We start from the raw sequence: 72,089 nt of genomic DNA, 5'->3' as shown, positions 1-72,089 counted from the left end.
TATCCCCTTTCTGCATACAATATACCCGTGGAGAAAGACGGACGGACGGACGGACGGACAGATGGACGGACGGACAGACAGGCTCTAGTATACAAATCATGAAGATTTTCCTCATCTTCATGATTTGTATACTAGAGTCTGTCTCAACTTCCACTAAGCCCAGGAAAAAAATTACAGTGAATTTAATAGTATCTATTAAAAACTAAGATTGCCAATCTCCAGGTAAGGCATGGAGATCTCCAGAATTAGAACTGATATGCGCAGAGGTTGTACTATAGAGATCAGGTAATCTGGAGAAAATGGCTGCTTTGGAGGATGAGCTCTATGGCATTATATGCTGCTGAGGTCCTTCCCCAAACTCCACCCTCCCTAGATTCCACCCCAAAATTTCCAGGAATTTCCTATTTCAGATGGGCAACCCTACCCAACACTTCTATGTAGAGGCCCTAAATGTGCCATTCTTACACTCAGAAAGATACAGAGTGAGATGGGGAGATGCTTGAATTTGCAAACCTCTACACAGAGTGCCTGCCTTACATTTTAAGTTATGGTGGAGAGGAAGGGCTTGAGAATGGGCCTGATTGTCTCCTCTATGAATACTCTCCAGATAAGAAAAAGGGTATAAAGACAGCCCTAGGTTTAATTTATGTCAGGACCAGCTAAAGCATAGCTCTGATTTCAGTGCCCCTGTCAAGCTCTGAAACACTGAAGAATAACAATCTGTGTAATAATTGCCTGTCCTGTATATCTAAGCTCAAGATAAGACTGTTGTGGTCATACTTGGGCCCAGCCCCTTTGTGTTGTAGAAATGTATTACTATTCTTTCAGACCACCAATTTGGCCTCAACAATGCCTTTAAGCAATGAGTTTCACCACAAGAACAGAATTTTGTTGGATCAAGTCAAGAATCCTTCTAATCCAGTACCCCCCAGCCTTCCAGCTACCAAATAGATTTCTATGGCAGGAGGATGAGGGAAAGGAACTGGGAATATCTGAGCTGGGTGAGTAAGACATGAGCTGAGCATCTGCCTAATTGGAAGTATTTTGCCTGACCTTGGCTAGAAGTGTACATAGCTCACACAGAGCCCTGGTTTGCAGCCAGGGCCCTATGTGAGGTATGCACCATCAGCAGCACCAGCTAGGGACAATCTTGTTGCTTATCACCAGTTTCAAGGATGTGCTGGGAATCTGTTGAATTGTAGTTCCTTAAATTGCATTTGGGTGTGTTTGTGAAAGCTGGGTGTGAATAACTAACTGAACTCTTTTCCCAATCCTTTTCCCAATGTTTCTCAGCCACTGCTTTTTAGAGGTCTAGTGCCTCTGAATATGGATGTTCCATTTAGCCATCATGGTGACAGTCATAGGGTTGCTAGTACACATCTGTCAACTGACAGGAGACTGATCTGTGGTGGAGTGGAAGGTGCTAGTGATTGTAATGAAATTACAGGGTGGTGGGAGAAAAATGGGAGGGAGAATTAGTGGTATCCTGATACAATGGCAACACTTCCAGCTTGACCAGAGAAGACATCACACTGCATAACTGGCGATGCTGTTGTGTTCAACCACAGCTCTATAGTTTTGATAGAATGTTACAGTATCATCAGCAATGTCACTGAGCCAGAAGTGATGCCATTGCATCTGGATGCCTGTGATTGCTACCCCATAACCACCTCCCCCCACACCCCAACTGAATGGCAATGCAAAGGGCCAACCAGGGGCAGGAAACTTCCCACCAAATGGGAATCTAGCAGCCCAACAATGTAACCATGACTTTATCTAACATAACTAATTTAGTGTTCATTGGTAGAGGAAGTGAATTATGCATTTTATAGCATTATGTTCCATGAACTGATGAAAAACTCTAAACTTATTTATACCAAGTTTTCCTTCTTGGTCACTCCTCAAAAGCCACCTTTTTCATGAACTCTTTGACACAGTCTTCCAGTTGTCCTTTTGTACTGAAACAAACCCTAGATGTATAATCAGATTGAACGCCGTATTCTTCCTTTGGTTATTTCCACCAGCTAATTATGCTGGTGCCATTTTGGTTATTTCCACCTTGCTCTTATTTTATTACCTCAGTTATATCAAATTTCATATTGTTAGCGCCTTGCAGCAGATCTATTTTCTTGTATTTTATGTAACACCATGTATGTTGATAGTCCTTTACAAATCACTACTATCACCACAAATAACATTAATTTAACTTCCAGAGATATATCTAATGTATAGACATATCAAACTCTGTCATTTTTTGTTTAACTTCCAAACCATGGAAGAGGAGAAAGAGAAGGCAAAGAGAAAAAAAATTCATGCTTGCTGAATGCCTCTAGGATACAAGCTGGTGAAAGGCCCCCCCCCCCCCCCCCCCCCCCGTTGTGTGGATATGTTTATAATGAAAGCCTCATAGAGCTGTCAAAGTCTGTTGACAAATATATTTACAACAGTGTTAGGTTAAATAAAAGTTACTTCACATTAATCCCTGCTTTGCCCAATATTCTTCATTCGCATCAGAAGAATTTGCCAGCAGGAATAAGTACAATTTTTGAAAACATTCTGAGAACCACCTCAAGGTGGAAATTTGCAAATAGAGCTACTGTAGTAAGTAATGAGAAGCTGCAGGGCTTTCAATTATCCCACATAGTCTGTCTCTTTGCAATTTGACTGACAGCTAATTATGCTGGTGCCATTTTTTGGCAGTAGAATTTAATCTCCCAGATGGAAAGCAAATCAATCTTCCCATCCACTGCAGCTGAGGCACATTTTGGCTCAAGTTTAATTTATTCTCCTAAGCCTAAGAAGCCTAGTCATTTCAAGGTACAGAAATATCAAATTTCCTGCGTTAACCGGGCTGGTGCAAAAACATATGTGGCAGAGTTGGGATTTCATAGGCTACAGTCTGAAATGTTGCCACTATTTGTGTGCTATTAGAAAGCAGCAAATATCATCTCCCCTTGATTCCTATTTGTGAGATCCAGCCAGGAGCAAAGTCATTTATGAACCAGTGGCTAGTGATAATGGTTAAACATGAGTTGTGGAGGCATTAAGTTGGATTCTATGGAGGAATGAACTAAATCTCTGAAGAACAGAACACAGAAAGGAATTGGTGGCAATTTTCAAGCCTTTTAGCCAATGTGCAGTAGCCTAGTTCCCTGTGGGTTTCAGGCAAGGGATGTAAATACAATCCTTCTACTTACCTGCACTCTCCAGGCCTACCAATTATGCAGCTGCCTTTGAGTTGCAGTTACAACTTTAGGTATTATAGCCCTCTCCAAAGGACATATAGAACAAAGTGTGAGACTAGTTATTGCAGACACCAAGCTTGATTCTTCTGTTACAGTCCAAAATAACACTCAGAAAGGATGTGCTGGAGTTGTGGTGTCTGAAAAAGGTGTACCCATTATTCCCCCCTGAAACAGTGATGTTCTAAAATATATTGTGAACCTTCTTCTTGTATGAAGCTTTTTTATGAGCTACTATGTAGTAATGTCTGCCAATTCAGCTATGCTTAATCAAGATCGTGAGAGTTCTTTGCCAGAAAGGGAAAAGTATAGGATTCCTACAGAGACTTAGATCACACAACAGGAAATACCCATGAATTCACCTCAGCAATATCATGCTCAGCACCCAGATATTTTGACCCCTTCGTATAAGAATTTTTGTTTAATATTTAAATTTTAATGTTTACATTTTAATGTTTAAATTATACTTGGCACTGATTTAAGAGTAAACTGATCCTTGCCCACAGGTGCTTTGTCTGAAAATATAAAGGAAGAGGAAAACAAAGTTGTACTTACCTGTGATTATTGTTCATTGAGTGCCTTTCATGCAGACACACAAGGGATCGTGCAGGTCAGCTGCATGGAATCTGATTCAAAACTTCTGGAAGCTTCAGGGTCTTAGGAGTGCTCCCCCTCCACGCCTTCTCAAGTTGAGGGCAGGCTTTCCCGCTAACCTGAACAGTCATGTGACAAAGGTGGGGAGAGTGCTGCTCTCTCAGTTCCCCAAGAACCACCATGGGGTACATAAACCATCTTGAGGAATTTGCAGAAGGCCACAGTGGGGAAGGGAGGGAGGGATTCATGGCTGCACAGAGCACACAATGAATAAGATTTATAGGAAAAGGCAAATTTGTTTTCATCATTTTTTAATCAGCACTGAAGTCAGCTTCCCATGACTGCCATAAAATTGGAGAAAGTCAGCACCAATGCTACCTGTTGTGTCCAACTTTTGACCCTCTTTATCTATAGAAGAGGAATGCGATCCCAAGTTATATCTGGATGGAATTACTTCTATAGCTATAGAATTTGGTCTGGTGTGGTGGAAGAGAAAAATCACTACCCTGCTCCTTGATCCTATACATGATATTCTCTATAATTTTGACTGATGGTTGACTGAACACTTGCCTGGCCCGTAGTACTTCTACTATATCTCTAATGCTTTTAATCAAAGGAAGAGCAATCAGGCCTGAATTAGGAGTGTATAATATGCTCATTATTGTATCTGGTGTTTTTGATTCTGGGATAGAATAGTCAAGGTCCAAGGTTTCACCATTGAAATAACTACAATCCTGCAATCCTAAGTCTTTGGTTGGCAACACTGGTGAGGAATCCTCCACTGCAATATCTGGAGACAGTACAAATGGTGCGCCATCTCAACTTTATATTCCTGTTCTGCATCATTCTGATCAGAGAAGGTTTGTGCTGTCAGTGTGGGTGTTTTGTCCTTGTTGGCTGTCAAAATGTCTTGCATGCTTGGGGCACTGTGATTGCAACAAGGTTGTATTGAACCTGGGACAAACAGCTGGGGATTCTCTGGCTGTTTTCCTGTGTGCATAAACATGCCAGGCCATAAACCTCAAGAAAACTGTGCCCACCATAATTGGTTGCCTTTGTAGCAAGGATATGAAGTGCATGGGCCCTCTTATGGCTATCAAACATCACCAATGGAGGAATTGGCACTTCAAATACATCTCCCTCTGATGACACAGGTGAAGAGAGTCTGTTGAGGGAAGGTGTTCCTGGTTGTTCATGAGTTTCCTCCAATCTGGGTGAAGTATGTCCTCAGAGTGGTAATCTGGACTGTTGGCATTTGATGTTGAGTGCTTGCCAGCCCCTGGTATTCTTTTGGACCTGAGGCATAATGTTGAGATGATTCCAGAAATTGACATTGAGGTGATGGGGTGATTTTGACCGACTTCAAGAAGGTAAAGTTGAATGCCTTTGAGGAGGCATTGGTGATTGATGAGGAGGGGTAGAGACCCTCTGCTTTGGCAACTTTGCTCCCTGGAAGGATTTTGTCATGACATGTTTTGCTTTTCCTAGCTTTTTTTTGCAAGCGGTTCCAAAACTGACCTTTTTACCACAAATGTAGCCTCACTTGAGGCATCCAGGAGGCAGTCAGTTATAGAGATCACTGCTAGTTTTTTTCCTGCTGCTTCTCCACTGACTTGTCGATTGCCTTCAGCAATTTCCCCCATAAAAGCCGTCTTGTGCCTTGCCTTAGGTATGAACAATGTACAGGGCAACTCTCTGGAATGTTTTCCCCCCAAAAGAGGCATCTGTGCCATTTTAGTGTCACATTTCAAGCATTTCTTGAATGACACAATTTTCTTTCAGAGCAAAAACTGAAGAGACACTGATGAGTGGAGAAAAACACATCCTCTCCTCATGGTGGCAAGAAGAGAACTGAGGGAGGATTTTCCTGCCTCCATCACATGACTGTTTGGGTGGGAAAAGAGCCTGCCCTTGGCTCAAAATGGAAGGGAGAGGGAACACTCAAAAGCTGCTAAAGCTGCTAGAAGCTTGGGATCAGACTCCCCGCAGCTAGCCTGTGCCTGAAGACAAAGGCCGTTTCTGTACGGCCACGCTGGGGGTTGGGTCGGCGTACATGACGGTAACGAATGGGAAGACGGTGCCACGGAGTGCCGTCATCCGATGAGTCTACCTTCTCTGTGACCATCTGGCACGTTGCCGAGGCCAGGGGACACGCCCCTCTGCCCTGCGTGACCACTCCGGAGTCGCAGGGCAGGGGGGCGTGTCCCCAGGCCTTGGCAACGTGCTGGACGGTCGCAGAGAAGGTAGGTCGATTGGGCAAAGGGCGGAGGGATGGCGCCTTCCAGCTGCTGCCGTTCGCACGGCAGTGGTTGGAAACTGCCGTTTTCCAACAACCTCGCTCAGGGAGCAAGGTGGGAAAATGGTGGCTTCTCGCCGCTGGGGAGGCGCAAGGGCTTTGCAGCTTCGCAGCCGCGCCTCCCATGCAAACAGCTCCCTGGGGACGGCATTTTTGCTGTCCCCAGGGCGCTGTATTTGGTCCGTGCGGAAAGGGCCATAATGAGGAATACATAGATCTAATAGAATGAATTCATTTCTTCAACTGCACATTAAAAGTCTATTTGAAGAGATCCTCAGAACCATACAAATGAGTCCAGGATGGAGCCTCATGGAGACTGAAGCACACTAGTGCCTTATTTGGCCTGGTAAGATTTTCTTCCCTTACTTTAAGGCTGCATTGATTGGAATGGCTTCCGTTTCAAATGTTCTGCTTCTCAATGAAGGAAATCATACATAGGATTGAATATGAGAAGAAATTCTGATGGTGCAGGAAAGAAAAACAGATGGATGTTTGGGTACAGCAAAACTCTTAAAAATAAATCAATCCACAGCCAGTTAAATCACAGCAACAAGAATGGAACACAAATATCAGGTTCCATTTGCAATCCAAGGCCTTGGAGAAAATTCAGTGAGGTTATTCATTACTTGGTCAGGATATTGGGGAAAAACTGGACTTGATCAAAACTTACCAGAATGTGATAGACTGTAATGATGTTTCTTAACCTGGGGAAAACCCAGTGTTAATCTTTAATGATGCAAAAGCCCCTCATTGACAGCATATGTTATAATCATAAAGGTGCTACTTTTGGTCTTGAATGAATTAATCATTCCTAAACACATCCAATTTCTCCTGTCCTGTATGTGTATCAATGATTGGGAAAACTTGGAATAGGGCAAAAACTATATAGAGAAATATCTATATTTGAGGTATCAAAGCCAGTGAGGATAAGAGCCATGTTTGATTCCCCATTCCTCTACGTCAATGGTCTGCAACCTGCGGCTCTCCAGATGTCAGTGGACTACAATTCCCATCAGCCCCTGCCAGCATGGCCAAGTGGCAGGGTTGATGGGAATTGTAGTCTATGAACATCTGGAGAGCCACAGGTTGCAGACCCCTGCTCTACATGAAGCCTTCTGTTTGACTTTGGGTCAGTCACTGTTCTCTCAGGATTTTCTCAGCCCATGCACTTCTCAGCTCAGCAGGCACTGACAAACCACCTCCAAACATCTCTTGCCTTGAAAACTGTACAGGATTGCCATAAGATGTGACTTGATAGCACTTTCTACCACCAAACATTTGAGCTGTAGTTTTAATAGTTTTAAGTGAACAGAGAGGGATTTGTTTTTAATGAAAATTCCTTAAGACAGTATTATGATGTATTACACCAACAGCTTATGTTTTGAATACATACTACCTAAGCCAGAGATTCTGGGTTATTATTAATATGTAGATGCTCATGCTATGATAACATGATGCTGATTCAACAATATAGAAAAGTCTAACAGATTGTGCTCTTGCAATACTGGACAAGTTGAATCCTTAGCCCATCAATTGTTGCATTGTTCTAGTTATTTAAGGGAATAAGTTTGTGAACCTTACTCCCTTTTTACAAACTGATCTTCCTGATTTATTTAGATTACTCCATTTGTTAGATAACCCAGACCCCTCTTTCTGTGTGACGGTTGCAGATTTTCTTTTGGAAATAATACAGTCAATAGTAATTTTTAAAATATATTCTATGTTGTTTATTATTTTATGCATTATACCTATTGTTATATTCACATTTTTCTTTTTTCTATTATTATTATGCCAATAAAGGGTTACTGAACTGAACTGATAACACGATGACATCAAATAATCGACATATATCAGAAGCAACCAAAAATGGATACAGCATTAACTTGGATCATGTTGTCTCTCTGCCACACAAGTGGAAGGGAGCCAGTCTGCCTGCTGGACTAGTGGAGAAATAGACAAAGCTTTATTTGCTGGACCAATCTATCTGTCAAATATGTGCTGGAAGGTAAAACTTGTAGAAGCATCTTTTCATGTCTCTAAGGGTAGTATGCCTTACATTAAAGGAAAAAACCTGTCAACACAGCTGTTCTCTCTGATAAACATATCATATCAAATGACAGAGTAAGACAGGCTTTTGCCGATTGGCAGTAAGTCGATGGAGATAAATCAGATTTAGGCAAAGCTGAATAACATAGCAGCAGATATATTGTCAAAACATTTTCACCAAACACAGTAGTAAATGCTACGAATGAGTTAACAAGAGAGTTTTTTTAAAAAATAGTAGCAATCTCATTTTAAGCCAAACTTCCGTGTTTGGAGGCTGTAATTTTCAGAGCCTTAATGGCAGTATATCAGGTCTGAAGCAGGAAAATGATATGCAAGTCAGTCAATGGTTCCAAAACCAACATTAAGATGGCCAGAGAACACACTAGTTTTATTTTCTTTTCCTCCTTTTTTTTATTAGGATGTAGCCTGATACACTGTTGCTTGTTTCCTCAAGTATATTCCTGTACCATAAATCAAGTATACCTAAACCATACAGAATACACCTAAATAAGTTTAGTCCCATCTACTCCATCTCCATCATGAAATTTCAGATATTTTAGTGTAGAAGAATTGAAACAAATAGGAGAGAAATAAACTGAAAGATAACTGTGAAGACTTTACAATGACTATTCAGTAACCCAGTAGTGACCGGATCTCTAAAGATTCAGAATGCCAAATATTTCACAGCAAACATTTTCAAAAATTGAACTTACCATGTTCAACAAATGATGATGAAGTGTGAGATGATCACTGGATCGTTCAATTTCCACTGAACAACTGGAATGCCTGCCAAACAGGTTTGTATCAGATTTCCCCCCCCCCAAACCTGCACATGTACAAAAATTCTGCTGATCTAAACATGTTAGCAGAAATTAATGTTGCTAACATAAAAGCCAAATGTATCAAAACACAGAATTTATTATGATTGATATGTAGTATCTATTACTGATTTAACTGTTTAATTTATTGACAATTGGAACAGTGATGCAGACAGGGAGGTGGGCAGAACCCAATGGGATTAATTGTACTGTACTGTAGATGTTAGGAATACAATGGAGCAACATGCTGAGCAAATATTCAGTTGAAAAACAGGCTCCCAGTTTGTGACTGGCAAGCAAGACATGAGAGGAATTGACCAGTGCTTGAGCATCCCTATGAATCCAGTTTTCTAGTTTGTACATTCTTTAACAAAAATTGTGATTAATTCAATTCATAACTCAGTCTTCAGTGTAAAGATTGGGGATGCGTTCAGTGCCATCAGGCTGGTAATATCTGGAAGTATTTCAACAGAAAGCAATAGATCCAAAACATGGTGGCCTCAGAAATGTTGTAGAGGGTTGCCCTGCAACTCAGAATGGTGGTCAAGACTGTGCTAGGTAGTGCTGTGAGAATTCAACAGTCACTGCAAGATAAAAAGCCATGCCTGCACACATGTAGACACCACTGGAAAATAAAATGCTGTTTAAACAACATTTTGGGTTGCTGTAGTTATCCAAAATAGCACCCAAACATTATTTTAAAAACAAACAAAAAAGAGATAAGGAAGACAGAGTTGAGGAGAGGATGTGGGGACAGAAAACAGAGGGAAGGAGAGCCAGGAAAGGAAATCAGGGCCAGCAAAAGAGAGTGAGGGGATTAGAGAAAATGTGTGTGAGGGAAGGGAGAGGCAGCACAGGCAGGGGGGAACCAAGGCACGGACTGGGGCTTTCCCTTCCCTGAGAGACCTTATGGATTCTGCCACTTTGTATTCTAGAAGTAACCACAGAACTGATTTTTATAATGCCCAGGTGATACTTGTCATTTTATTGGCAATATTTCCTAACAATTCCTTACATTTAATTTTTCTTTATCTCTCTCTCTCTCTCTCTCTCTCTCTGTTGGTATCAATGTCCATACTATGCAGGTCTGAAGGCACTTCTCCATTTCCACAAAGTTTCTGGTAATGGTCATGAGCTACTACTGTAACTGCAAATGAAATTAACTGAAGGCAGATACCACATATATGTCATATGTTAATAACTGTTCTGCAACCCATGATAGGGTTAGTGGGACAGATAATTTATTTTTCAAAAAACCTGACATTTGGGGATGGGGCACTAAAAGAATTTCAAACAGAAGTCATAGAAAATGTTCAATTGAGTGGAATGCCCCCTCTTATCTAGGCTGGAATCAATCTAGTAAGAATGTTTGCTAAGCCTGTCATTCAACACAGAATTCCACACTTCTGAAGCCACTGATTTCAGCGGACTTAGAAAGATATAGGTCTGCTTCGGATGGCACTGTGATACATATTGAAATCAAATTTTTCCACCTTGAGGTTTGATTTTTTTACTTATCAGTGCAACAAGTACAGTTGAGTAATGGCTATTCAACTGTACTGTGTTTCATTTTTCACAAAGAATGAAAGCGGCAACAACTTTTAGAAGCTAGTTAAAACAATGAACCCCAGGACTGTGTCCCTTTTGGGCTTTCCTTCAATGCACTGGAAGTAGCCACTCAGGGTTTTTGATCAAACCCCAGTTGTGCCAACCAGGAGTGGAGTTCTTATGAGTCCTGGACAGGCTGGATCAACAGAGTTTGCAGACATGAACATTTACAAACATTTTCTGAATGCTGTAGTGTATGATGTCTGAGGAAGTTAAAATTAAGCTGATGAGTGTATGCATGATACGGGTATATATAGGTGAGCATATAGCTTTGTCTGGTCTAGCAGCTGTTGTCCAAAGCTTTTTTTAAAAAAGGTTCTTCCAAGTTCTGCTGTGATTTTTTTTTTTTAGATACCACTGTCTGGTCTGATGCATGCACATCATGGATTCCCACCACTGAGCTACCATGATGAGAAATGTGAACTGGCCTTGGCCTTCTGATGTGTTAAGTTTGGATAAAATGTATGCATGCATTTGGCATACATACCATTCCACCCACATCTACAAAAATATTTCCTATACAAAAGTTGCATCTGTTTAGGACATCATAAGATATGAAGAGGTCCTCAACCAAATGCCTGCACAAACCTTATGTAAAATTTGACTTAATAGCGTGCAAAGGAAGGAAGGAAGGAAGGAAGGAAGGAAGGAAGGAAGGAAGGAAGGAAGGAAGGAAGGAAGGAAGGAAGGAAGGAAGGAAGGAAGGAAGGAAGGAAGGAAGAATAACACTTGAATGCCTGTGTCAACAGAAATTAGAAGAGCTTGGTCATGTACACCTTTTTTCAATGTTGTCCACTAGACAGTTTGAAATTATCTGGTTGTTCCCTTTTCCTCCTTCCCTTTGAATCACTACTAAAGCAATAAAAAGTCACATATTTGCCAAATACTTTTTGGAGTCTAAGATACAAAATAAACATCATATTGCTCTTTATGTTATGTGAACAGCAACTGCAAAAGTCTGGCCTATATGAGAACATTTGTTTTTCATTTAGTGTGTAAAAATGATGCAAGAGAGAGAAACACATTAAATCATTTCACAATTTCGATATCTGATATGATGATATAGTTTCAAATTCTAACACCCACAGCATTTTCCTTGCAAACAGCATAGGCGTATAATTCGCCACTTTTGCTAGGAAGATCACAGATATAATGCCCCCATGAAAAGTGCTGACGAACTTAACTTGGTCTTTGGATGGAAAAATTTCAGACCACTAAGGATTGTTTCCCAGTTCTCAATCCTTTTACTGACATCTGGTGGTGTTTGTTGAAAATGCACATATGAAATGCAACAACATCTTTCACTTTTCCAATTAACTTTAGAAAAGGTTACTGCAACTCACGATAGGAAGACATCAACTAGTTTGGATTTATTTCATAAACATATCCCATATAGAAAGTTTAATTAGTTGATGATGTGGTTTTTATGTTTAAAAGGTTCTTACAGCAATATTCTTATTTAACCAATGTTATAAGCCATCAAAAACACCTTTGCAGGAAAATTAATATGGGATAAAAAATTAATATGGGATAAAAATTAATATGGGATAAAAGCCCAGGTACTTGGATAACTACTTTCCCCAGGTTCTTACATTATTGCTGCTGATTTAATTAGCCTACAGAATAGGGCAAAGTCAAACAGAAGCAGTAAAACAAAAACCCTAACATCAATCAAACTGTTAACACAAGGAAAAACTAGATGAAGTTCTTCCTTTTCATTCTTGATAATCCTGATTACTGGCTGCTCACATTGAGCAACAGGGGAGAGCTATCTCCATTAAGCTTGGTTGCTTGTGAACTTCTCTTCAGTGACTTAGATCTTATTGAAAATATCTGCCTACAGAAAGACTGAGGTCAGTAGACACTTAGATTCTCCTCCCTCCCACTGCAACCTGAAACTCCCTCCACAAATGCTGCTGCTGGAGAACAGAGGACCCGACAAACAGCACAAAAAGGGTATTAGAGGTTTGCTGCAGGAGGGGAAACTGGTAAAAACTGCTCCCTTGACTCTGCAGAAATCTTTTGTGGATTATGACCAGTTGCTCAGCTAGATCTTTGGTTAGTTCTTCCAAGGCAATCTTGTGTTCACATCTACACATGTCAACCACTTCATCAATTTAAAACATGTTTTGTGCTTAGATTATTATCAACAAATAGTGATGGCTACATAGTAGATTTTTTCATAGTGCAAAATCTGGCCCAAATCTTTGACAAGGGAAAAATATAGAATGAATAGGCTAACACTGTTAGGAATAAATATCCATATTTAATAATAGTGGTCCTCCAGGAAAATGCCATTACCCTAGTATTAGGTGTGTGTGTGACTAGACTGGAATTTATATATACATCACTGAGATCAGAAGTGCAGCTCCCAAAATGATGAAGTTGCAAAATGAACACAGAATGAACAAAGCAAGTGAAGCATTTTAAGTGCCATATCCTAATGAAAGCTACAGCAAAATATATCTGTAAAGATTCTGTAAATTTATCTAACAATATTTAATAAACTAATACTTTTCTAACAATTTGATAATGCAGCACAAGTGCATGGTTGGTCCTTCCAGTCAACATCTCAACTATGTTGGTCCGTGTCTATCAGGGGTTTAAGAACCATTGATTCAAAACACACCAACAAGACCATTTCAACCATTTTACTAAATCAATTCACACAAATTCCAAATTGCAAATATAATTAAGGACAAGAGGGTTCTTTTCTTCTGAAAGTCATCATTAAGACAAGAAGTAAACACAAATTAGGCGTGTAGCCTCTTTTTTGTTGATTCTTTAAAAAATGAGAAAGGAACGCCACTCGATAGAAGCACAACACAGTTACAAAATAGGGTCTGCTGGTTTCTTTCACGAATAAAAGACTATGTACTGCTAACAACTTTCTGCATCGACCCATACTTCATTAAAATAAAACTATAAAATCTCCTAAATTACACTAAATTCAGACAATGCCTGGAAAACAGTGCATTAACAGCAGTAATGCCAACTATCAGTGCCAACATAAAAACATTTTATAAAGTCAAAAAAGTCCCACTTTTATTCCCCTAGATGAGCAAAATTTAAAATAAGGGGGAAATGAAAAATGTGGGCAGGGGAGCCTGGGCGAGGAGGTTGGTGTTGTATGCTTCCTAGTCTTAGTTGGCATCTAACTTGGCCATTTCTTGCACATAGATCCCTATACTCTCACTGTCAAAGAGCACAAAATACACTGTCTTGATTGAAGATGACATTGTTGACACAAAATAGCTGGAAATGGCTTTCAGGATCAGCTGGGCAGCAGTCTGTTTTGGGAAACCGTTTCTGTAAGAGAATACAGGGAGAGAAACAAAATATGAGAAATTCAGTCAATGATATGGGTTAGAGCCTGGCCATGCCTTCTGAAGTATTTACAGGAATCTTCCTAAATGTGATATGTGACACATCATCTAAAATCAGCCTTGAAGCAAAATTCACAAGTTTTGAGCCCCAGGTGAAAATTAGGTGCCTAAAAGATAATGAGCCCAGAAATATGGACTGTGTCTCACAGAGAGCTGGTAGCAGATTAACTCTTCCTTTCTTCTACTATGAAAGAAGGAAAAAGGAGAGACAACTGATCTTATCCACTGGTCTGGACATCAAGGCCCGGTGCAGGCAGCATGAACCAATAACAATTGCAAAAGAGGGATGCAGGGTCACATTGTGGTTGGTGTGTTAATCCATTCTCTGGCAAAGCATGCTTGCAGCAGGTGCTGTTGAACCAATAAAACCTATGGAAGAGTGCTCAAAGGAAAACACGGCCCTGTCACACAACACCAGCAAACCTGGCTTTAGCCTCAGCCTCTCTTGTAGATGGCTCCCTTTCTAGGAAAAGAAAGTAGCCAGCAAAAGAAAAGCCCCAAATTATATTTACTCTTTTGCTTAGTGTGAAAATTATATTGTCTCTTATTACTTAGGTTGCCTTTGTTATTACTGTTGTTGTTGTTATTACTATTATTACTAATTCATTCGATTTAGTAGACTGCCCTACCCCTGAAGGGCTCAGGGCGGTTTACAAGTCAACCAAACACAATACATTACAGCTAGAAAACAATCGAATAATCTCAGTTAAAAAATAAATACAATAAAAACAGCAACAGCAGTAACCTTTCCATAATTAATTAAATTAATGGATGTTGCTATATGATGTTACTATAACTAAACATATATATATATTTAAAAAATGGTTCCTAACTCTTAAGGAAACCAGTCTGTCTCTCTCTCTCTCGATATATAAAGACCCATCAAGGTTTGATGACCACAACCAACTTAATTTTTAGTGTATTTTGAGATAGTCCATCATCAGGAAATGACTGCTATGCTATGAAAAGATATCAAGGAATTAAAAATAACTCCATCTTGGTTGCCATCATCTCTCTCCAATGGCATGCTCAGACTACTTTTTTGAATGGTTTCGTTTTATATATGCAATACCATGTCCATATGTGAGTTACGTGGATTTGGTAATGTGAGAACAGCATATCTGTATCAATGTGAGACAGGAATACAGGGTTCAACTCCCCACCCCCCAGGACCTGAAACAGAAGCCAGATCTCTTGTACTTAAATTCTGCATTAGGAATAATATTGAGACTGAGTTATCCATAACTATAGCTTGGTATACAGAGCTTACAGTAACTTTGTCAATGCCATCCTACATAAATTTGGTTTGCAAAAGTTAAATATGGAAGAGCATCTGGCACACTAAATGCTATTCACTTTTCCTGCTGAAAAATATATAAAATATTTATTGGGATCACCCCCATGTAAATCTATTCCTTACCGGGGGTGGGGGGGGGGAGGGGCAGTGCGGGGTTGCACCAGCAGATTTGCCCTCCCAGGGTATTGTACTAGCAGAGGGGAAGATCTGCAGTTGAATGCAGTGCAATGCTGCGCCAATGTTCCTGTGCCCCCACTGCCAGCATAGCGGGGGCAGTGAATAAAAGTGAATAGAGCTGTTTATGTTTGTTTATTCAGTATCTCGCTTGATGTCTATCCTGCAACAGCTGTGTATATGTGATGATTTGGGATAAAATGCCACCATTAAAAACTTAAGTGTTTAATTTTTTAAACTTTTTAAAACTTGCAAACAGAGTTGATAAAATGTTTCAAAAGAACAAATTTACATTTGAAGTTCCATCCTAATTCAATATTATTACACTCCTTCCCACTCTCTCCATCCATGTTATTCTACCAATGCTAGTGTCTATCTTCTGTTTTTAACCATTTTAACCATTATTTACAAAAGGTAAGACTTTTCCTTTCTTAAAATACTCCCCATGCCACAGAAAACCTTTCGAAGTGTCTCTGTGAAGCAGTCAAGAACAAAACTATTTAAGCCTTTAAAAGCAATATATTAACTTGACAGAATGTCATCTGTCAAGGAAACAATATAAGTGTTTTTTTACAGGCCACAATCTTGACAAACATGCTTTGTATACAGTGTGCCCTCTGCAAATCCTTCCAATATTCAGTTGTGTTGGCTTTTTCTAAAGTGATAGATCTCTTTTGGTATTAGCCATGACGGTAAATGTTTGATCTTGCTGGTGACAATGGGCAGGAATGGGTAGGCATGGAGGGCTAGCAAAACATTATGGAAATTCTTGTAAAAACAAACAAACTTGTAATGCACTTTCATCAATATTTGAATTGCTATGGTGAAACTCTATTAATTAAACTACAGTTTTACTACAGAATAAACAAATCATTTATACTAAGCTGCAACATGAAATATGCAGCAAAGTAAGATTTTATCTATAATTACAATACAGTATTTCCTTAAGCTCAACACAAAATGATCTAACAAAATATATAAATGGATCACATTAGAAAAGAATAAATTTCTTAGGAACTCTGGGAGGGAAAGTAATTTTATAGGTACATCATCTCGCATCATAATTTTGAAGGAATAGGAAAACAAAAACAAACATCCTGTTGAATTATACCTTCCTTCAAAGCTGGTAAAGAGACAGAATACTAGCTGTTTCAAGTAATCCAGTCATTTGTTTGCATCAGAGGAAGCTGACCGGCAGCAGATTAAAGGCAAACATAAGAAAGAACTTCTTTACTCAATGTGTAATTAACTTATGGAATCTATTGTCACAGGGTGCAGTGATGGCTAAGGTAGAAAAATGTCCTGTCTTTGTAAGAGAATGTTACTGTGTAGAAATGGGCAGCTGATGCTTTTCATGACATGGAGTTAACAACTCTTGACTGGTTAATAACTTCCCTTTAAATCTCTATTCAAGAGTTGGGGCTTTTTTCCTCTAGGCAGCAAGCAGCCCTGGTCATGGCCATGAGTTTGTCAACTTCAAAGGAGAATTAGACAAATTAAAGGAGGTCTGTGAATATTCACCATGATGATGATCAAATGGAATCTCCATGTTCTAAATCAGTACCCCTCTGAAAAACAGTCCTGGGCAGGAAGAGTTTGGGCATTCAGTGTACTGCTTGTAGGTCTTCTAGGGCATCTGGCTGGTCATTATGTGAAGCAGGTTGCTCCACTAGATTCTCTGACTAGGCACACATACTTTTATCTTATGTTATTGCAACTCTTCTTGAACTCCCAACGAACAAGAACATGAGCAGACTGCACAGGGAGTAGAAGGGACTGGATATGCCCTTACTTCATTAACTTTGTTTATAGTATACCTTGGTCACTGAGAGGGCAGATTACAGGATGTTAAACAGTGCAGACAGGCAGGCTTTCCCTCATGAAAGAGGTGAGTTTGTGGGATAGATACGCAGCTATTGTTTATTTTGGCCTGCTACAAAATGGCAGCCTAGTGAGCTAGAGAAATTAGTAAACAGACAATGAAAACAAGAATAACAGTGGGGTGGTTATGAGAAGAACATGCATAAATGACAGCACGATGTGCAGCTGTACAAAAAAAATCCGACAGTGTTTTCACAAAAGTTTGAGAGGCCAATCTTACTTGCCACTTCCAATAGATGGAAATGCAATTGATTTCAGTTTCTTCTCATCGGCCAGAGCTAAGCAGTTCTTCACTGTCTTCTCCAGTAATTCTTCACACTTATCTGCACCCCAACTGGGGCTATTGCAGTGGATCACAAACTTAGCGGGCAATCCATGCCCTGCACTTACAGCGGCTAGATGGAAACAGAAAGCACATCTTGATTATTTCAGTTATTTGAAGATCTGTTAGAAGTCCAAATATGTGAGGAAACAAGAATGCATAGTTATTTTTGTCATGTAAATTCCCTTGTCTAAAGAAACATGACTGCACACAGACAATTGTAAATTTACATTTGTAGACGTTATCTTTGACTTAATATTAGACTTACTTGATCAATACAAGTCAGCATGTGAAATTTGGCTGGTGCAAAAAACTGACCCTCAGGTTGACATAGTTACCATCACTTTTAATTCTGCTACATTTCCTGTGGTGGTTATATTTGCTGTGTTGCTATCATGTTCATGATGAATTGGTTTATTGTATACTCTTTTGCTATCCTTCTGCTATCATTTGTGTGCCAGTACAATAAATTTATATTTGACCACTATTGTGGGAAAACTTGTACTTTTTGAGAAACTGCTCTATATCCTAGAAAATAGAGAACAGATCTGTTCCAGTGACAGAATGGATTATGTAAAGGAATCTGTTTCAGGGTAAACGGGGATACCAAGAATGACATCAATGGATGCTATGTTCTCTTCCATCAGAATACATCAATTGTATAAGAGATCCACATAAAATGAGTATAATAAAATGTTTATTAGCTCCCACTGTATACTCTACCTACATGATGTCTTACATTCTTTATATTGCTAAATATTTAAAAGTAACTGTGTCCATTACCTATTAGAATGGAATTCTGAAGCAATGTTAATAGATCTGACATGCTAAAATGTCCTCCTTGGTTTATTTCTTCATTTCTTTTGTCATATCATGACATATGCGTAAGAGGAAATTTCTTCTTTACTATAATTCTGAAAACTTAAACTTGGGCTGGAAAGTTGTCTTAATAGAGCATGGCCTACAAATGTCCTGGCATCAATAACTGACAACTATTTAGTCAAGGCAAGGTTGAATATGGCTGTGAAATCCCATAGGAAACAGGGCCCAGATAAAATGGTTTGCCCACAAAGGCTTGTGGATCCTACTAGATTCACAAAATTTTAGAGTTTTAAACACCCAATCCAGAAGCTGTGGGCAGCCGGAGACAGTGCCACTGCTGTGCCAAGGCACTGCCTCCAGACAACTTCCAGGCAGTCCGGAGAGGCAACGAAAACAAGAAAATCCCCGGCTGTTTGAAATTCCTCCATTGGGCAAAATGGACTTACGCCACCCTTTAGAATGGCATAAGTTGGAGGTCTGCACTGGGGGTGTTCCCGGGAATGCACCTAGCCCATCCCCAGTCATGCTGGCATCCACCTTTAGACTGGCCCAATTCTGCAGCTCTACTGCCAGCATGATGTCCAAACATTCTGGTGCGGCCCTGCACCAGTTCCAGGAGCCACTTCTCCCCCCCTCCCAGATTGGGCTGCCCCTCTGTTGAGGCTGCGGTAGGAACTTAGAATATGAAACTCCTTTAAGTTATTGACAAAATTGTCCTTTACTGACCTCTTCCAACCTTGGGACAAAACCCAGTCCCTTATTTTACCACAGAGCTGGGAGACATCTTGAATAACACTGGTGTAAAACTCATTCTGAATCCAACAGAATATGTTATAGAGCCCACTAAAAGGCTCAAGAAGCAGTGGTGACACCAGCAAATAAATGTTATTTTTATCTACCATGGCATCCATTGGTTCATGGCCATCCAAAGTATTTTAGAATCCTTTACATCTGCTGACTGAGCCTTTATTGTTTCAGACAATTAGCTTTTTGTTGTTGACAAAATACTTCCAAATATGCTCTGATCTGGAAGCCAGTTGTAATATAAGCCAGTCCAAATGTCTGATAAATCATCTGGTCTGTTTATGGACTATTCTGACCCAATAACTGTGATGGATGTTTACAGGATATGGGATAAGTGAAGGCCACTATTTGTGCTCTGGATGTGGCCAATTATGGCCCGATCTCTAATCTGCCCTTTCTGGGCAAAGTAATTGAGAAAGAAATAATGGTCAACCTCAGATCTTCTTCAATAACACATCAGATCCACCCTTTTAATTCTGGCTTTAGACCAGACTATGGGACACAGATTTAGCTAACTAACTAACTGACAGCTTTAGCTAACTACCTTTGTCTGAATGCAGACAAAAGCCATGCCTCTTTGTTGCTCCTACTGGACTTTTCTGAAGTCTTTGGTTCTGTGGACCATGCCATCTTGTTGAGACATTTGTAGGAGAGGCAGATATAAGAGGTTACCTGCTTTGGACTGGTTCAAATCATTTTTCATAGACAGTATTAAAAGAATTGCCATCGAAGACCTGTTGACAACAGTGTGGGACCTGTTCTGTGGGTTCACAGTGCAGACTCCTATCCCCATGCTATTCAACCTCTATGTAAAGATCTTAGGACAAATTATAGTTTGGGGCAGGCTGTCATCAATATGCTTATGGTGATGTGGTACAAATCCTGAATCAATGCCTATCTACTGTAGTTAAAATACCTAAGACTGAACAAATTGAAACTAAATTCTGACAAGACAGATGATGCTCATTGAGATGGTGGAGCCCAACTTCAAGGTTTAGTTGATCCTTTCTGATGGAGGCCCCCCCCCCCCCCACCCCCCCCCCCCCCCCCCCCCCCCTCACCCCCCCACCCCCCCCCCCCCCCTCCCCCCCCCCCCCCCACCCCCCCCCCCCCCCACCCCCCCCCCCCCCCACCCCCCCCCCCCCCCACCCCCCCCCCCCCCCACCCCCCCCCCCCCCCACCCCCCCCCCCCCCCACCCCCCCCCCCCCCCACCCCCCCCCCCCCCCACCCCCCCCCCCCCCCACCCCCCCCCCCCCCCACCCCCCCCCCCCCCCACCCCCCCCCCCCCCCACCCCCCCCCCCCCCCACCCCCCCCCCCCCCCACCCCCCCCCCCCCCCACCCCCCCCCCCCCCCACCCCCCCCCCCCCCCACCCCCCCCCCCCCCCACCCCCCCCCCCCCCCACCCCCCCCCCCCCCCACCCCCCCCCCCCCCCACCCCCCCCCCCCCCCACCCCCCCCCCCCCCCACCCCCCCCCCCCCCCACCCCCCCCCCCCCCCACCCCCCCCCCCCCCCACCCCCCCCCCCCCCCACCCCCCCCCCCCCCCACCCCCCCCCCCCCCCACCCCCCCCCCCCCCCACCCCCCCCCCCCCCCACCCCCCCCCCCCCCCACCCCCCCCCCCCCCCACCCCCCCCCCCCCCCACCCCCCCCCCCCCCCACCCCCCCCCCCCCCCACCCCCCCCCCCCCCCACCCCCCCCCCCCCCCACCCCCCCCCCCCCCCACCCCCCCCCCCCCCCACCCCCCCCCCCCCCCACCCCCCCCCCCCCCCACCCCCCCCCCCCCCCACCCCCCCCCCCCCCCACCCCCCCCCCCCCCCACCCCCCCCCCCCCCCACCCCCCCCCCCCCCCACCCCCCCCCCCCCCCACCCCCCCCCCCCCCCACCCCCCCCCCCCCCCACCCCCCCCCCCCCCCACCCCCCCCCCCCCCCACCCCCCCCCCCCCCCACCCCCCCCCCCCCCCACCCCCCCCCCCCCCCACCCCCCCCCCCCCCCACCCCCCCCCCCCCCCACCCCCCCCCCCCCCCACCCCCCCCCCCCCCCACCCCCCCCCCCCCCCACCCCCCCCCCCCCCCACCCCCCCCCCCCCCCACCCCCCCCCCCCCCCACCCCCCCCCCCCCCCACCCCCCCCCCCCCCCACCCCCCCCCCCCCCCACCCCCCCCCCCCCCCACCCCCCCCCCCCCCCACCCCCCCCCCCCCCCACCCCCCCCCCCCCCCACCCCCCCCCCCCCCCACCCCCCCCCCCCCCCACCCCCCCCCCCCCCCACCCCCCCCCCCCCCCACCCCCCCCCCCCCCCACCCCCCCCCCCCCCCACCCCCCCCCCCCCCCACCCCCCCCCCCCCCCACCCCCCCCCCCCCCCACCCCCCCCCCCCCCCACCCCCCCCCCCCCCCACCCCCCCCCCCCCCCACCCCCCCCCCCCCCCACCCCCCCCCCCCCCCACCCCCCCCCCCCCCCACCCCCCCCCCCCCCCACCCCCCCCCCCCCCCACCCCCCCCCCCCCCCACCCCCCCCCCCCCCCACCCCCCCCCCCCCCCACCCCCCCCCCCCCCCACCCCCCCCCCCCCCCACCCCCCCCCCCCCCCACCCCCCCCCCCCCCCACCCCCCCCCCCCCCCACCCCCCCCCCCCCCCACCCCCCCCCCCCCCCACCCCCCCCCCCCCCCACCCCCCCCCCCCCCCACCCCCCCCCCCCCCCACCCCCCCCCCCCCCCACCCCCCCCCCCCCCCACCCCCCCCCCCCCCCACCCCCCCCCCCCCCCACCCCCCCCCCCCCCCACCCCCCCCCCCCCCCACCCCCCCCCCCCCCCACCCCCCCCCCCCCCCACCCCCCCCCCCCCCCACCCCCCCCCCCCCCCACCCCCCCCCCCCCCCACCCCCCCCCCCCCCCACCCCCCCCCCCCCCCACCCCCCCCCCCCCCCACCCCCCCCCCCCCCCACCCCCCCCCCCCCCCACCCCCCCCCCCCCCCACCCCCCCCCCCCCCCACCCCCCCCCCCCCCCACCCCCCCCCCCCCCCACCCCCCCCCCCCCCCACCCCCCCCCCCCCCCACCCCCCCCCCCCCCCACCCCCCCCCCCCCCCACCCCCCCCCCCCCCCACCCCCCCCCCCCCCCACCCCCCCCCCCCCCCACCCCCCCCCCCCCCCACCCCCCCCCCCCCCCACCCCCCCCCCCCCCCACCCCCCCCCCCCCCCACCCCCCCCCCCCCCCACCCCCCCCCCCCCCCACCCCCCCCCCCCCCCACCCCCCCCCCCCCCCACCCCCCCCCCCCCCCACCCCCCCCCCCCCCCACCCCCCCCCCCCCCCACCCCCCCCCCCCCCCACCCCCCCCCCCCCCCACCCCCCCCCCCCCCCACCCCCCCCCCCCCCCACCCCCCCCCCCCCCCACCCCCCCCCCCCCCCACCCCCCCCCCCCCCCACCCCCCCCCCCCCCCACCCCCCCCCCCCCCCACCCCCCCCCCCCCCCACCCCCCCCCCCCCCCACCCCCCCCCCCCCCCACCCCCCCCCCCCCCCACCCCCCCCCCCCCCCACCCCCCCCCCCCCCCACCCCCCCCCCCCCCCACCCCCCCCCCCCCCCACCCCCCCCCCCCCCCACCCCCCCCCCCCCCCACCCCCCCCCCCCCCCACCCCCCCCCCCCCCCACCCCCCCCCCCCCCCACCCCCCCCCCCCCCCACCCCCCCCCCCCCCCACCCCCCCCCCCCCCCACCCCCCCCCCCCCCCACCCCCCCCCCCCCCCACCCCCCCCCCCCCCCACCCCCCCCCCCCCCCACCCCCCCCCCCCCCCACCCCCCCCCCCCCCCACCCCCCCCCCCCCCCACCCCCCCCCCCCCCCACCCCCCCCCCCCCCCACCCCCCCCCCCCCCCACCCCCCCCCCCCCCCACCCCCCCCCCCCCCCACCCCCCCCCCCCCCCACCCCCCCCCCCCCCCACCCCCCCCCCCCCCCACCCCCCCCCCCCCCCACCCCCCCCCCCCCCCACCCCCCCCCCCCCCCACCCCCCCCCCCCCCCACCCCCCCCCCCCCCCACCCCCCCCCCCCCCCACCCCCCCCCCCCCCCACCCCCCCCCCCCCCCACCCCCCCCCCCCCCCACCCCCCCCCCCCCCCACCCCCCCCCCCCCCCACCCCCCCCCCCCCCCACCCCCCCCCCCCCCCACCCCCCCCCCCCCCCACCCCCCCCCCCCCCCACCCCCCCCCCCCCCCACCCCCCCCCCCCCCCACCCCCCCCCCCCCCCACCCCCCCCCCCCCCCACCCCCCCCCCCCCCCACCCCCCCCCCCCCCCACCCCCCCCCCCCCCCACCCCCCCCCCCCCCCACCCCCCCCCCCCCCCACCCCCCCCCCCCCCCACCCCCCCCCCCCCCCACCCCCCCCCCCCCCCACCCCCCCCCCCCCCCACCCCCCCCCCCCCCCACCCCCCCCCCCCCCCACCCCCCCCCCCCCCCACCCCCCCCCCCCCCCACCCCCCCCCCCCCCCACCCCCCCCCCCCCCCACCCCCCCCCCCCCCCACCCCCCCCCCCCCCCACCCCCCCCCCCCCCCACCCCCCCCCCCCCCCACCCCCCCCCCCCCCCACCCCCCCCCCCCCCCACCCCCCCCCCCCCCCACCCCCCCCCCCCCCCACCCCCCCCCCCCCCCACCCCCCCCCCCCCCCACCCCCCCCCCCCCCCACCCCCCCCCCCCCCCACCCCCCCCCCCCCCCACCCCCCCCCCCCCCCACCCCCCCCCCCCCCCACCCCCCCCCCCCCCCACCCCCCCCCCCCCCCACCCCCCCCCCCCCCCACCCCCCCCCCCCCCCACCCCCCCCCCCCCCCACCCCCCCCCCCCCCCACCCCCCCCCCCCCCCACCCCCCCCCCCCCCCACCCCCCCCCCCCCCCACCCCCCCCCCCCCCCACCCCCCCCCCCCCCCACCCCCCCCCCCCCCCACCCCCCCCCCCCCCCACCCCCCCCCCCCCCCACCCCCCCCCCCCCCCACCCCCCCCCCCCCCCACCCCCCCCCCCCCCCACCCCCCCCCCCCCCCACCCCCCCCCCCCCCCACCCCCCCCCCCCCCCACCCCCCCCCCCCCCCACCCCCCCCCCCCCCCACCCCCCCCCCCCCCCACCCCCCCCCCCCCCCACCCCCCCCCCCCCCCACCCCCCCCCCCCCCCACCCCCCCCCCCCCCCACCCCCCCCCCCCCCCACCCCCCCCCCCCCCCACCCCCCCCCCCCCCCACCCCCCCCCCCCCCCACCCCCCCCCCCCCCCACCCCCCCCCCCCCCCACCCCCCCCCCCCCCCACCCCCCCCCCCCCCCACCCCCCCCCCCCCCCACCCCCCCCCCCCCCCACCCCCCCCCCCCCCCACCCCCCCCCCCCCCCACCCCCCCCCCCCCCCACCCCCCCCCCCCCCCACCCCCCCCCCCCCCCACCCCCCCCCCCCCCCACCCCCCCCCCCCCCCACCCCCCCCCCCCCCCACCCCCCCCCCCCCCCACCCCCCCCCCCCCCCACCCCCCCCCCCCCCCACCCCCCCCCCCCCCCACCCCCCCCCCCCCCCACCCCCCCCCCCCCCCACCCCCCCCCCCCCCCACCCCCCCCCCCCCCCACCCCCCCCCCCCCCCACCCCCCCCCCCCCCCACCCCCCCCCCCCCCCACCCCCCCCCCCCCCCACCCCCCCCCCCCCCCACCCCCCCCCCCCCCCACCCCCCCCCCCCCCCACCCCCCCCCCCCCCCACCCCCCCCCCCCCCCACCCCCCCCCCCCCCCACCCCCCCCCCCCCCCACCCCCCCCCCCCCCCACCCCCCCCCCCCCCCACCCCCCCCCCCCCCCACCCCCCCCCCCCCCCACCCCCCCCCCCCCCCACCCCCCCCCCCCCCCACCCCCCCCCCCCCCCACCCCCCCCCCCCCCCACCCCCCCCCCCCCCCACCCCCCCCCCCCCCCACCCCCCCCCCCCCCCACCCCCCCCCCCCCCCACCCCCCCCCCCCCCCACCCCCCCCCCCCCCCACCCCCCCCCCCCCCCACCCCCCCCCCCCCCCACCCCCCCCCCCCCCCACCCCCCCCCCCCCCCACCCCCCCCCCCCCCCACCCCCCCCCCCCCCCACCCCCCCCCCCCCCCACCCCCCCCCCCCCCCACCCCCCCCCCCCCCCACCCCCCCCCCCCCCCACCCCCCCCCCCCCCCACCCCCCCCCCCCCCCACCCCCCCCCCCCCCCACCCCCCCCCCCCCCCACCCCCCCCCCCCCCCACCCCCCCCCCCCCCCACCCCCCCCCCCCCCCACCCCCCCCCCCCCCCACCCCCCCCCCCCCCCACCCCCCCCCCCCCCCACCCCCCCCCCCCCCCACCCCCCCCCCCCCCCACCCCCCCCCCCCCCCACCCCCCCCCCCCCCCACCCCCCCCCCCCCCCACCCCCCCCCCCCCCCACCCCCCCCCCCCCCCACCCCCCCCCCCCCCCACCCCCCCCCCCCCCCACCCCCCCCCCCCCCCACCCCCCCCCCCCCCCACCCCCCCCCCCCCCCACCCCCCCCCCCCCCCACCCCCCCCCCCCCCCACCCCCCCCCCCCCCCACCCCCCCCCCCCCCCACCCCCCCCCCCCCCCACCCCCCCCCCCCCCCACCCCCCCCCCCCCCCACCCCCCCCCCCCCCCACCCCCCCCCCCCCCCACCCCCCCCCCCCCCCACCCCCCCCCCCCCCCACCCCCCCCCCCCCCCACCCCCCCCCCCCCCCACCCCCCCCCCCCCCCACCCCCCCCCCCCCCCACCCCCCCCCCCCCCCACCCCCCCCCCCCCCCACCCCCCCCCCCCCCCACCCCCCCCCCCCCCCACCCCCCCCCCCCCCCACCCCCCCCCCCCCCCACCCCCCCCCCCCCCCACCCCCCCCCCCCCCCACCCCCCCCCCCCCCCACCCCCCCCCCCCCCCACCCCCCCCCCCCCCCACCCCCCCCCCCCCCCACCCCCCCCCCCCCCCACCCCCCCCCCCCCCCACCCCCCCCCCCCCCCACCCCCCCCCCCCCCCACCCCCCCCCCCCCCCACCCCCCCCCCCCCCCACCCCCCCCCCCCCCCACCCCCCCCCCCCCCCACCCCCCCCCCCCCCCACCCCCCCCCCCCCCCACCCCCCCCCCCCCCCACCCCCCCCCCCCCCCACCCCCCCCCCCCCCCACCCCCCCCCCCCCCCACCCCCCCCCCCCCCCACCCCCCCCCCCCCCCACCCCCCCCCCCCCCCACCCCCCCCCCCCCCCACCCCCCCCCCCCCCCACCCCCCCCCCCCCCCACCCCCCCCCCCCCCCACCCCCCCCCCCCCCCACCCCCCCCCCCCCCCACCCCCCCCCCCCCCCACCCCCCCCCCCCCCCACCCCCCCCCCCCCCCACCCCCCCCCCCCCCCACCCCCCCCCCCCCCCACCCCCCCCCCCCCCCACCCCCCCCCCCCCCCACCCCCCCCCCCCCCCACCCCCCCCCCCCCCCACCCCCCCCCCCCCCCACCCCCCCCCCCCCCCACCCCCCCCCCCCCCCACCCCCCCCCCCCCCCACCCCCCCCCCCCCCCACCCCCCCCCCCCCCCACCCCCCCCCCCCCCCACCCCCCCCCCCCCCCACCCCCCCCCCCCCCCACCCCCCCCCCCCCCCACCCCCCCCCCCCCCCACCCCCCCCCCCCCCCACCCCCCCCCCCCCCCACCCCCCCCCCCCCCCACCCCCCCCCCCCCCCACCCCCCCCCCCCCCCACCCCCCCCCCCCCCCACCCCCCCCCCCCCCCACCCCCCCCCCCCCCCACCCCCCCCCCCCCCCACCCCCCCCCCCCCCCACCCCCCCCCCCCCCCACCCCCCCCCCCCCCCACCCCCCCCCCCCCCCACCCCCCCCCCCCCCCACCCCCCCCCCCCCCCACCCCCCCCCCCCCCCACCCCCCCCCCCCCCCACCCCCCCCCCCCCCCACCCCCCCCCCCCCCCACCCCCCCCCCCCCCCACCCCCCCCCCCCCCCACCCCCCCCCCCCCCCACCCCCCCCCCCCCCCACCCCCCCCCCCCCCCACCCCCCCCCCCCCCCACCCCCCCCCCCCCCCACCCCCCCCCCCCCCCACCCCCCCCCCCCCCCACCCCCCCCCCCCCCCACCCCCCCCCCCCCCCACCCCCCCCCCCCCCCACCCCCCCCCCCCCCCACCCCCCCCCCCCCCCACCCCCCCCCCCCCCCACCCCCCCCCCCCCCCACCCCCCCCCCCCCCCACCCCCCCCCCCCCCCACCCCCCCCCCCCCCCACCCCCCCCCCCCCCCACCCCCCCCCCCCCCCACCCCCCCCCCCCCCCACCCCCCCCCCCCCCCACCCCCCCCCCCCCCCACCCCCCCCCCCCCCCACCCCCCCCCCCCCCCACCCCCCCCCCCCCCCACCCCCCCCCCCCCCCACCCCCCCCCCCCCCCACCCCCCCCCCCCCCCACCCCCCCCCCCCCCCACCCCCCCCCCCCCCCACCCCCCCCCCCCCCCACCCCCCCCCCCCCCCACCCCCCCCCCCCCCCACCCCCCCCCCCCCCCACCCCCCCCCCCCCCCACCCCCCCCCCCCCCCACCCCCCCCCCCCCCCACCCCCCCCCCCCCCCACCCCCCCCCCCCCCCACCCCCCCCCCCCCCCACCCCCCCCCCCCCCCACCCCCCCCCCCCCCCACCCCCCCCCCCCCCCACCCCCCCCCCCCCCCACCCCCCCCCCCCCCCACCCCCCCCCCCCCCCACCCCCCCCCCCCCCCACCCCCCCCCCCCCCCACCCCCCCCCCCCCCCACCCCCCCCCCCCCCCACCCCCCCCCCCCCCCACCCCCCCCCCCCCCCACCCCCCCCCCCCCCCACCCCCCCCCCCCCCCACCCCCCCCCCCCCCCACCCCCCCCCCCCCCCACCCCCCCCCCCCCCCACCCCCCCCCCCCCCCACCCCCCCCCCCCCCCACCCCCCCCCCCCCCCACCCCCCCCCCCCCCCACCCCCCCCCCCCCCCACCCCCCCCCCCCCCCACCCCCCCCCCCCCCCACCCCCCCCCCCCCCCACCCCCCCCCCCCCCCACCCCCCCCCCCCCCCACCCCCCCCCCCCCCCACCCCCCCCCCCCCCCACCCCCCCCCCCCCCCACCCCCCCCCCCCCCCACCCCCCCCCCCCCCCACCCCCCCCCCCCCCCACCCCCCCCCCCCCCCACCCCCCCCCCCCCCCACCCCCCCCCCCCCCCACCCCCCCCCCCCCCCACCCCCCCCCCCCCCCACCCCCCCCCCCCCCCACCCCCCCCCCCCCCCACCCCCCCCCCCCCCCACCCCCCCCCCCCCCCACCCCCCCCCCCCCCCACCCCCCCCCCCCCCCACCCCCCCCCCCCCCCACCCCCCCCCCCCCCCACCCCCCCCCCCCCCCACCCCCCCCCCCCCCCACCCCCCCCCCCCCCCACCCCCCCCCCCCCCCACCCCCCCCCCCCCCCACCCCCCCCCCCCCCCACCCCCCCCCCCCCCCACCCCCCCCCCCCCCCACCCCCCCCCCCCCCCACCCCCCCCCCCCCCCACCCCCCCCCCCCCCCACCCCCCCCCCCCCCCACCCCCCCCCCCCCCCACCCCCCCCCCCCCCCACCCCCCCCCCCCCCCACCCCCCCCCCCCCCCACCCCCCCCCCCCCCCACCCCCCCCCCCCCCCACCCCCCCCCCCCCCCACCCCCCCCCCCCCCCACCCCCCCCCCCCCCCACCCCCCCCCCCCCCCACCCCCCCCCCCCCCCACCCCCCCCCCCCCCCACCCCCCCCCCCCCCCACCCCCCCCCCCCCCCACCCCCCCCCCCCCCCACCCCCCCCCCCCCCCACCCCCCCCCCCCCCCACCCCCCCCCCCCCCCACCCCCCCCCCCCCCCACCCCCCCCCCCCCCCACCCCCCCCCCCCCCCACCCCCCCCCCCCCCCACCCCCCCCCCCCCCCACCCCCCCCCCCCCCCACCCCCCCCCCCCCCCACCCCCCCCCCCCCCCACCCCCCCCCCCCCCCACCCCCCCCCCCCCCCACCCCCCCCCCCCCCCACCCCCCCCCCCCCCCACCCCCCCCCCCCCCCACCCCCCCCCCCCCCCACCCCCCCCCCCCCCCACCCCCCCCCCCCCCCACCCCCCCCCCCCCCCACCCCCCCCCCCCCCCACCCCCCCCCCCCCCCACCCCCCCCCCCCCCCACCCCCCCCCCCCCCCACCCCCCCCCCCCCCCACCCCCCCCCCCCCCCACCCCCCCCCCCCCCCACCCCCCCCCCCCCCCACCCCCCCCCCCCCCCACCCCCCCCCCCCCCCACCCCCCCCCCCCCCCACCCCCCCCCCCCCCCACCCCCCCCCCCCCCCACCCCCCCCCCCCCCCACCCCCCCCCCCCCCCACCCCCCCCCCCCCCCACCCCCCCCCCCCCCCACCCCCCCCCCCCCCCACCCCCCCCCCCCCCCACCCCCCCCCCCCCCCACCCCCCCCCCCCCCCACCCCCCCCCCCCCCCACCCCCCCCCCCCCCCACCCCCCCCCCCCCCCACCCCCCCCCCCCCCCACCCCCCCCCCCCCCCACCCCCCCCCCCCCCCACCCCCCCCCCCCCCCACCCCCCCCCCCCCCCACCCCCCCCCCCCCCCACCCCCCCCCCCCCCCACCCCCCCCCCCCCCCACCCCCCCCCCCCCCCACCCCCCCCCCCCCCCACCCCCCCCCCCCCCCACCCCCCCCCCCCCCCACCCCCCCCCCCCCCCACCCCCCCCCCCCCCCACCCCCCCCCCCCCCCACCCCCCCCCCCCCCCACCCCCCCCCCCCCCCACCCCCCCCCCCCCCCACCCCCCCCCCCCCCCACCCCCCCCCCCCCCCACCCCCCCCCCCCCCCACCCCCCCCCCCCCCCACCCCCCCCCCCCCCCACCCCCCCCCCCCCCCACCCCCCCCCCCCCCCACCCCCCCCCCCCCCCACCCCCCCCCCCCCCCACCCCCCCCCCCCCCCACCCCCCCCCCCCCCCACCCCCCCCCCCCCCCACCCCCCCCCCCCCCCACCCCCCCCCCCCCCCACCCCCCCCCCCCCCCACCCCCCCCCCCCCCCACCCCCCCCCCCCCCCACCCCCCCCCCCCCCCACCCCCCCCCCCCCCCACCCCCCCCCCCCCCCACCCCCCCCCCCCCCCACCCCCCCCCCCCCCCACCCCCCCCCCCCCCCACCCCCCCCCCCCCCCACCCCCCCCCCCCCCCACCCCCCCCCCCCCCCACCCCCCCCCCCCCCCACCCCCCCCCCCCCCCACCCCCCCCCCCCCCCACCCCCCCCCCCCCCCACCCCCCCCCCCCCCCACCCCCCCCCCCCCCCACCCCCCCCCCCCCCCACCCCCCCCCCCCCCCACCCCCCCCCCCCCCCACCCCCCCCCCCCCCCACCCCCCCCCCCCCCCACCCCCCCCCCCCCCCACCCCCCCCCCCCCCCACCCCCCCCCCCCCCCACCCCCCCCCCCCCCCACCCCCCCCCCCCCCCACCCCCCCCCCCCCCCACCCCCCCCCCCCCCCACCCCCCCCCCCCCCCACCCCCCCCCCCCCCCACCCCCCCCCCCCCCCACCCCCCCCCCCCCCCACCCCCCCCCCCCCCCACCCCCCCCCCCCCCCACCCCCCCCCCCCCCCACCCCCCCCCCCCCCCACCCCCCCCCCCCCCCACCCCCCCCCCCCCCCACCCCCCCCCCCCCCCACCCCCCCCCCCCCCCACCCCCCCCCCCCCCCACCCCCCCCCCCCCCCACCCCCCCCCCCCCCCACCCCCCCCCCCCCCCACCCCCCCCCCCCCCCACCCCCCCCCCCCCCCACCCCCCCCCCCCCCCACCCCCCCCCCCCCCCACCCCCCCCCCCCCCCACCCCCCCCCCCCCCCACCCCCCCCCCCCCCCACCCCCCCCCCCCCCCACCCCCCCCCCCCCCCACCCCCCCCCCCCCCCACCCCCCCCCCCCCCCACCCCCCCCCCCCCCCACCCCCCCCCCCCCCCACCCCCCCCCCCCCCCACCCCCCCCCCCCCCCACCCCCCCCCCCCCCCACCCCCCCCCCCCCCCACCCCCCCCCCCCCCCACCCCCCCCCCCCCCCACCCCCCCCCCCCCCCACCCCCCCCCCCCCCCACCCCCCCCCCCCCCCACCCCCCCCCCCCCCCACCCCCCCCCCCCCCCACCCCCCCCCCCCCCCACCCCCCCCCCCCCCCACCCCCCCCCCCCCCCACCCCCCCCCCCCCCCACCCCCCCCCCCCCCCACCCCCCCCCCCCCCCACCCCCCCCCCCCCCCACCCCCCCCCCCCCCCACCCCCCCCCCCCCCCACCCCCCCCCCCCCCCACCCCCCCCCCCCCCCACCCCCCCCCCCCCCCACCCCCCCCCCCCCCCACCCCCCCCCCCCCCCACCCCCCCCCCCCCCCACCCCCCCCCCCCCCCACCCCCCCCCCCCCCCACCCCCCCCCCCCCCCACCCCCCCCCCCCCCCACCCCCCCCCCCCCCCACCCCCCCCCCCCCCCACCCCCCCCCCCCCCCACCCCCCCCCCCCCCCACCCCCCCCCCCCCCCACCCCCCCCCCCCCCCACCCCCCCCCCCCCCCACCCCCCCCCCCCCCCACCCCCCCCCCCCCCCACCCCCCCCCCCCCCCACCCCCCCCCCCCCCCACCCCCCCCCCCCCCCACCCCCCCCCCCCCCCACCCCCCCCCCCCCCCACCCCCCCCCCCCCCCACCCCCCCCCCCCCCCACCCCCCCCCCCCCCCACCCCCCCCCCCCCCCACCCCCCCCCCCCCCCACCCCCCCCCCCCCCCACCCCCCCCCCCCCCCACCCCCCCCCCCCCCCACCCCCCCCCCCCCCCACCCCCCCCCCCCCCCACCCCCCCCCCCCCCCACCCCCCCCCCCCCCCACCCCCCCCCCCCCCCACCCCCCCCCCCCCCCACCCCCCCCCCCCCCCACCCCCCCCCCCCCCCACCCCCCCCCCCCCCCACCCCCCCCCCCCCCCACCCCCCCCCCCCCCCACCCCCCCCCCCCCCCACCCCCCCCCCCCCCCACCCCCCCCCCCCCCCACCCCCCCCCCCCCCCACCCCCCCCCCCCCCCACCCCCCCCCCCCCCCACCCCCCCCCCCCCCCACCCCCCCCCCCCCCCACCCCCCCCCCCCCCCACCCCCCCCCCCCCCCACCCCCCCCCCCCCCCACCCCCCCCCCCCCCCACCCCCCCCCCCCCCCACCCCCCCCCCCCCCCACCCCCCCCCCCCCCCACCCCCCCCCCCCCCCACCCCCCCCCCCCCCCACCCCCCCCCCCCCCCACCCCCCCCCCCCCCCACCCCCCCCCCCCCCCACCCCCCCCCCCCCCCACCCCCCCCCCCCCCCACCCCCCCCCCCCCCCACCCCCCCCCCCCCCCACCCCCCCCCCCCCCCACCCCCCCCCCCCCCCACCCCCCCCCCCCCCCACCCCCCCCCCCCCCCACCCCCCCCCCCCCCCACCCCCCCCCCCCCCCACCCCCCCCCCCCCCCACCCCCCCCCCCCCCCACCCCCCCCCCCCCCCACCCCCCCCCCCCCCCACCCCCCCCCCCCCCCACCCCCCCCCCCCCCCACCCCCCCCCCCCCCCACCCCCCCCCCCCCCCACCCCCCCCCCCCCCCACCCCCCCCCCCCCCCACCCCCCCCCCCCCCCACCCCCCCCCCCCCCCACCCCCCCCCCCCCCCACCCCCCCCCCCCCCCACCCCCCCCCCCCCCCACCCCCCCCCCCCCCCACCCCCCCCCCCCCCCACCCCCCCCCCCCCCCACCCCCCCCCCCCCCCACCCCCCCCCCCCCCCACCCCCCCCCCCCCCCACCCCCCCCCCCCCCCACCCCCCCCCCCCCCCACCCCCCCCCCCCCCCACCCCCCCCCCCCCCCACCCCCCCCCCCCCCCACCCCCCCCCCCCCCCACCCCCCCCCCCCCCCACCCCCCCCCCCCCCCACCCCCCCCCCCCCCCACCCCCCCCCCCCCCCACCCCCCCCCCCCCCCACCCCCCCCCCCCCCCACCCCCCCCCCCCCCCACCCCCCCCCCCCCCCACCCCCCCCCCCCCCCACCCCCCCCCCCCCCCACCCCCCCCCCCCCCCACCCCCCCCCCCCCCCACCCCCCCCCCCCCCCACCCCCCCCCCCCCCCACCCCCCCCCCCCCCCACCCCCCCCCCCCCCCACCCCCCCCCCCCCCCACCCCCCCCCCCCCCCACCCCCCCCCCCCCCCACCCCCCCCCCCCCCCACCCCCCCCCCCCCCCACCCCCCCCCCCCCCCACCCCCCCCCCCCCCCACCCCCCCCCCCCCCCACCCCCCCCCCCCCCCACCCCCCCCCCCCCCCACCCCCCCCCCCCCCCACCCCCCCCCCCCCCCACCCCCCCCCCCCCCCACCCCCCCCCCCCCCCACCCCCCCCCCCCCCCACCCCCCCCCCCCCCCACCCCCCCCCCCCCCCACCCCCCCCCCCCCCCACCCCCCCCCCCCCCCACCCCCCCCCCCCCCCACCCCCCCCCCCCCCCACCCCCCCCCCCCCCCACCCCCCCCCCCCCCCACCCCCCCCCCCCCCCACCCCCCCCCCCCCCCACCCCCCCCCCCCCCCACCCCCCCCCCCCCCCACCCCCCCCCCCCCCCACCCCCCCCCCCCCCCACCCCCCCCCCCCCCCACCCCCCCCCCCCCCCACCCCCCCCCCCCCCCACCCCCCCCCCCCCCCACCCCCCCCCCCCCCCACCCCCCCCCCCCCCCACCCCCCCCCCCCCCCACCCCCCCCCCCCCCCACCCCCCCCCCCCCCCACCCCCCCCCCCCCCCACCCCCCCCCCCCCCCACCCCCCCCCCCCCCCACCCCCCCCCCCCCCCACCCCCCCCCCCCCCCACCCCCCCCCCCCCCCACCCCCCCCCCCCCCCACCCCCCCCCCCCCCCACCCCCCCCCCCCCCCACCCCCCCCCCCCCCCACCCCCCCCCCCCCCCACCCCCCCCCCCCCCCACCCCCCCCCCCCCCCACCCCCCCCCCCCCCCACCCCCCCCCCCCCCCACCCCCCCCCCCCCCCACCCCCCCCCCCCCCCACCCCCCCCCCCCCCCACCCCCCCCCCCCCCCACCCCCCCCCCCCCCCACCCCCCCCCCCCCCCACCCCCCCCCCCCCCCACCCCCCCCCCCCCCCACCCCCCCCCCCCCCCACCCCCCCCCCCCCCCACCCCCCCCCCCCCCCACCCCCCCCCCCCCCCACCCCCCCCCCCCCCCACCCCCCCCCCCCCCCACCCCCCCCCCCCCCCACCCCCCCCCCCCCCCACCCCCCCCCCCCCCCACCCCCCCCCCCCCCCACCCCCCCCCCCCCCCACCCCCCCCCCCCCCCACCCCCCCCCCCCCCCACCCCCCCCCCCCCCCACCCCCCCCCCCCCCCACCCCCCCCCCCCCCCACCCCCCCCCCCCCCCACCCCCCCCCCCCCCCACCCCCCCCCCCCCCCACCCCCCCCCCCCCCCACCCCCCCCCCCCCCCACCCCCCCCCCCCCCCACCCCCCCCCCCCCCCACCCCCCCCCCCCCCCACCCCCCCCCCCCCCCACCCCCCCCCCCCCCCACCCCCCCCCCCCCCCACCCCCCCCCCCCCCCACCCCCCCCCCCCCCCACCCCCCCCCCCCCCCACCCCCCCCCCCCCCCACCCCCCCCCCCCCCCACCCCCCCCCCCCCCCACCCCCCCCCCCCCCCACCCCCCCCCCCCCCCACCCCCCCCCCCCCCCACCCCCCCCCCCCCCCACCCCCCCCCCCCCCCACCCCCCCCCCCCCCCACCCCCCCCCCCCCCCACCCCCCCCCCCCCCCACCCCCCCCCCCCCCCACCCCCCCCCCCCCCCACCCCCCCCCCCCCCCACCCCCCCCCCCCCCCACCCCCCCCCCCCCCCACCCCCCCCCCCCCCCACCCCCCCCCCCCCCCCCCCCCCCCCGTGCCCCTCCCCCCCCCCCCCCCCCCCCCCCCCCCCCCCCCACCCCCCCCCGCCCCCACCCCCCACCCCCCCCACCCCCCCCCCCCCCCAACCCCCCCCCCCCCCACCCCCCCCCCCCCCCACCCCCCCCAATCCCCCCCCCCCCCACCCCCCCCACCCTCCCCCCCCCTCCCACCCCCCTACTACACAAAAGGTAGTATGATGTGCTGACAAGAATATCAGACTAGCATCTGGGAGGCCCAGGTTCAAATCCCCACTCTGCCAGGTGGCCTTGGGCCAGTCACTCATTCTCAGTGTAACCTACTTCACAAAGTTGTTATGAGGATAAAATGGAGAAGAGGATAATGAGATAAAGTGCTTTGGTGACCAACAGGGAAGACAAGCAGAGTATAAGTGAATTAAATAAATAAATAATAAAGCTGAAGATTATGGAAACAGGGCAGGTTGATGAGAGGGAAGGAGACAAGGAAGCAGGGAAAAGGAAGAAGATATGGAGGATATATTGTGGTAAGGGAACACAGGGAAAATGAAGTGACACTTGCAAATCCCTGCACATTTCCACTTGTGATAACTGCATATTAAACATTAGAATACCTTTGATTTTCTTGCTCCTTTTTTGCCACCTGTTTTCTTTGCTGGGGTTTTCTTCTGTGAAGGAGATTTTGCCTTTTTAGCTGGGGGTGGAGTGATGATAGCTTCCAGTTTTCCTTTTGATCCCCTCTTCTTTGCCAACAACTCTGGGTGAATGTTTGGTAATACACCACCACTAGCTATGGTGACACCTTTCAACAGCTTAAATACAAATAAGACAAAAAAGCACTTTTAAAACTGGAAGGCTCTTGCAACTGAAGCCGCTCTAATTTCTCAGTTCCTTACAAAACAACATGGTTAAATGGCAGTTTTTGGCAGTAACAGAACTATTTCCCATTACTGTAATTACACTGGGCTAACTATAAACTTCTTTGAAGATCTGGGTTACAAATCTGAATTAGTGAAAGGATTTTTAAAAGGTCCTAAGAGAAATTCTAGCACCTTACCTGATTTAGTTCTTCATCATTTGCTACAGCCAACAAGATATGTCTAGGAGTGACACGACCCTTTTTGTTGTCCCGTGCTGCATTTCCAGCCAATTCAAGAATTTCCGCTGACAGGGAAGATAAGAAAGCCCCTTCCTTAATTAAAATATAATAACTTAAGTGAATATGCCCTCCCCCCCCAACACCCCCCCCCCACTAAACAATACCCCTCACACCTCATCAGCAAAAACTCAGGTATTATTTGTTTGGAACTTGATTGTTATCCCCAATACTGAGAACACTGCTAAACCCTCAGACATGTAAAAACAACCTAGGAATTCATCAGATAAAGTATGCAACTGCACATTAACCCAGTTTATTCCTGTTTAACATGAGTCTAGTAACTAGTTCCACTGATTTTAGGGAACTCAAATTAAACCAGAATATTAATAAGAACCTTGAAAATTTTATATTCTTGCTCCAGCCCTATTTTAACTCTATTCAATGAAAACATTATGTAGTACATTCTAAAACTGAACTGAAATTAACTGCTTGTTTGAATGAGGCACCATTCAGATTATGTCAGATTAATTCCTTGAAAAAGATGGAGAAAAATTGAAGACTGAGGGGCAGACAACCTAGGTTTGAAGTTGCATGCGACAGAAAGAAACAAAAAAAAGAAAGAAGCTATGAGAAGTTTCAAAAAAAGGGGGGGGGGAAAGAAATATTGGGTTAATGGGAAAGTGATATACCTCCTGCAAGGCCTTGTAGGTTCCCTCTTGTTAGTCAAGACTTTCATTGTTCCATATAAAAATGGTAGAAGGAACAGTGTATATCAACTTTGAGAATACATAGGGAGGGCAAAAATATCCAATGAAAAGAAGAAAAAAAATCCATATCTAATATCACATAAAGGATTAGCTTGAGAACATACATTGACAACGCTGACCTTTATAATATTTCAGCAACTATAACACTTCAGCAACTATAATCACAACAGTTATGGCAAGCCTGTTATGACACTCATTGAAAAACCCTTGACTTACTTTCCAGACAAGCTACAGATTGTCTCTTACCTGTGACATTAAGTATTTTGCATTATCCTTGTATTCCTTAAAAACTGAACTAAGAGAATATTTTATGTCTTCAGGCATAATTCAACATGATTTCATGTATCTGGGGCTAAAATATTTGACAAACTTTTAATTGAAAAAAATGTTAATGAAAAAACTAATGTAATTTCCGTGAACTCCATCATATGCTTACAGCATCCCCATGAGCTGAGTATTCATGGCTATTTCATTTGTTATAATTTCAGAAAAGCATAGAGCACATGGGCAGAGGACTCAGTAAGTCAGCCCTGAACTGCAGCCAAAACACTGTGAGCCAGCACTTCTAGCTACTTTCCACAAGTTCTAGGGAGGTGGTACAGCTCAGGGGTCCGCACATGGTCTAGACCCCCACAGAATAGGAAGCTGTCCCCTTTCCTCCCTGGCTTGGCCTCTGACATACTGAACCAGAAGCAGCCTTTGCTGGCACTGAGCTGCACCTGTTGAATTCCTGCCTGTTTAAGGCAAAGGGTGGGGTTACATAGCCAAGGTCTTGCCCCCTCCCCAGATGTCTCACTTACAGACTCATGGCTGCCCTATTTTCCACCAGCCCCACCTGTGGCTCTGCACACATTCTGCAGAGGATGTTTCCAGGGAAGCCCCTCTGGCACAGGTGAGTTGGGTGGGTGGAGGAGGTGGGCAGCTGATGGCAAATACTTTAGAGAAAGGGATAAATGGTATGTGAGAATTGTTCCAGGTTAGCTTCTGTTAATCCAAGAAACTAACTGAATGGTACTGAAAGTGGGCAGTGCTGGCCTGAAAAGGAAAATGAGCAGCTCTTAGGTAGCACTGCTGCCTCTGCGCAGAAGCAGTGAAAATAGCAAACTCCATATCGGGATTCTTAGATTCTTAAAATCTTTTCAGAGATTGTGTTTTCTATTTCCTGGGTTAGTCATGTGTATGATCCTGCCCAATCACTTCCCCATCCTCCCCCCCTCTTTCCAGAGCCCATTTTATTTGAACATAAAATGGGCTTTATTGCTACCCTGTTTCCCCGAATATAAGACATCCCCGGAAAATAAGACGTAGTAGAGGTTTTGCTGAAGTGCAAAATATAAGGCATCCCCTGAAAGTAAGACGTAGCAAAGTTTTTGTTTGGAAGCATGCCCGACAAACAGAACACAGAAAAATAAGACATCCCCTGAAAATAAGACATAGCGCATCTTTGGGAGCAAAAATTAATATAAGACACTGTCTTATATTCGGGGAAACACGGTACTTTGTAATAAAATGATCAGAAAATATGCAATATCTATGTTTATATAGAAGCATACTAACAAAATATGAACTAAGTAGAATTGGACAAAAAGGGAAGATATATGTGAATGCTTGCTAAAGGATTCTGTCTATCTCCCCTCACAATAATTATATTTTGACATAGTATCTTCTTTCCCTTTCTGTGCTTTGAACCTGGTTGGAAATTCAATTAAGAATTTATCTGTGTAAGAATGTCATGGAAGATATTGCAAAAAGGTTCTTGCCAACAAACGGTTGAAGTATTAGCCACAGTGCGACATTTTGTGATGAAGCCCAGGCAAGCACATTTGAGAGATAACTGAGTGACATAATAATGTGAAACATTAGGAATAGCTAGAGCCTTTTTTAGCCATTTGGTTTATGGAGTGTTTTTTTTCTTGGAAACTCGTATGGGCCTATCATGCTAAATGAAAATGTCTGCCAGGCTGATGAAAGATTTTCTCAAATAGATATAGTGACATTACAGAAAGAAAATAGCCATTTTGAAAGTATATTAATCTTAACTAAAATACACTAACCCCAATGCCTGTAATAGTGACATTATTCCAAAGGCAGATTTATAACAACTAAAAGTATCTCATGTGCTTTCCAGTGACTTCCTAATAAAGAGGTTAAACATTATTAATAGATGTCTATTCTGCTCCCACTGTCTACCAGAACAGAGGATTCAGAATGAACATAAAGGTAACGCAGAAATGAAAACTGCAAGCAGTTTCATTGGTTTTGAGCAGGCATGGTTTTATTGATTTAATTTGCAGATTCAAATTTCTCCTACCTCGTCCAATTCCTAAGGCAGTTCCAATTCTGCAGAAGTCAATTTGTTTTCTGAGAAGACAGGGTAGATACAAAAGGATAAGAGCTCAACCAAGTTCTGCCTTACGCTTGAAGCAGGCTGTAGCACGGCCTTCAAATTATTATTATTTTTTCTTCCTCTCTAGTAACATATTCCCTATTGCTAATCTATATTTCCCAGGCACTGGAACAGATTTTCTCTGTTATTCTTGGCATCTGAACTAAGTATACAGGGGAGTTGTACTGCAATCAAAGAGTCCACAAGTGTTGTTCTTTGAAAGCTCAGAGGAACATTTTATTGTCCCTCACCTGCTTCTTACAGCAGAGAAAATGCTAAGCTTTCTTCCTTGGACAGGAAGTGATTTCAAAATCACAGTTTTTAAAAGGCCCTTTAGGGAAGTTAATGTATACCACTTCTTTTTCAGACACAGAAAGAAAGTGTAGTTTCAGAAGAACGGTAAAAGTTTGTGATGACATCAGAAAGAATTCAAATGAAATTAAGGAGAAGGCCCCCCCCCCCCATTTTAACAGACTTTCAGTACAATCTTAAACAGTTACACCTTTCCAAGTCTATAGAAATCAAAAGGCGTAAAAGAATGTAACTGCTTAGAATTGTACTGCTTTACTTGTACAGCACAACAACTTAGAACTAGTCTGATAAGTTAGGTCAAAGCTCTGATTTCTAATTATAGATGGCCAATATCTCTGTTCAAAAAAACCCAAAACAAATGCTCAACCAAGGGATCAAGAACTCTAGTAGAAGATAGTCAGGAATCTAAGGAATCCCTTCAGGATATTTCTGTACTTCAAGAAACTTCAAAATCTCCTTCAAATGTAAGTACTTGAAGTGGGTTCCACCAAATAGATTCTGCTGCACAAAACTTTGGTAAAGAAGGAAAAATAATGAAATATTAATTTGAACTAATGGTGTTCCCAATTTACTTTCCACAGTAACCTTGTGACTAGATTACTGAAATGCACTGTACATTGGTCTCCCCTCAAAATCAACTTGGAAACTCCAATTGGTTCAGAATCGCTTGGCTATTAGTGGGAACCTGACAGGGAGTGTTTTACTTCCATTTTGAAGACACTCCAGTGGCTGCCCATTTGTTTCTCTCATGCACAGCCCTAAGGTCACCTTCTTGACCGGAAGTGCCCATTGTTATTAGGCTCAGTTTTGGCTATCACATACAAAGCTACTGGCCCCTCTCTCCTCATGCTATGCCACAACTTTGTTCATGGCAGCAAGAACTTCTGGAATGGCTTGCCTGAGGAAGTCAGGAAAGTTCCCAGTCTCTTGGCTTTCTGCAAACTCTGCAAGACTAAACTATTCAAGTGGGCTTTTCTGTGCTGAACAAAATAGTTTTACAAACTTGATTGAATAAATTATTAGGAACTGAGGTCTATGCTGCTGTGTATAGCTTATTGTAAGTAGGAATCTATTTATGTAATTTCTGTACTGTTTAATGTGTCATGTGAATACTTATGCTATGCTTCAGTTCTTTCGGGTGGTCCCAGACTTCTAAAATCCTAATGCACTGGTTACTGAATGTCCTATTTTGTTGATTCTACTGACTTACCGTGTATAATCTGCCTTGAATCCCTGTGAGAAAGAAGGACTATAAATAATGTAAACAAATAACTAACTACATTTTAAAAAGGCCTGGTTTATGATGTCATAAATCCAACCCATTTTAAGTGCTTTTTTCATAACAAGTCTTACAATCAGGCTGATGCCTGTTATAAACAGCCCAGCACATTAGTTCGAATGGTATTTTATCTGTTATGGGATCACTCATTTTTAAACACACTGGAAATATGATTACAATATTGTACTCAGTGATAAAGCTACACGATGACATGTAGATCAACAAGCAAAAAAATAAAATCAATACATTTGCATGATAGCTTTCTTTTCACCGTTACTCATATCCAAAAGACTGATGATATTACAGCCTACTAATGTAAGTATGTAAGTAATATAAAGTATGACTAATGGTATCAGCAAGTTTCACTGTCCTGGACAAAACCCAGATTCATAATCCAAAACTCTGGGCACTTGTTGCATCTATGAAGCTGATCAGACTAGTGGCCCACCTAGTCCAGTACGTCTGCTCTGAGTAACAGTGGTTCTCCAGACTCTCGTGAGTGAAAGACATTTCCCAGAACTTGCTACCAGAAGTCCTTTAGCTGAAGATTGAACATGGAGACTTGCTTCTGCATTCAAAACAGAAGCCCTGCCACAGAGCCATAGCTCCTTCCTGCTTGAGATGGTGAGCTTTCACATTTACTGTACTATTAGGGGCAGCTCTATACAAACAGTAGAACTGTTTATATACTGTTTCCTCTGGCACTGTAACAAGTGAGAAGCCTGTATGAGCACAGACTAATGAATTTATATTCACATCTTCATAAGGCAACTATATTGGGGACAGTGGTTCAGAGAAGCTTTTGAAAACGAAACAACAGTTCCTATTTGTCTAGAATTGGCAAGTCATTAATATTAAATTTATATCAACATTCAAAACCATGAAACTGACAGTGCGAAATTTTACAGGGAACTAATTTGCACGTTCAACATTTACTGTGAAATTTGAATGTGGGGCAAATTTCAGATACATTTCTTGGACCAATATATAGTCTGCTTCCAATCTACTGCTTGGATGAGAGAATATTAGCCAATTCCAAATTTGCATGTTAGCTTTCTTTTCACCATTACTCATACCCAAAAGTCCTTGTAGCTGACAGGGGTTCAAGACCTGGACCCTCACTATGCAAATGTGAATATACCTGACATCTTTGACTTCATCAGAAGTCTGATTAAATTTAGTTTATTTATGCTTTTTGGATGGAGATTTCACATCTTGAGCAAAACCATCTCTCTTATTTCAAAATCCTTTGTCTTTCTTCACTTCACCAAAATGAAGTCATAACTGAAAATTCAGTTACTAACAGCTAACAGATGAAATGTTGAACAACAGCCAGTTTTCCCAACACAAAAACTTTAAACAAGAGAAATGTAAGGAGTTTCTGGAAAAGTGTGAAAGTCAACCGTTCAGCCAAAATAAATCTAAGAACCATCTTTAGAAACTGAAGGTGAGAGGATGCTGGTATAATCCCAATGAGAAATCTCTACAATATCATATGGCTAATTTTAGGTGAAATATTTTTTTTTTAAGTTTTAAAAATGATTTATATTTTAGTAAATTCTAAAAATGTCTCACTATGCAGAAATGCTTAAACATGATTATCTAATATTACTAAGTTTCAGGCATTCTTTTCTTTGGGCAATCCTTACAATCTTCACTGGATCATCTACAACATAGAAATATCACTTGATATTTCTTTTCCCTATGCACATTTTTCCCACTCTTTTTTTTTCAAAAATTAGCCTTGACTGGTATTTCTGGAAATTTGATTCACTACTGTCTGAAGAAATTTATTATGCTGGTTATCCCCCTTTTTGTTTTTTTGTTAACTCCCTGTTAACGTGAACCATGGCAGGTTACTGAAATGTTTGTTTCTGGAGAACATTTACTGTGGCCACACAACCCATTTCCAGTTGGAACTTTTTGAACCTCCCTGAACTTCAGATTCATATTTTCTATCTTTTCACACTAAATCACACAAACAATAATTTCTCTAGGACTCTCAGGTGCCTTGGCACTGTTACCTATTGAATCTTATGAAATGATTAACCTTTAACACAGTCTAAAGTATGATCAGAAATTGAAGTCAAAATGTAAAGGCAGTCTGTTCTCAAAGTCTGATAACAGGAAGTCAAAGCCATCTTGAAATTTTCATACTCAGCTTTGTTCATGTAAAATGGTGTTTCCTTTGCCTACCAGTTTACACTCTGCTGTTACTCTTAACAGTTTACACATCTTTTTTCTTTTAAATACACTTAAACATGATTAGTATAAGTGCTGCCAGATGTTGGAAGAGGGAATGCAGAATGTGTGTGTGTGTGTGTGTGTGTGTGTGTGTGTGTGTGTGTGTGTGTGTGTGTGTGTAAACAGAGAGAGGGGGAGGGAGGGAGGGAGGGAGGAGGGAGGGAGGCTTGGCTGGTTTACAACATTGGACAGACCTAGTATCCTACAATGTACTCCTGGCTTAGTTTCTGACATCTAAAGGCATTTGTTATAAACATGCATTTACACAAACTGAAACAGGAGAAAAACAGAATGAGGTGGTAGGTTAGCCATTCACCTTGTGTGAAATGGGAGCTAGATAATACCAACAGCAATTAAAAATGGATGAGATAACCTGTTATTAAACATTTGGCTTGGGTATAATGTTGAGGATGGCTTTCCACATTCTGTGCTGATGCTGAGTAAAAAGCAAGTAGTACTCAGGCTACATTCAAGCTTGATACATGAAAGTGGTTTGGGGAATGTAAAGGGAAATATCCCATTAGACCTTGAGAGAGCTTTCTATGCATGTGTGGCACCTTTGTAGATCAGGGTTGCAAACTCCTTTGTAGATCAGGGTTGTCTGGAGTGGTTGGCTGTGGACAGGCTGGATGTCCTCTTGGTGTACCGGTCGCCTAGCGCACCGAGGGACAACCTGCCGCAGCTGCAGGAGGTGGTGGCCGACTGGGCGTTGCAGTTTCCCAGACGTATAGTTTTGGGCGACTTCAATGTCCATGTCGACACTGCCTCATGTGCAATGGCTGCGGACCTGGTGTCATCCATGGCGACGCTGGGCCTCTCCTTGGTAAATTCTGGCCCCACCCATGAGGTCGGTCACACTCTGGATTTGGTCTTTGGTTCAGGGGTTGAAATAGTCATATCCTCTATTGGTAGAGTGCCATCGTCCAACCATTATGCCCTGAAGGTACGGACGGACTTGCTGCACCAACCCTGTCTAGGCAATGGGCTAATTTATGCCCGCCCGCGGAGACTTATGGATCCTATTGGATTCCTGAATGCTCTGCGGGATCCTGAACCCACTGGCAACCTCGATGAGCAGGTGGAGGATTGGAACTCCCGGCTCTCCGATGCCATCGAGGTTGCTGCTCCCAGGAGACCTCTGCGCCCTTGCACGTGGCTGGCTCCTTGGTATACCAGGGAGCTGCGTTGTATGAAGCGGGGGCTCAGAGCGAGTGTGGAGGAAATCTCGTGACGAAGCTGCGTGAACATCTTATAGGACGTTTATGAAGGCCTATGAGATGGCGGTAAAGGAGATGAAGAGAGCTTTCTTTTTGTCCTCTCTCGCAGCTGCTAGCTCTCGCCCAGCACAGTTATTTCGTATTATTTAGTCTCTCACCTCAATACCTGAGGCTTCTTCAAATTCTCAATTGGCTGTTAGCTGTGAGGCTTTTATGAGCTTTTTTGCAGATAAAATCGAGTCGCTCCACCAGGATCTTCCCACCACCTTGGACACAATTAGTGAACTGGAGGCTCCCTTGCCGTCTTCAGGCCCTTGTTTGGCCCAGTTCTCTCTGCTCTCTGAAGCCGCTGTTGACAGGGCCCTGGCTGATGTTAGACCTACTGCCTGTCCTCTGGATCCGTGCCCCTCATGGCTTGTTAAAACGTGCCGAGCGGAGCTACGACCCCATCTGTTGAATATCATCAATAGCTCCCTTGAGCAAGGAGTTTTTCTGGATGGGTTGAAGGAAGCGGGGGTCCCCCCACTCTTGACAAGATCAGGCCAATTACTGCCCCGTTTTGAATCTTTCGTTTCTGGGGAAGGTAATTGAGAGAGTGGTGTTGGAGCACCGTTGGCTTTTGATCCCTTCCAGTCCAGCTTCCGTGCTGGGCATGGGACAGAGACAGTTCTCGTCGCTGTCACAGATACGCTCCGTATGCAGCTTGACCGAGGCGGATCGGCACTGCTGGTATTGTTAGATCTTACCGCAGCGTTTGATGTGGTTGACCACGATCTTTTGGCCCACTGCCTGGCCGTTTCCGGGGTAAGGGGCACTGTCCTTCAGTGGATTGTCTCGTTTCTCCAGGACCGTAGTCAGCAAGTGTGGTGTGGGGCTCAAGCCTCCCGGAAGTGCCTGCTTCATTGCGGTGCACTGTTGTCCCCGCTGTTATTTAACATCTATATGCGACCCCTTGTTCAGCTGGTACGGAGATTTGGGCTGATTTGTCATCAATAGGCAGATGACACTCAGCTCATTCTGTTGATGGAGGGGGGAGCGGTCACTGCCCCTGCAGCTCTACAGCATTGTTTGGAGGCGATCGCTTGTTGGTTGCAGCAGAGCAGATTGAAGCTGAATCCATCGAAGACGGAGATCCTCTGGCTGGGTCACAGAGGGGGGGTTGGGGATTTTCAGCCGCCGGTGTGGGAGGGGGTCCCATTGGCACCGACCCCCTCCTTTCGCAGCCTGGGGGTCCACCTGGATTCGTCTCTTTCTATGGAGGCCCAGGTGGCCCATGTAACCCGGGTTGCGTTTTTCCATCTTTGTCAGGCCCGACAGCTGGCCCCCTACCTCTCTCGAGTTGACCTGGCTACTGTGATCCATGCAACTGTCACCTCCAGGTTAGACTATTGTAACTCGCTCTACACGGGCCTTCCCTTGTGCCTGATTCGGAAATTGAAACTGGTCCAAAATGCGGCAGCTCGTCTGCTCACAGGAGATGCCTTTTGAGACCATATTTTGCCTGTGTTGCGTAGCCTGCATTGGCTCCCAGTTGAGTTCCGAGTCATCTTCAAGGTGTTGGTGCTAACCTTTAAGGCTTTATGTGGCTTGGGACCTTCGAACCTTCGGGATCATCTTACCCTGCATGTCCCAGCTCGGTCTCTGCGTTCAGCACAGGCCAATTTGCTGGTTGTCCCTGGCCCCTCTATGATGCGGCTGGCCTCCACTAGGGCCAGGGCCTTTACGGCCCTGGCCCCTACCTGGTGGAACAGCCTTCCTCCATCTGTCCGGGCCTGCGGGACCTTGGTGAGTTCCGCAGGGCCTGTAGGACTGAGCTGTTCCGCCGGGCTTTGGGGGAAGGTCGGCTGCTGAGAGTGCCCCCAGTCCCCTCCCCTTGTTCTTTGTTTATTATGTGGCACATTTAGGGGGGACCTTTTGGGGTTCCCCAAGGGGGGTCAGTTTTAGTTCTCAGACTGTATTGTTGTTATTGGTTTTAATAGGAAGACAGGGCTTGTATTATATTTGTACTGGTTTTTAACTTTCCCCTGTCTGCATATATTTATTTGTACACCGCCCTGAGCCCTCCGGGGGAGGGCGGTATAAAAATCTAATAATAAAATTAATTTAAAAAATAGTTTCACTTTGTCAGCTGGCAATGAAACAACACATATCCATGCGTCTATTTCCCTTGGTTATTTCCAGCTCTGAAAAGTCCTGCTGTAGTATGTCCTGAGCCTCAGAACTTCATTGGCCTTGCATGATTTTTACTAATTGGAAAAAATAAATACTATGAATTTATTCCTTCACTGAGGTTTGGAATGATAGGAGATACTACTGTAGTTCCTTCAGAACTATCTGGAACTGTCATTATATTTTAACAAGTGAATAAATATTAAGATGTATCCAACTATTCTCTTCCAATAGAAGATTCAATTACGTTAGAGGAAGATGTCAAACTTGAATCAAAATGTAACGTGGGGTATAAAGATTGTAATAAATAAATTAATATACTTTGCTTAGTCAGGAACAAGGATTAGGATATGATTCACTGACTAATGCCAGATTTTTATAATACTCCATTAGATATAGGTAAGCATACAAAAAGTTATAGTAGTTTGTGAAGTCATCATCTCTACTCCATCCAATAAATTAAATTTGTTCTGTATCAGTCCTGTCCTTCCCATGAGAAAAAAGTACAATAAAGGGGAAAATGCGCAATAACTCTGTAATATAACATCCTACCTCCATAATAGGCTTGTTCTATTTCTATTTCTCCAAAAAGAGAGAAAAAAGAATGTCAAAATTATCTTCTTTTAATGTTTGTGGGTGTTGTGTTTTCCCAAGTAGGGCATAAAGAAGGGGAAAACATCAAGCTATAAATATGAGCACACAGAAAAAAGTTAGTAAAATTAAATTATTAACTAAGAAGGAGGGATGCCATATTAAAAAGATATCAGTCAAAGTTTCATCCAATAATCAATACTAATGTACAGCTAAAAGACCCAAGTCAAATACTGCATTTAGAAATAGCCAAGCAGGATATCTGTCATGGAAAAATAAATTGAGTAGAACTCAATGGTATAAATTAAGTTTGTACGGTAACTCTGCTCTTGCAATTAATCCATTAAAAATAAATACGTTATACTCTGTGGAGATTTCAGTACATACTGTGAACTGTTCCTAATACCACTCAAAATGTTCACTATTGACCCAGAGGGATGGGAATAACACCCCAATCTCAAAACATTTACAGCACTATCAACAGAGCTGTAACTACTGTTGTGAAACATGATCATAACATGATTTCTAAACATTGTAGAGATCCTATTTGCAACCGAACATTCAAGACTGGATTCAGCTACTGTTTCCTGTACATTAATTTTTTACATAGGAAAAATGAAGTTACACCACCCTGTCCAGTATAAAACATTATGAAAGATGACAAAAGATGTTTCTCATCTCCATTCAGTAAGAAAAGGAAAGAGGAAAACAACTACCTGATTTTGAAACAAATTGTAAAACTATGTCCAGAAAAATCAGCAAAACTGTTCAGGAGTTGAGAGTTCAAGAGTTCCACTCTTATGGAAAGGAAAGTCATCATTAAAACAAGTTAAAAATTCTATTTCGTGAATTTACAAGGTTGGAAGAGAAGATTGTAAAACATTTATTGGGTTCTGAAGAGCTCCTGGAATTACAATTGACTGTTAGACAAATGACTGGTTCGGACGGTGAACACCATGGTGTTGCACCCTGCTGGGGTCCCTTTCCTCCTCAAACTATGTTCTTCCCAGAATCTACCCCCAAATCTCCAGGATCTCAAAACCCAGAGTTGGTAACCATTAAACTTTCACAGATTTTAACTTTTAAGTTTTATCAGAATGACTCCTAAAGCAAATGTTATATATGTTTTGTTAGAAAGATAGCACTCAAACAGACTCTCAAAAATAGAAGTTTTATTAATTTTTATAGCTTTGGGAAGTAGCTAGAACCATCACCACAACTGGTAGTGAGTGACGCTGAACTAGTCTCAACTGTCCTGCATTTCCTTCTTTGCTTTCTGGCCTCTTTTTACAATTCTCTTTTGTAATTTCCTTCCTGAGGTCTCTATTCATTCCATCTCTCTTGATGATATTGTGTGATCTGCTCTGATGTGTCACAATAGACCAATGTTGCTCTCACTAGAGAGTCCAGAATACCTGCCTGGCACAAGACCTACAACTTTTCTTTCACACCATTCTTCCTCCTTCTCCTTACAATGCAATCTATAAATAACATTCAAAATCTACTGACAAAGGTTTTCATGGCTGGAATCAACTGACTGTTGTGGGTTTTCTGGGCTGTGAGGTCATGGTCTGATAGTTTTTGCAAAACTACAGCCACATAGCCCATAAACTCTACAACAGGCAACATTTAAAATATTGGAAGCACAATCTACTTTGAATCTAAATACGTTAAAATGCAGCGGCTGCAGCCACCAACTCTACAAAAAGTGCCTAATAAAATATATTATAAGAAATAGGGCTGTCAGTCATATTTGTATAAATTATTGCATTTCTTCTGAGTTAAAGAAAAAGAATGGAACTGCAGTTCTATGAAACAAATTCTGGCACCCAACACTTAGGTTTGAATGGCTGCCCATTCCAACAGGAGAGGTTCTTGTTTTTCAAGCTCTCAATGAATTGGGACAGGCTTCAACACTGAAAATGAATCATGTTTAAATAGCAAGAAAATGTGTTGTTGGAGTTTCTGAAACTCCACTGGTGATGTTAAAGAATGAGAACAAAGCTAAGTCACCATAACCCAGAGAGGAAGTAGTGATTCTGGAATTCTAAGTGCTTGTTTTATATTTTACAAAATGCACTGACAGGCAGTAAAATATAGTTGTGGAAAAATGTTAATGGAAAGTGCAGAATTTCAAAGTTCCTCCCCACTCGATTTAAATGCAGAACAATGGCAATCAAAAGAACTTTTTCTGCAGAGGGAGGAGACACTATAGATCACCTGCTGTTTTATAAACTTCTCTTCTTCCTTATTTGCACAGCAATTTTTTTCTGTATTGAAATTCTCACAAGTGACATTGCTCCTCCTTTAGAATTATGCTGATACATTTTCTGTTAAACATTTTTATCTCATTCATAGGTGGGAAGTATTACTGAATGTTTTTAAGATACATGGAAAATATAGGTAAAGGACAGAGAAATACAGCTTGTTCAAATTAAACAAAGCCTGGAATTGTAAAAAAAATAGTTTATTCCTGGCTTTGAGCTATCAAATCTGCTCATTGTTTCATAAATTTAGTTCCTCTCTATGAGAATATTATTTGAATCAATATAACATATCTGACTGCCTGCTCTGAGTGCCCCTGCTTTCAAAGGTGGTTTCTGCACAGCATACTAACAATGCGTGTAACATGTTATTAATGAATCCAGCTTCCCCTGTTTGCCTTTGCACTGGAGATTTTACCCCTTCAGAAGCAATTGCAAATAGTCTGGGTTGCTGTGGCTCCTTTGGTTTTCTCCAAAAGATCACTACTTTAGTGATTTCTGTACAACCCTGGTTGAGGGAAATATAATGGGCTGAACCCATTTTGGGGAAGAACCCTGTCTAAAGTTCTTCCTCAAAATGGGAAAAATAGCTTCCTCAACCGATTATATTTGGCCTGTGTAGAAAGCACCAAAGATTAGGAAGGCAACAAGATGATCTGGGTTTTTTCTATAGGTATGTCCCGCATACAGAACTCAAAAGGTGACTGATTCACTAGCTTGCATGCACTATTTTAAATCTATTTTATTCTCTCAAGTAAATGCCAGATGAAGTTTTCCTGAAGTTATTTGTTCCATGCTGTTTTAGTGATTTTATTTTACTTTTAATTGCTAGCTACGTTGAAGACTTTTCCAGAAAGGCCAGACAAGATTTTTTTTTCTGACAGAAGCACAAATTCATTCTGCTTGTCAACTTTCATGACCTAAGTAGAGGTGAGTGATAGTCCACCTCCCTTTCAGAAAGCATGTTAAAAAGAAGTTTCAGACCATTTTGCTCAGTACACAGGACTATTCCACCTTCCAGGACTGAGGTGAGCCCTTGAACTAGTGGCAGTACCACTGTTACCAACATCTCTGGTCTAGTACAGCCTTTGTCTCTCCCCATCCCTTTTATTTAATGACACATAAGCATCTTCATAGGTGCATGTTACATAGATCTTGGCACTCAGGACAAAACAGCTGAGTGGTGGTGGTGGAACTGCTGTCAAGTTGTAGCTAATGTATGATGATACTGTACAGTTTTCAAGGTAAGAGACTAACAGAATGGTTTGCCATTCCGTACTTCTGCATAGCAACTCTGAACCTTCTTATTAAGCAAGAACAACCCTCCTTAGCTTCAGCAATAATGAGACCAAGCTAGCCTGGGCCATCCAGGTTAGGGTAACAGTTGATTACCTTTGACTTAAGGGAATAAATGACAATTTTTCAAATTTTGAACTTTAAAAACTATATTACAATGTTTTCTTTTTAAAAAAAGAGCAGAGAAATGGAAACAAGCTCTACTGACATGGTTGCGACATAACCAGAGGTGTATTTGCCTAAGGAAATGAGGTACCCCATGTCCCTGGGCGCCCCCACTTGGTCACATGGGGGCGCCAAAAATTCATGTAAGTTTGTGTGTTTTTTGTATTTTTAGTGGTTTTTTCAGTTTTTGGCCTGCAGGGGGCGCTGTTTTTAGGCTAGCAGCATGAAAATTTAAGGGATGTTTCAGGAGACTCTCCTGATGACACCACCCAAGTTAGGTGAGGTTTGGTTCAGGGGGTCCAAAGTTATGGATTCCCAAAGGAGGTGCCCCCAACCCCCATTGTTTCCAATGGGAACTAATAGGAGATGGGGGCTATACTTTTGAGGATCCATAACTTTGGACCCCTGAATAAGCTTTCCTGGAAACCTGAATGAGTATCATCAGGGATGAGTGTCCTCTGAATACTCTGAAATTTTGGTGCTGCTAGCTTAACAATTGCACCCCTGACAGCAGGCACCCTCCAAATTTCCCCAGATTCTCCATTTAAATCCACCCCCTTCGGCATGGACTTAACGGGAGAATCTGAGGTCCCCAGTTTAAACTTTGAAAGATGTTGCTGTTTCAGGGTGGGAGAGAATCTCCCTTTAAACAGCATCACTTTAAATGTTGTTTTAACTGGGGACCCCAAATTCTGCCTGGTTTAAACACCATTGAAAGTGATACTGTTTGGGGGTGGATTCTACTGGAGGTGTTTTGTGAGACATGATGCTGACATTTGTTTGGTAAATGTTTTGCTGGAAGTGATTTGTGAGAGATTTACATGCTTAACACCCACTTGCACTGGCTTGGAGCTGTTTTTCAGGCTAACAACCTACCTCATCAGGTTGATGTGAGGACAAAATAAGGAAAGAGGGTTGGTGTAGAGAGAGCCATGTATGTTTTGCTGGGGGTGGGAGGTGTTTTGTGTGCTGGTGCAAAAATCATGGTTTGGTGGGGGAAGGTGGCTGCCCATATCGGGGGGGGGGCAAACTCAGGTTTTGTCCACAGGCTCCAGTTTGCCTAGATACGCCCCTGGACATAACAATAGAGCAACAAGGTCGATTGACATGGTTCTGACATAACAATGAGCTTGAGAAATTTAATATTGTTATCAATTATCATGTACTGCATCTCTAGTTGCAATACTAAAGACACTTTCCTAGGAGAAAGCACCACTGATTAAAAGAAGACACATTTCAAAGTGGAGACTTATGAAAGATGCTCTTATAAAGGGTTATCTATTCAGGCTAAAAGAACTGACAAGAGAATTATTTTATGTCTAGCAGTAAAGCCCATCATCTGAACAAATACAACAGGCTCTGGAAACTGTTGGTGGGCTAACGGCACCCATCGAAGGAACCAACCCCTCCTGCCTTTCCTCCACACTTAGCCCCACAATTTATCACAGATAACAAAAACCTAGCTTAATTATTCAATGAAAAAAAGCTTACTTACATATCTTCCCCCTCACACATACACACAGACTCCCTAACTTTGCAAATGAGTTGTCCTTTTCCCTCCCCACCCACACCCCCACAGACAGGCTTCCTTAACTTTGCAAACAGGCTCTCAGATTTCTCCCTCCCACACACATGAACACACAAACACACGCACAAAATCCCTAACTTTGCCAACGGGTTCTTCCAGCTCAGCTGCAGCTTGACAGAGTTTGTCCTGTGTTCTGGTTTGTCATTGGGAACATGATGTTGAATTAAACACGAATTATATAGTAAGAATCTGACTGAAAAGTAACCAAGAGATCTTTCCTGGTTGCTGTGTGCTTCACTGGATTTGTACTGAGGTGTCAACTGAAAAGTGTGAGACCCGACATGAGTTGTTTATTAGATGACACAACATTTTCCCTCATGTCTGTTTTAATACAGAACAGCAACCACTGAAAAAGGATGCAGACAAATTTAGCATGACAAAGCCAAAGTATCAAACTGGTGCACAATTCATTCACATATGGAAAACAGAGCACTACTGATATAAAGCCTGAATTGTCTATTCCTCATAAAGGATAAAAGTATCCTTAAGCAGCCAGTTGTGTAACATCCAGACATGTTGTTACATCTATCTGAAATCTATCTATCTGAAATCTGGCAAACAGAAATCTATCTCATGAGGAATTAAAACAATGAAGACAGCCTCATGGTACCTTAACACTAACAAATTCATCATGTTGTAAGCTATTGTGAACCAGAGTGCTTTAATAGATGCAGAAGGAATGTGGTCTGGCTTTATTTTTGACAGGTTTGTAGAAAAGCAGATGAATTACAAACACTTTAAACATTTTTATTTTGACCTTGCTTACAGCGCTTTAATTGTATACCTACCGTATATACTTGTGTATAAGTCGACCCAAATATAAGTCAAGGCACCTAATTTTACCACAAAAAACTGGGAAAACTTATTGACTCGTGTATAAGTCGAGGGTAGGAAATGCAACAGCTACTGGTAAATTTCAAAAATAAAAATAGATACCAATAAAATTACATTAATTGAGGCATCAGTATGTTAAATGTTTTTGAATATTTATTTCAAAGAAAAACAGTAAACTAGCTCTGTAAGTGGAAAAGAGGGTCAACAAGAACAATATGGTATCAACAATAACTTTAAAGAAAAGTACAAAAACCTTGAAAGCTTTTTTTTTGTAAGGAAGGGGTTTAAACAATGGATCTTTACCAATAAAAACTGGAATGAACATGCACCTGTTCACTGTGACTCAAAAACTACCCTGCTTTTTTTTTAAAAGTATGAGTTCATTATTTTTTACGTAGTACTAATTTTTAAAATTGTACAAGGCAGGTGTCATTTTAGAAGGAAAATTCACACAACCTGTCAGGGAAGGAATGTTTATGTTAGCAGTACCAACATTTCAGAGTATCTTTGGGAGACCCTCCTGATGATACCACCCAGGTTTGGTGAAGTTTGGTTCAGGGGGTCCAAAGTTATGGACCCTCAAAAGGGTAGCCTCATCTACTATTATCTTCCATTGGAAACAATGGGGGATGAGAGCACCCACTTTGGGGATCCACAACTTTGGACCCCCTGAACCAAACATCACCAAACCTGGCTGGTATCAGCAAGAGATTATCCTGATGTTATCACCCATGTTTAGTGAAGTTTGGTTCAAGGGGTCCATAACTTTGTAGCCCCATATACTATTAGCGCCCAATGGAAACTATGGGGGGTAGGAGCACCCACTTTGGGGATCTATAACTTTGGACTCCCTGAACCAAACATCACCAAACCTGGCTGGTATCAGCAAGAGATTATCCTGATATCACCCAGGTTTAGTGAAGTTTGGTTCAAGGAGTCCAAAGTTATGGACCCTCAAAATGTAGCCCCATCTACTATTAGCTCCCATTGGAAACAATGGGGGATGGGGCATCCCCTTTGGGGGTCCATAACTTTGGACCCCCTGAACCAAACTTTACCAAACTTGGCTGGTATCATCAGGAGTGTCACCTGATGATACCCTGAAATGTTGGTGCCGCTAGCCTAAAAACTGCGCCCCCTGGAGGCCGACAAAGTAAAAACCCTAAAATATTTTTAAAAATACACCTGACTCGTGTATGTCGAGGGGGGCTTTTTCAGCACAAAAAATGTGCTGAAAAACTCGACTTATACACGAGTATATACGGTATCTCTTATTATTTGTTTGTGGAAAAAACACCTGGCAATTGTTCTTGCTTGTTTGGAGAAAATCTAGGCTGTTTTAATGAATGCATAAGGTTCAAATTCCTTATTGCAATTATTCATTATTACTCATTGAGTTTCCTAAGAGCAGCTCTATCATAGCTGAAAGGAGTCTGCTTAGTTAGGCATCCTAAAGAAAAACTGCCACAAAAATGGCAGCCCCAGTTGCAGCAGAAAAGTCCCGTCCGTTCCCCATTTCCTACTGGTATGTTCAGGGTGGGGGTCCCTGCCATGGCACCATGAGGTAAGGTAATTTGTGCACACACATAGTCAATCCACCAATAACTGAAACAAAAATACTTGACTGAAAATTAGCAAGCATAGTTCAAAAGTAGGAGAAATGTTGTTTATTTAATTCTAAAACCTCAGTTGCAAGAGAAAGGGTTCATACTTCAAGGACTGGATTTCATATCATAAGAGCAAAAAAACCCCCTCCTTTTCTAAAAAGGAGGTTAGGAAAATCCTGATCTATGAGCTTTTTTGGTATAATCCTTTACAGTACATCCTTTTAAGCCCATTTACTTCAATGAACTTAGAAGGATGTATATCTGCATAGGACTGCACTGCTAAAATTTTGAATTCTAATAAATGAAAACACAACCCAGGGCAGCTAATTATTCAAATGGAAATACCTTCCCACCATTGTAGAGATCTGATCCATTGTACATGTGCCACAAATATTTTTCTATGTGAAGCAGCCTCCTGACTGAAATTTCCACTATACTCCTCAGTCCAGATCGGAGCACCACATCTCCCCTTGATGAAGTGCTGAGTTGAGGGAGGTGATTGGGTCTCCAGTTCTGCATCGTTTTTTCAGGAACATTTTATGCTGCTCCTCCAGAGTCCCACTTGAGGAAGTTTTACAAGAAAAAGTACCATAAAATCATAATAAATTCTCTTTCTCTCTGTGTGTGTGCATATATGTGCATACACACACACACACACGTCACTAGAAACAAGCCATAAAATGATATCCATAAAATGAACCCCAGACCAGATGTAGACCATTAAAGAACTAAAAAGATAAAACCCCTTAGTTAAAAGCCTGGGTAAAATGATGTTTTGGCCTGGTGCCTAAAATATACTATGGTAAGCTCTAGGCAAGGTTCAAGTGGGACAGCATCCCAAGGGTGAGCTGTCACCATTGAAAATACCTTGTCTCTAATCACCATCCATCCTACCTCTAAAAGCCAAGCATAGATAACAGACCTTGCAAGGTAGATCTTAAGTGGTGGGTAGTGCAACAGCAGAATCCTATATCCTGTATCAAGTATCCTGGCCCTAGGAGGTTTAGGGCCTTAAGGAAAAGAATTCCAGGCATATGTGCATAACTTTTGCAGCTTAATCCTCACATTTACTATAAGAGAGCACTAAATGGCACAGTATTCTATATACAGGATTGATGCCAAGGAATAATGTATTCCTACTTGGAATAAACATATTAATTTCTGCTCTTAAAGCATTTTTAAACAAATACAAGAATGAAAAAAGAGAAATGGATAAAAAGTCATTTTGTTACCTCTGAATTTCATAATATCACTGATGACACCCAGTTGTATTTGCTGATGGGTGGCTGGCTGGAGGCTGCCCCAGATATATTGGCTAGTTGTTTGGGAGCTGTGGTGAAATGGCTGAAAAAGAGTCAGCTTAAATCTATCAAAGTCCTGTGGCTGGGCTGGGAAGAATTAGGTATGGGGTGCCAGCTCCCAGCTCTAGTCAGTGTGCAACTGACACCTATGCTGACCAATAAGAATCTGGGTGTGATTGTGATTACTTTTCTCTCTATGGAGGCTTAGATCACAAACATAGCCCCCCCCCCCCCCCCCGCAAAAAAAAAAAAAGCCTTTTCAGCTTTGGCCCTGGCCTGGTGGAATACTCTCTCAAATGAGATCCAGGCCCTGCTTCAGTTCCTCAGGATCAGTAAGACATAACTGTTCTGCCAAGGAAGCAACAGTGTTCAACTTAATGGGAATAGAGATACACCACGAAAAGTGTGGCGTATCTCTGGTGGCAGCTCCATCAGCATAAAGGGGCTGACTGGACTCTGAAGGTTGACTGAGGTCAGCCCCACTCCCCAGTCTGCCCATAACCATACCAGCACAGCGTTTTGGACAGGTGGGTCTGGGCAACAGAGCCAGCACTGTGGAGCCGCGTGGTGTCCAGCCACCCAGGTAAATGGCCCCTCTGCTACTGCAGGGTATTTGTTCAGAAGGGTATTTGTTCTCCCCTGCCCCAATTGGATTGTAAATATATTTGTGAGAAACCACTGCAAATTGAACTTAAGAGTAGATAGCTTTCACCAGTTTAAGCCTATGGTACACTACTTCCAAGATAAAGAGGCCCTGACATCAATTCTAGATTTTTATATACTGTAAAGTTAGTTCCACTCAGGATAGAACTTTTCACTATATAATGTTCATTTATTCTTCTTTTGGACCTTTTATATAATGCAACCACTAAGGCAACAATTGTCAGTGCAGAACTAGCAGAGGCAGAAAGAGGCTGCTGAATCTTTTTCCTCTTGTGCCATTTTTCACAAAAAACCAGGAAATATTTTCCACCCACCCCATTTATTTCCTCCTATTTCCAACTGCAGCCTCTGCAGCTGCCTGGTAGAAAAAGAATTCATTTTTAAAAGAATAATTACTAAACTACATATGACATGAAGTTCTACTCTCAGATTAAGCTTTTTTTCTGTTATTTAACTGCCCGGGGGCGGGGGGGCAGGGGGGAGGGTTGCATACTTTGCAGATCTCCTTTGTTTATATCTGTAAATCTTGCAAACTTACCAGTAAGGTATTCAAGTACAGCTGCCATATACACTGGAGCACCAACTCCAATTCTGTATTTTGGATGACCTTTCTTAATGTAACGCAACATTCGTCCTACAGGGAATATGACCCCAGCCTTTGCTGAGCGAGATGTCTTCGTTGACTTCTTCTTTCCACCTCTGCTGGACATCTTCTGTGTAGGTCTGGCTCAGCACACTAGAAACGAAGGAGAAGCTGAGATTACAAATTAGCTCTACAGTGAGTTACTTTTCAAACAGCTAATGATGCTTTCACAGCCTTTTAAAGCACCACTGACAAAATGAGACAGGCAAATTACCAAAACACTCTATTCCAAAGGCAACATTCCCACAAATCTTCCCATATAATCCAAACTATGAAGTGCCACAATAAAAAGCACAACCAACCACACCTCTCCCTGCAAAAAAAAGCTGTTAGCTCCAGATGGCAGGGGAACGCTGAAAGTAATAAGCTGAAGGCAACTAATCAATTGAACTTTGGCAATCTCTTTTCTCAACTCCAGATATGTTGCTTTATGTACAAAAAATTAGTGTGGTATAGTGGTTACAGTAACAGTTGAGGGTCATGGAAATCAAGGTTTGAATGTTTATCAAGGAAGCTTCTGGGTGACTCTGGGTTAATCACTCTTGTTCAGTTAAGATTAAGCTAGATCTTCTTGAGATTTCTGAACACAGCCCAGCAATCCCAGATGCGTTCAACTGCTTTAGCTGTAGGAAAAAACAAGCTATAAACAGCAGTGGCCATTCAGTGGAGACTAAAAAGCTCTCTGCAGATGGTCAAAGGTTCTCTAGTCATTATTAGAGGTTCACACATTGCAAGACTAAGTCTGATTCCTGAAATCAGACTCCAATACTACACTCCAGTGCAGCTTGACAGCCAATTAATGCCATGTGCTTCATTTATCTCTTTAAGAAAGGATGAGGAGGAGCAATTAAGCAACCCACTGGGATCTGAAACTGTGGAATCTCTCTCCCCATCAATCATGCTGTTTTACTTCATTCTCCTACAGGAGTTCCATAAACCAATATGACAACTTCCTTCCTACAAATATAATTGGACTCGACACCCATGACTGATGTTCAACAATTCCTTATTAATTTACTACTCTAACTAGACTTGTTGCTGATAGATCTGCCAAATGCCTGTCATGTTTTTTGTGTGTTTTTGAAAGAGTATAGGTATTAAATTAAAATGTTCAAAAACTCCTTGGAGAGTGGTGGTTTACAAGCTCACAAACCATGGCTCTTCTGGGGACTAGTGGTTTAGAAAACTAGTCCAAATTCCTAAACCTTTGATTTCCTGTAAAACAAGACTGTAGAAGCTTTTTTTCTTCACCCCCTATGGAGAGAGACAGCTTTATAAACAACATTTTATAAGCCAAAGAAAAACCCAGTGGCGTGTATTAACCACAGGAAAATTTCCTTTTGACCCCAACCTGGCCTGGCACAAAGGGGAATTTTTTCACAGTGTTTTCCTCCCATTTTGCTCTCAAAGCATTTCTTTCCCTCCCAACTATTATTAAATCACCATGTCAATATGTTTAAAATTCTGTTTGTACATTCTCTCTGTTAGCTATTTGTCCCTGTATCATCCCACTCCTCTTGCTTTTGCACTTCCTCTGCACTACCAGAACCTATCAATATTTATATCAGCATCTCAGTCGTCACAAAATGAAGTAAAAGCAAGTTCACCTAACTCAAGCTAACATTTTACAATTTCTGCAATGTGATTTCTGATCTGTGCTGATATGACATAGAAGGTTTAAAAATCATTGTCAAACTATTCTATAAATTCCCGTGGAGCTTTCATAATTTCAGAGTCTGGGACCTGCTAAGCTGCAAGTACACAGCAGGAACTCATGAAACATCAGTCAAGGTGCAGGATGAGGAGCCAAAGAATTATGACCTCTCCAGGGTCAAAGGGGGACAGAGCAGAGGCCATAGCATAGTGGAAGAGCATCTACTTAGCATGCAAAAAGTCCCAGGTTCAGTCCCCCAGATCTCCAGTGAAAAGGATCAAGTGGTAGGGAATGTGAAAGATCTCTGACTGAGATATTTGACTGAGCTCCTGCCATTATTGTAGGAACAGACAAAATTGACTTTTGGTTGTGGTGGGTTTTCCGGGCTGTGTTATCCGTGGTCTGGTAGATCTGGAAAACCCACAACAACCAGTTGAATCTGGCCATGAAAGCCTTCGACAATACATAAAACTGACTTTGATGGGCCAATGGTCTGATTCAGTATAAGGCAGCTTCATGTGTTCAAGATCAGGACCATGAGCAGGACACTAAACACAGACAGGAAACCTAAACTGAGCACCACAAGATACAACATTGTGAGGACAAACTAAACAATGGAGGAATACTTAAAGTACTAACTTAGTCTAAGTATCCTGCTGCTACTTTGGGCAAGAGGCATGGCACCCTTGCTCTTTAAACATGTGTACCATTAACATTGACCTTACAAAATGCAGAAGGAAGGAAGGAAGGAAGGAAGGAAGGAAGGAAGGAAGGAAGGAAGGAAGGAAGGAAGGAAGGAAGGAAGGAAGGAAGGAAGGAAGGAAGGAAGGAAGGAAGGAAGGAAGGAAGGGAGGGAGGGAGGGAGGGAGGGAGGGAGGGAGGAACTCTAAAAGAACTCTCAATTTACTGGGAGGATTAAGATCACTGCTGGAATATTATTTTTGTGCTCTTTTATAAAAATGAAGCTCAAACTCAGAGCATGGTACAGCTTGTATCAAGTAAACAAACGATGCATGATCAATGTATTGTCAAAGGCTTTCATGGCCGGATTCAACTGGTTCTGGCGGGTTTTCTGGGCTGTGTGGCCGTGGTCTGGTGCATCTTGTTCCTAACGTTTCGCCTGCATCTGTGGCTGGCATCTTCATACACCTCTGAAGATGCCAGCCACAGATGATACACCTCTGAAGATGCTAGCCATAGATGCAGGCGAAACGTTAGGAACAAGATCCACCAGACCACAGCCACACAGCCCGAAAAACCCACCAGAACCAGATACATGATCAAATTTTATACAGATCACAGAAGCCCAAAGTATCTTATTAAAGGGAAAAATGACATGGTATCATATTTTGATAAAATAGGGAAATGTTATCATTTCATTAATTCATATATACACACACACACATCTGTAGACGTAGATGTTTTAAATGTGCCATTTACAATGAAAAATGCAAATTTGTCAGCTGTGTGCTCTTCTCAGGGAGAATGATCTGACTAGAGTTCCCATTTGAGTATCAACACATGTTGGCAAGCTTGTGGTTTTCTCTGCATGCAATGCTCTTCAGTCTTAATGGTGTCATTTAATGTATCAGCACAATAGCTTTAGTGAGAAATCCAAGCAAAGGAGGACTTGAATTTCAGTAAATACATTTATGGTACAAGTAGATGCAAAGTCCAATACAAAGTCATTCACACAGGCATCCATGTCATTATACAAAGGTCAAAATGACCTATTTACTGGGAGTTCTGGATCCAGAGATCTTAATTACATGGTCCTCCATAGGAAATGAATTTTCTACAAAAATCACTGGAAGCTACAGACAGAAATTCCTTCCCCACATCTGGTGTGGGGCTCTCTATTTACTAATAATGAAACTAGACTATTAACAAGAGGAGGCCCATAAAAATTGATTAATAAGGGGCAGTTTTAGTGAATGTGAGACCATATGTGAGTCTTGTTTGATATATTTTAGATTCAAATAATATTTTTGTATTGAGGTTTTACATTATTTGTTGCTGCTTTACGTATTGGTTTTAACTGTTGTAAATCGTCCTGGACCTTCCTTGGCTCCACCATCAACCAAAAGGGAGATTGCAACCAAGGAATCAGAAGGAGACTGAGACTTTGAAGGGCGGTCATGAAGGGACTAGAAAATATCCTTCAGTATAAAAATAAGCTGCTGGTGACCATGATCAAAATAATTTATATTACTTTGTATAAATGGGAAAAAGATGGACCTTGAACAAAAGCTGACAGGAAGAAAGTTGCTCACTTTGAAATTTGGTGTTATGGATACCATGGACCATCAAAAAGACCATCAAAAAAATCAAAGTAAATTCTTAATCAAGCCTGAATTCCTGCTAGAAGCAAACTGACTAAACTGAGGCTATCATACTTCATATGATACGATGCAAGGTGGACAAAAATCCATTTTTTAAAAAATAAAAAAATAAGATTTTAAAATTTAAATTGGATTTTTAAAATACAATGAGGCTTTGGAGGATGGAGTCAATAGCACAATACCCTTCTGAGGTACCTCAACTCCTCAAACACCACCCTTCCCCACTGAATACCAGACAACAGAGATATGTTCCCCTGGAGAAAGTGGCAGTTTGGAGGGTAGACTCTATGGTATTATACCCTGCTTAGTGGTTTTGCATCCTGCTCTTCCATCCCCTAACCCTATCTTTCTCAGACTCCACCACAAAATCTCCAGGGATTTTCTAGCCTGGAGCTGGCAACTCTAACAGGCCTGATCCAAGCGAGTACACCCTTAGTGGCAAAATAGACCTGGAAAGGGCTTCACCACTTTCCCCTTGCTTTTACTGACAGAGTCAAGCTTTGGACTGCTGTATTTGCGCAGCCACTAAGAGAATCTGTTGCTTAAGGCTTCAGGTGCTCCTTTATCATTGTCAGATTTTTTTTAACCTCTCAATTTATTTGTTTTTTTAAGATTTCAGATTTTTCTGTAAACCTGGGACCCTGAGAACTATCTGTCTTATCCTTGCCCAATAAATCTCCACGCAGGTTGGAATTCTGCTCTAGGAGTATGGCCATAAAACACTCACTGCGGGAAATTTACAAAAACTATAAAAGCCAAAAATGGGATAGCCTGCCCACATCTTACTTTACGTTAAAAACGCAATTAGCATTGCAACCTACGGACTAATCAACAAGAGGCAATTGATAAGTTGCTGCAAATTCCTTGATTCCAATCAGTATGGGACCATGACTCTAGAAGATTCTGGAAAATAGTCACTGGGTAGGCTTAGAGATAAGCAGTATCCTTCCTTCTAGTATCTCAAGATCACAATGGTATGAGAGTTTTGGAAACAATGGGGGGAGTGCCAGAGATTCTCATTCCACCCTGGTTCAACCTGTTCTACCTTCTGACCAACCCCTGGCCTCCCGGTGTCCTCTCTCTTTGAAGTTAGGGGAAACTTATAAGCCAACTTAAGCGAGGGGTAAAGCTGCTGGTCCTGACACTCTTCTTCCAGAGTTTGTTTTATAAAAGTATTTAGGGAATGGTGGTCCCTTATATTGTACGATTGTTTAACATGGTTAACCAAACAGGCATAATTCCCACTGTGTGGAGTCTACTCATTATCATCCCTATCTATGAAGAGACATTGACCCTAACAGATCCATCAAATTATATACCAATCAGTCTTCTCTCGGTCCTTTGCAGGAAAACTTTATGCCAAATACCTCCTTGGGAAGTGGCATTGGTTAGTTGTTGACAAAATGTCATAGGAAGGAACAAATTGGATTCAAAGGGGTAGAAGTCCCAACCCTCGACCACTGCCTGGTGTTAAGTTCATGATAACTAAATATAGAGAAAAAGAGCCCCTTGTATGCAGCCTTTATCGATCCTCGAGCATTTTGATTCTGTTAATAGAGAGATTCTCTGGGAAGAAACTCAGCAGCCAAGGTGTAGAGCCCAAGGTTGCTTGGGTAAAATAAGATCCTGCACTACAAACACCTATTACTTACGTGAGATGTTCAACATGGAGGGATTGTTAACCCCAAAAAAATTCAAAAGTTACTAAGGGGTAAAGCAGGTTCGCGTATTGGCTCCTACACTCTTTTAAGCTCTTTATTAGCTGATCCCTGGCTTCCACACTAAGTGAGGCCCAAAGTACATGTAGTCAACTCTGGACTCAACTTCCATACCCTGCTTCTGTTTTGCTGATGGCCGCAGTTGTACTTTCCAGCTCTGAGAGTGGGACTAAGGAGGAGAGCTTAGAGTGTTGTATAGAATACTGCACACTCAGCGATTATAACAACTTAGCAGATAAATCAAAATTGTGGTATTTTACCCATAACAAATGGAAAGCCACCAATTGGCGGATAAGAGGCCACAGTAGTTCGAGCAGGTGCAGTCATATACTCAATACCTAGGAAGCTTACCTACCATCATAGGGCCTCCTGGACACCTACATGAGGAATCGGGCCATCTCAGCTTGCATGCAAATTAAGTGCCTCAGCCATTATCACGCTTCCTCTATGGGAAAGGCAGAGGGGATACATCCCTGCAGCGTTGAGAGCATTTAATGCAAGAAGTAGGAGTCCAACAAATCCTTTATGGGATCCCCATCTGGACCGTAGGGACATGGAGCAGAGAGGTTGAAAAGGGTCCAGTCATGCTTTCTGTATAGAATCCTTGGCTTGCCCCATTCTGTTCCCTATCGCGGCCCACAGTGCTTAAAACAGGCCAGCATCGGCTGGAAGCACTCTGGCCTGGTGCGATGCAGTCAAGGATTTTTAGGCCAGGATTTGTTTTTTAATCGAGATGAACTGGACTATACATCCCAGGGGCTCCATCCTCCACACAACCCAGTGGTGGGTTAAAATCAGAAACCAAACTTAATGAGTTGGAGGCATTTCCTTGGAGGACCTGCTAATGCTAATAACAGAGCAGAGGAGGTCTATGGGAGCTATCAAGAAGAGGCTTTTTTGACAGAGAGTTTCAACAGATGCTAGAAGAGCTAATAAAACCTGTTCCAGTCTCTCTGGGAATACCTGGATAGACTAATTGCAGCCCAGTACCTTTATCTCCTGGTTGAGGCCGGTGGTAGAGCAATCACCTTAGCTAGGTGTAATGCCTGCCTTCTTCCTTTATGGGCCTTCACCTTGGGAATCCACATAAAAGAGAAATGCCCGTGTGGCACATGGGTTCTGTGAAACAGTATCTCATATGCCATTGGATTGTCCTTTTATGAGATAGGTAGGAAAAGAAGCACATAATCCCTTCCTGCATGGAAGTGAAGGCATTACAGATAAACAGAAGGTTATATATCTTTTAAGCAGCCACAACTACGAGCTGTTGGAAGCGGTGGCTAAATTTTTAAATGGTGTTATTTTAACTCGTCAGAAATTGTAAAGTTGTAAAGGCTGTTATTATCTTGCTAAGCTAATCTTAAACAATCTATATGCCATTAAAGGTATTCGAAATCGAAATCGAACTATCTGTCTTGCTTGTTTACAGCTCTGGTCACCAGATTTAAGTATCCAAATATTTGGCCCACTTCACTATTGGAATATAATGTAGTTTCTTGGGGAAATTAAGTAAAGATTTCATAATTCACTTGAGCAAAACTTCTCTACACCAAGTTGCTTGTGACAATCATCACTGCAGTCCCTGATGGGGAGGTCTTACCTTGCCTGAGAGATGTTACTACATTCAAAGCAATCCTATGAAATAGTCGTAGTGATGGCAAGTTCTTCGTGCAAATCTTCACCCTAACAGTACAAATCGTAAGGATACTTTCCTGGGAACAAGCTTAATTGAACCGACCTGAGTAGGATTCTGTGTAGACCTGAGTAGAATTGTTCTCTTAGATAAATCCTGTGTAGATCAACATTCCATTATCTCAGTCCAGTTCCTACTTTTAAGGCTGGCAGTGGGGTAACCTGACTGCCAGTTCTTAATATTTGGAACCTAGCTTGAAGCATAATGTGGGGTATATACATCTTTGAGCAGTACTAAGTTGGTCATTAGTGTACAGACAATTGTAATAAATGTTAATCTCACCTTCTAAAGCTGTGCTTCACCCATATTTTATTTAATTGTGTAAAGGTTCCTCATGATAATAAAATGATATACAGAACAAATACTTTCTGCACAGCTTAACACATTTCCTGCAGACTGGAAGGATTTTTTGTTTCCTGCAGACCTACAAATAGTTCTCATCAGTGTTAAACAATAACTAGGCACCTACATCGAGATCAAGAAAAATACCTTATGCACAAAGTGTGGTATTCAAAACAACTTCCTTGAATTCATTAGTCAGCAAATGCAAAATTACTGAGCACTGAAAGATGTTAGCACATCTCTGTTTGATGTAATTCACAATTATTTTTTATTTTTATTTTTCAGTAGTCAGACTAAGTGGTCACTCCTATGCCCAGGACTTCCAGCACTGCAGCAGAGGGACATCTTGACTCTGCCCTTTCTATTAGCCCAGCAGCAGCCACTGGCACTGATGTTTGGAAAAAAGGCAAGGAAGGACCAAAGAGAAAAATGAGTCCTTTACTGATTCCTGTCACATGATGATAAATGACACGGGAGCAATCCCAGAAAGAGAGCAGCTAATAGGTAGGCCGAATCCAGACGGAATACTTTAAGATGCAGCTCTGCATATGACAGTCCAGCCTCGGTTTGTTCTGCAACATCTATAGCCAGCAACAGGATGTGGATGCTCAAAAGTTCATGTACAGAACTTTAAAAAATTCTCATCATTACTTCATCTATTTATTTCTTAGTTATCTAACCTGCTCCATTCCAAGAATTCAGGAAGGACGACAATTTGCAATTCTTCCCTATACTTGATGACCAAGTCCACTTCCAGAAAGGTGTATGTGTGATATTTGATGTGTTTCTGTTAGTAGCCAAGCTAGCATCAGAATAATATGAAGTAAGAGTCAAGTTAACGCTTGGTACGAGGGTCAAAGATAATAACAGGCTATTAATAGACAGTCAGATCCTGAATTTTGTTACAGCAGAGCAATTAGCATTCACACTAATCGGGTATTAGCTAGTGTAGGGGTAGGGAACCTGCGGCTCTCCAGATGTTCAGGAACTACAATTCCCATCAGCCTCTGTCAGCATGGCCAATTGGCCATGCTGACAGAGGCTGATGGGAATTGTAGTTCCTGAACATCTGGAGAGCCGCAGGTTCCCTACCCCTGAGCTAGTGGGTTTTTAGCATTCACACTATTCGGTCAAGGGCTTACAGGGAAATTGTACATATGCATGATAATACATAGGTGGCAGATTTCTCCAGTGGGGCACTGTTACCAAATAATGATTTCCTGGGACTGGATAAATGCCAAGAGAAACTAGAGACATTTATTATTTTTATCACTTTCTCCTCCTCACAACGGGACCTGGGAGTTTAGTTAGAACAATCAGATCCTACGGTTCTAGCCTCACAACTCAAGAGTGGCACCATTAGAACTACTCCATTTTATCTTAATAAAAAAACATGAGCTGGCTTAAGGTGAGAAAGTGTCACCAGCACAGTCAGGGTAGAGTGGGAATTTGAACCCAGCACAGTTCCATTCTTCAATCTGTAACACAACACTGGTCACCCTCTACTCCATTCCTTTGAACAACCTGGTATCCAATCTACCCAATTCCCTTGCTTTGTCCAGATCTTCCTCTTGAGCTCCATTGCCCATCCCCCACTATGTTCCACTATTCTGCCACCGCATGAGTAAGAACAGAACAACACAAGCAAACCCTCAAGAAGACAGTTCTGAGTTGTGTTATGAAAGCGGTGTGTGAGACCCTCCCTTTCTCTCTGTTTCTAGGGACCAGCTACCCATAGCATTGGAATTCCATGGCTGAATCTCCCAAATCATTCTGTTTAAAGCAACTACTAGGCGAAGGGGAGGCATGTGGATTTGGGTTATTATACTGTGGAAGAGGAATTAATTTTGCCCAAATCATACCCCATATTTAAACTGCCATTCATGGTGCTGCTTTTAAGTCTCAGTATGGGAAAAGGATAGAAGCACTTAGGTACATCTCTTTTTTCTCCCCTACCAGGGCTGAAATATAATATTAAAATATACAGTGTCACCAGCCAGGGCCAGGGAGGAACCATGGTTCAATGACAGAGCACCTTAATGATAAAGCATCTTCAGTTATAAACTGTTTTCTTTGCACACAGAAAGTCCCAAGTTCAATCCCCAACATCTCCAGTTAAAAAATTCAGATAACAAATGAAGCAAAAAGAGCTCTTCCTGACACCTTTGGGAGCCACTGCCAGACAAAGTAGATAATTGTGCTGATAGACTAGTGTTTTCAGCAGAAGACAGGTTCATGAGTTCGTGAAAAGAACTACCGTACAGAACTATGATGTATCTGTCACCTAATTCCTTTCACAAACTCAGACTGTATAAAAATGTAATCAGAACAAAATATGCAAATTGAATACACATCCCTTGATTTTCTGAACTAATTAGAGGATTCTGAAGTACTGGTTTTATGTTAGAAGGTTTTTTATATTCTAGAATTGTACTCCAGTGATAGAGATTATCAATACAAGTGCCTCTGTAGTTTACTACTTGAAAAGAATATACGTTTGCCTCAAACAATTTTCCTTTATTCGATTCTATTTTATGGCACTGGAAGCATTGCAAAATGCACATTATATTCCTATGACTCTATAAATTTTTGATGTATTTGCTAATGAATACAGTATGCAATACTTTGCGCTGAAGTTAGAAACATCTGAGCTGTATTTTCCAAAGTGTAATGTCACTGGTTCAAATTCTGTTCTCAATTACACTAACATAAATATAGAGCAGAATTAGGCCACACGTGTATCAAGCTAAAAGGATTTCAAAGGTTAAGTACATGGAAATAGCAACTTCACTTTCTTTCTCTCCCGTTCACCTTACATTAAAACAAAACAACTAGAAATTTTAAACTTTGGGGGCATATTTGACATATGCCTTAAATTGTTTTTCTGAGATTTTATTAACTAATAGATCTTATAAATTAAATTACCACTATTCCAGTCAACATTTACATATACTAAATAAAAATACAGTTGTTTTGTTTATGTTTAAATGCAGCATTTCATTCACATACACGTGACCTCAGATATTGATGTGCTAATTACTTGCTTTTTGATTGGTTGTTCTCAAGCCCTTATGGACACAAGAGGGAGGGGAATGAATTTAGCAATCCTTGCACAACAGTTGCTAAGTGACAGACTTACAATAATAACAGGTAGAAATATTAACTCTTTGGGCAAATGGAAGGAATCAGGATAAGCTGGTATAACTTGAAACCCAAAGCTCTACAATCACTAAAGTGATTCATTCCTGATTGGTGCTGGAGTCACAATTTGTCTCTGACAGTTACAGATGCAAAAAAGAAACAGTTTAAGTACTTCATTGCAAGGGAGGAAAGCAAATATCAGACAAAATGTGCAGAATTGTACACAAGTGTACATTCAATACAAGAATCAGGCAGCAGTCCAGTAACATCATTCATGTACTTGAGAGCAGTTCAACTAAAATCAAAGGGATACTTGAGAGTAAATAGATGGGTTTCACTTTAGTAAACAGAACCAAGCTTGTTTAAGTGGCTTGCATCTCGCACAAAAAAGAAGCACTGGATATATTTGCTTTACCATGTCATGCATTGTGCATCCACTCCTTTTCAGGATTTGCCCCTTAATTCCCTGCAACCCTCTGCAAGAAACTCCCACCCCAACACACATTGCAGGACGGTCAAAACCAGAATACGCAACCATCACAGGGTCTGCAAGAACTCCGTGTGCAGCCAGGTCGTGGTGCATTGAAAGCAGCCTGCGTGATTAGGCTTTACGACGCCTTGGAAGTTAAAAAGCCCTTTCCAATGTGCACACAAGCACCTCTGCACCACGGTTTATCCTTGCCATGTGAAAGTGAAATGTACCAAACATGTCTTCCGTTGCTTCCCCGCTATTCTTTTGGCTTTCTCTTTACATTATCTTCTCGTGCCCAATGACCCGAAGTGGGAAGCGGGCAGGCGAGCGGGCGGACGGGTGTGGAGTGGAGGAAGAAGGGGCTAGAATAAAAAAAGCAACCCTGGCTCGTCATATCATGGTGCAACGACCATGTATTCTTAGAATCCGCTCGCCACTTTCCAAAGTCAATACTAGACCTCCTGATCGAGGTCAAAATCAAGATAAAACTGACACCGTGGGAAGGAGGCGGCGGCTTTATTTCGCGGATTTCTTCACCAGGGCACGACTCCAGCTCTCTACGAACCCTCTCGATTCAGTCCCAAGCACTCTCTCTCTCTCCCGTCTTTATTTGTCCCCACCCCCCACCCTCGCCCGGCAAACCCCAGAGACCAGAGAAGTCACACTGAATCTTTCTTTCAGGAGCTAAACTTGACCGCTCGATAGAAAGACACTCCGCGAGGTGTCACGGCTGCAGCCTAGAGGCCACTTCCAAGTCTTGTACGGGCTAAAAAATGAGAACCAGAGAGGCAATCCAACCGTTCCCCCACCCCGCCTACAAAACATGACAAGGCAAAGAAAACACTCCGCAAAGCAGAACCGCCCACATGGCATGCAGAACGGAGTCCCTGGGAAGAACTGGGGTGCCCGTCACTTACAGGGTCGCTTTCGGCAGCGGCGGCGGCAGCAACCCCAAAATGTCTCCTTGAGTCTCTCACTCCACTCTTGGCTCCGCCGCTGTGTGAACTGGAACAAGTAAACGGTGTGTGGACGGAGTCCCACAATGCACAGCGAAGCCTTCGTCACATCCCCTCCTGCTCGGTCCCGGGGCCTGGCGCTTGGCACGCGCCGGTAGCTCAGGTGGGCTGTCGCGGAGTGGGTCCTCGCGGCTTTAGGAGTCGGTGCCCCCGCCTCGCCAAATGCTTCCCGCCACCTTTTTTGCACACATTCGTGAGCCTTCCGCCTCCTGCTGCCCAGAGCTAAACCGCAGCCTGCCTTCCGCTTCTTTTCCGCCCAAATTGTAATAGCAAACAATGCGGATGCGTTATCTTTCTGCCGTAGCTTAACTGCCAGGTTCTGCTGCCTGGTGTGGAGATGAGGGAAGGTTACCAGTGCCTTTACTGAGTCGGTGCAATGCTCCATCTGCGTGGTCTGCTCCAGCCTTCTGACTCCGATAAGGGCCAGCCACGCACCTCCAACACAGACCCAACAGGAGGCCAGTGGGATCTTGCAGACTGATTCTAACATAACCTTTCCTGAATGGAAGCATTCAAATGCTCACTGAATATAACGCAGTTCTTCACTCAAACAGAGCTACACCCTTCGAAGTCAACTAAAGTAAAGGCGTTCAGAAGAGTTGAACTCTATTAGGACTGCTTTTTGCCTCCTGTGCTAAATAGCCTGTTGAAGCATCCCACTCTTGCAGCATTGGGGAGCACATAAGCAGACAGTGTCTGTCCATCACAGGAAAACCCTCCATTATGCCCCCCCCCCACTCTTATTTTTAAATGCACATTTTTTTCAACGCAATAGAGTTACAAGATTGGTTTCTTCAGTAATGATAAATACAACTTATTACATTGGTTTTATGAACTCTGTTCAGGGATGCATGGTACTACCATCTCTGATTGCTGTCCATGTGATAAAAGGAATATTTATTTAACTTTGCCAACAGCCTTACTGGAAATTCAGTATGATGATGTAAAATTTGCCTATTCCTGTGGGTAGACACTTCAGTTGATCAGAACCGCACATGTCTTCATGGCTTTATTTGTCCCCAATCTGGCTGTCACAACCCCTGATCCAAGCCTGCCATTTGTTATCTTATTTGATACCACTTTGCCAATAACAACTCCCTCAGGCTGGAGAATTGTGATCCACCTGAGTCCCCGTGAAGGACTGGGTGCCAATCATTTACAGAGTTGCTTTTAGCAGTGGCAGAGGTGGCAGCACCAGCACCCGAATGTCTCTTGGTGTCTCTCCACTCTGACCAGGGAGAGAATCTTCTCCTGTCTGTCACAGACTGGAGAATATTGATATCCATCAAGCACATATCATTTAACAAAATCATAGTTCCACCAAATCTAGAAATGGCAGCCCTGGAACAAAATTGGGGCACTTTAAGGACTAATAGATTTAGTATGAGCCAGAACCTGCTTGAACAATGCATGACAGTAGAAAGGTGGTGGATCATTTTAATCCCATGGATTTTGGGCTTATTTCAGTGCAGTTATAAGAGTAAAATCCCACACTATTTGTTTTTCTTTGTATTCATGTTTCTACAGAGCAGAAAGGGTAGTTATTTTGCTACTGTAGTGTAATTTTCTTGTAACTTTGAAGTGTTGCAGAATGCAGATTCAATACATTTGTGATAGCCACCAGTACCTACCTACAATGTAAGACAATACTTCAGTTGAGGATTTATTTTGTAACAGCTAAGGAAAGGGATTTTGTGATGTGCTACAAGCAGTGGCGTACCTAGGCAAACTGGAGCCCTGGGGAAAACCTGAGTTTCATGATCTCCCCCATGGGTGGCCACCCTCTCCCATTATGACCAAACAATGATTTTTTTCCACCAGGTCATTTTAAAGTCACCATCACGTTATAGAACATGCCCCAACTCACAAATCTGAACATAGCAATGGGCCATGCCACACAGCAGAAAATTTTTTTTGAAAACATTTTCAAAATGCTTTCAAAATGTTTTATTACTGCTATGAAAACATTTTATGATGTTGTATCCAGTCCCCCCAATTGGGGGAAACAGCATCACTTTCAATGTTATTTAAACTGGGGACCCCAGATTCTCCCTTTAAGGTGGATTTAAAAGGAGAATCTGGGCTCCCTAGTTTAAACAAGTGATGCTGGAATCCACCCCTAAACAGCATCATTTTCAATGGTGTTTAAACTAGGGAGTCCAGATTCTCCT

The 72,089-nt window shown here is 51.7% G+C and overlaps 1 protein-coding gene across 1 annotated transcript; it reads right to left on the bottom strand.

The window, feature by feature from the left end:
• Positions 1 to 13,240: 13,240 nt before the first annotated feature.
• On the bottom strand, positions 13,241 to 69,965 carry LOC125427821 (core histone macro-H2A.1). The gene is made up of 7 exons (XM_048487375.1): positions 69,820 to 69,965; positions 57,436 to 57,633; positions 36,173 to 36,279; positions 35,730 to 35,927; positions 19,213 to 19,298; positions 17,563 to 17,760; positions 13,241 to 13,913 (listed from the first exon to the last, which is right to left on the bottom strand). The coding sequence occupies exons 2-7, from the start codon at positions 57,605 to 57,607 to the stop codon at positions 13,748 to 13,750; spliced, it is 927 nt and encodes a 308-aa protein (XP_048343332.1). The 5' UTR covers positions 57,608 to 57,633; positions 69,820 to 69,965; the 3' UTR covers positions 13,241 to 13,747.
• Positions 69,966 to 72,089: the final 2,124 nt, after the last annotated feature.

The sequence above is a fragment of the Sphaerodactylus townsendi genome, linkage group LG03 (genome assembly GCF_021028975.2).
Source record: "Sphaerodactylus townsendi isolate TG3544 linkage group LG03, MPM_Stown_v2.3, whole genome shotgun sequence".
In the NCBI taxonomy this organism is placed as follows: Eukaryota; Metazoa; Chordata; class Lepidosauria; order Squamata; family Sphaerodactylidae; genus Sphaerodactylus; species Sphaerodactylus townsendi.
This window is presented reverse-complemented; position numbering and strand designations above follow the sequence as displayed.

Bases quoted from the DNA above. Each gene is read 5' to 3' on its own strand.
- LOC125427821 (XM_048487375.1), bottom strand. From the start codon at position 57,607: ATGTCCAGCAGAGGTGGAAAGAAGAAGTCAACGAAGACATCTCGCTCA. The intron at 36,280-57,435 runs GTAAGTTTGCAA...CTTCCCTGTCAG, and splicing joins TGTACTTGAATACCTTACTG to CGGAAATTCTTGAATTGGCT. The intron at 13,914-17,562 runs GTAAGATTGGCC...ATTCTCTTACAG, and splicing joins CCATCTATTGGAAGTGGCAA to AAACGGTTTCCCAAAACAGA.